Genomic DNA, 68418 nt, shown 5'->3' with positions numbered 1-68418 from the left:
TCAGTATCTCATTAACATCTAATTAGCATCTCATCATTACCTCATTTATATTTCACATCTCAACAATATCCCATTAGCATTTCATCAGCATCTCATTAGCATCCCATCGCTATCTGATTAGCATCTTATCAGTATCTCATTAGCATTTCATTAATATCTCATTAGTATTTCATCAGTATCTCATAAAGATCTCATTAGTATCTCCTTAGTACCTGATTTATGTTTCATCAGTATCTCATCAACATCTCATCAATATCTCCTTAGTACCTGATTTATGTTTTATCAGTATCTCATCCAGATCTCATTAGTATCTCCTTAGTACCTGATTTATGTTTTATCAGTATCTCATTAGCATCTCATTAGTATTCCATCAGTATTTCATTTGCATCTCATTAGTATCTCATCGGTATCTCATTAGCAACTCATAAGTAGATTGGTCTGTGGTACTGGATTCTCATTTGTGATGGCTCCGCTGTGATGTCATTATCACTGATTAAAATCAGATCTTTATTCCCTCCGATAGTATCAAAGTGCGACATACCATTATCGGAGCTGATCAAATATTTGATTTAATCACATTGTTCTTTTCCCATTGTACATTGAATATATGGCATTTCCTGAATTAGTTTTAAATACATTGAATTATCATCTCGCCAGCTGTCCAACTGTAAACATGCAATACCAGTATTCAACTTGACGGCACGTTGGAATCCTGTCACGAGCACAGCCGACGAGATCCAGAATTATATTTTCAACAGTGCAAGTAAAATATATGACAAGACCTTTTACTATTTATTCGTAAAATAAGATATCTCTTTAGATAAGAGAGACGTCTCTTTACAATAGAGATATCGCTTTACAATAGAGAAATATCTCCATTGGTTGTAGAGATATTTCTGTTAGTTAGAGATTAATATGATGTAATCCTATTTTTAAACAGTCAAAATACTTCTAGTGTAAAAATGGTGGAAAAGGTTGAAGAGGTGGTTGGGGTAACATAAATGTAAATCCAGTCTAGCTCACATATTTTATCAAGTTATTGTCTTTGTTTTGTTTTGTTTTTGTTACTTATATGCACTTCACATGCGGTAAACGCAAAATCTTTGCGCGTGATTGCAGCCATCATGGTAAGATTTGCTTTGGCGGGCTTCCGGTTTATTCCTGAGTGTGAAATTCATTTCCAGCTGATTTACAAAAAGTATATATTGTTTACCCACATTTTAATACGACATATTTCAAATTTATGGAATAAGGTGGGCTCCAATTCGCTTTTGTATGAACCAGATGATATAAGTTAAAACTGACCTCTTGAAATTTATCATTTTATTGATTCAAATTCGCTATAGTTACATGTACATTTAGCGCGATTGAATATCAATAATGAATTGATCTAATTAACATTACAAGTTTGATCATGAATGCACACACACACACAAAAAAAGCGTAGGAACATTAGAAATTAACCAAGACTCTGATTTGTAGGAGTATGTAGTGTATAACACTTGCTTGGATAAATCTGCCATGTCTAAGTGAGAAATCGGAAATCACCATTTTTTCCATTTCTCCGGAAATTGAGGGGTTCCGTCTAATAGCGTATCATCTACTCTTCCGATCCACCTTTGTCACAGGTGAATCTCACCTGACAGGTGAAAAATACATCTTTACTGAAACTGAAGAAAATATATAACAATTTGATGCATTTCCACAAGAGAGTAAAGTCCTATACGGAAATTATATTTCTTATGTTTAAAAAAGAAATCCAACCAAACAACAACAAAATAGAATTTTAAAAAATTCAAAATGTGAAAAAACTTGATTTCAACGAAGTCCTACTGGATGTATAATTTGCCCATAGGATTTTTTAATTTTTCAACGGGAATTTTTCCTTCTGTCATGTATTTGTGATTGTAACAAATCTCTAAAATATTTGCCGAACTTATGGGGCTCGTTAATTTAATGAACACTTTGATATTGAATTGATCGCTTTCTAAGCTTCAAGAGTTTAAAACTTTATTTTACAACATTAACAAACAAACTCTATAATTTATACACATAATATGCCTCAAGTTTTGTTGTAGGATTTCATAAACGAATGATATGACTAAAAACCCATATTCATCACATTTCCTATGAAACCGCCATTTGTATTATTTTAAAATATCTATTTGAAAATTCAATGGAAAAAAAACATTACCCAAAATGAATATGTTGGCATTCCCATGGACATGAATTGTGCTTCTTTATCACCTGACCTCTGTTTTTAAATTCTTACGAGGCAGAATTTATTCAAAAACTTCTAAATGAGAAGAAAAAAGCTCTTGCTGTGGCCTTCAACTCGACATTTAAACATATCGACGACGATCATCCAGAGTGTTTCAGAGGTTTAAAGTCGGCATCATTTCACAAATTCTATTGTCGTTATTACATGTATAACGATCCTTTTTACCAACATAGCCTGTCGTTGGATAAAATGCTGTCTGACGTGTTTCATACCAATTGTGAGGCCGAGTTTTAAACACTGGTTTTGAATACAGATGACTCCGTTTACCTGATCGAGATATAGGGCTCACAGCGGGTGTGGTTGGTTGACAGGGTATGTTTACTCCTCCTAAGCACCTGATTCCACCCCTGGCTAGTTCAGTGGGGGGGGGGGGGGGGGGGGGGAGGGGGGGTCGTGTTTGCCCTACTTTCTTTATAGGAGTTGTGAGATTGATCACTGTTCGATATCTTCACCTTTATAGGAGTTGTGAGATTGATCACTGTTCGTTATCTTCACCTTTATAGGAGCTGTGAGATTGATCACTGTTCGTTATCTTCACCTTTATAGGAGTTGTGAGATTGATCACTGTTCGTTATCTTCACCTTTATAGGAGTTGTGAGATTGATCACTGTTCGTTATCTTCACCTTTATAGGAGTTATGAGATTGATCACTTGTTCGTTATCTTCACCTTGATAGTAGTTATGAGATTGATCACTGTTCGATATCTTCACCTTTATAGGAGTTATGAGATTGATCACTGTTCGTTATCTTCACCTTTATAGGAGTTATGAGATTGATCACTTGTTCGTTATCTTCACCTTTATAGGAGTTATGAGATTGATCACTGTTCGTTATCTTCACCTTTATAGGAGTTATGAGATTGATCACTGTTCGTTATCTCTACCTTTATAGGAGTTATGAGATTGATCACTTGTTCGTTATCTTCACCTTTATAGGAGTTATGAGATTGATCACTGTTCGTTATCTTCACCTTTATAGGAGTTATGAGATTGATCACTGTTCGTTATCTTCACCTTTACAGGAGTTATGAGATTGATCACTGTTCGTTATCTTCACCTTTATAGGAGTTATGAGATTGATCACTGTTCGTTATCTTCACCTTTACAGGAGTTATGAGATTGATCACTGTTCGTTATCTTCACCTTTATAGGAGTTATGAGATTGATCACTGTTCGTTATCTTCACCTTTATAGGAGTTATGAGATTGATCACTGTTCGTTATCTCTACCTTTATAGGAGTTATGAGATTGATCACTTGTTCGTTATCTTCACCTTTATAGGAGTTATGAGATTGATCACTGTTCGATATCTTCACCTTGATAGTAGTTATGAGATTGATCACTGTTCGATATCTTCACCCTTATAGGAGTTATGAGATTGATCACTGTTCGATATCTTCACCTTGATAGTAGTTATGAGATTGATCACTGTTCGATATCTTCACCTTTATAGGAGTTATGAGATTGATCACTGTTCGATATCTTCACCTTGATAGTAGTTATGAGATTGATCACTTGTTCGTTATCTTCACCTTTATAGGAGTTATGAGATTGATCACTGTTCGATATCTTCACCTTTATAGGAGTTATGAGATTGATCACTTGTTCGTTATCTTCACCTTTATAGGAGTTATGAGATTGATCACTGTTCGTTATCTTCACCTTGATAGTAGTTATGAGATTGATCACTGTTCGATATCTTCACCTTTATAGGGGTTATGAGATTGATCACTGTTCGATATCTTCACCTTGATAGTAGTTATGAGATTGATCACTGTTCGATATCTTCACCTTTATAGGAGTTATGAGATTGATCACTGTTCGTTATCTCCACCTTTATAGGAGTTGTGAGATTGATAACCGTTCGTTATCTTCACTTTTATAGGAGTTATGAAATTGATCACAGTTCGTTATCTTCACCTTTATAGGAGTTGTGTGATTGATAACCGTTCGTTATCTTCACTTTTATAGGAGTTATGAAATTGATCACTGTTCGTTATCTTCACCTTTATAGGAGTTATGAGATTTATCATTGTTCGTTATCTTCACCTTTATAGGAGTTATGAGATTGATCACTGTTCGTTATCTTCACCTTTATAGGAGTTATGAGATTGATCACTTGTTCGTTATCTTCACCTTTATAGGAGTTATGAGATTGATCACTGTTCGTTATCTTCACCTTTATAGGAGTTATGAGATTGATCACTGTTCGTTATCTCTACCTTTATAGGAGTTATGAGATTGATCACTTGTTCGTTATCTTCACCTTTATAGGAGTTATGAGATTGATCACTGTTCGTTATCTTCACCTTTATAGGAGTTATGAGATTGATCACTGTTCGTTATCTTCACCTTTACAGGAGTTATGAGATTGATCACTGTTCGTTATCTTCACCTTTATAGGAGTTATGAGATTGATCACTGTTCGTTATCTTCACCTTTACAGGAGTTATGAGATTGATCACTGTTCGTTATCTTCACCTTTATAGGAGTTATGAGATTGATCACTGTTCGTTATCTTCACCTTTATAGGAGTTATGAGATTGATCACTGTTCGTTATCTCTACCTTTATAGGAGTTATGAGATTGATCACTTGTTCGTTATCTTCACCTTTATAGGAGTTATGAGATTGATCACTGTTCGATATCTTCACCTTGATAGTAGTTATGAGATTGATCACTGTTCGATATCTTCACCTTTATAGGAGTTATGAGATTGATCACTGTTCGATATCTTCACCTTGATAGTAGTTATGAGATTGATCACTGTTCGATATCTTCACCTTTATAGGAGTTATGAGATTGATCACTGTTCGATATCTTCACCTTGATAGTAGTTATGAGATTGATCACTTGTTCGTTATCTTCACCTTTATAGGAGTTATGAGATTGATCACTGTTCGATATCTTCACCTTTATAGGAGTTATGTGATTGATCACTTGTTCGTTATCTTCACCTTTATAGGAGTTATGAGATTGATCACTGTTCGTTATCTTCACCTTGATAGTAGTTATGAGATTGATCACTGTTCGATATCTTCACCTTTATAGGGGTTATGAGATTGATCACTGTTCGATATCTTCACCTTGATAGTAGTTATGAGATTGATCACTGTTCGATATCTTCACCTTTATAGGAGTTATGAGATTGATCACTGTTCGTTATCTCCACCTTTATAGGAGTTGTGAGATTGATAACCGTTCGTTATCTCCACTTTTATAGGAGTTATGAAATTGATCACAGTTCGTTATCTTCACCTTTATAGGAGTTGTGTGATTGATAACCGTTCGTTATCTTCACTTTTATAGGAGTTATGAAATTGATCACTGTTCGTTATCTTCACCTTTATAGGAGTTATGAGATTTATCATTGTTCGTTATCTTCACCTTTATAGGAGTTATGAGATTTATCACTGTTCGTTATCTTCACCTTTATAGGAGTTATGAGATTTATCATTGTTCGTTATCTTCACCTTTATAGGAGTTATGAGATTTATCACTGTTCGTTATCTTCACCTTTATAGGAGTTATGAGATTGATCACTGTTCGTTATCTCTACCTTTATAGGAGTTATGAGATTGATCACTGTTCGTTATCTTCACCTTTATAGGAGTTATGAGATTGATCACTGTTCGTTATCTTCACCTTTATAGTAGTTATGAGATTGATCACTGTTCGTTATCTTCACCTTTATAGGAGTTATGAGATTGATCACTGTTCGTTATCTTCACCTTTATAGGAGTTATGAGATTGATCACTGTTCGTTATCTTCACCTTTATAGGAGTTATGAGATTTATCATTGTTCGTTATCTTCACCTTTATAGTAGTTATGAGATTGATCCCTTGTTCGTTATCTTCATCTTTTTCTTGAATAAATTTTCGCCGGCTCGAGTATTGGCGGGAAAAGGATTGGACGGAAACAGGAGTGTCCGATGGACACACACGGCGTATGTCCGAGTTGGTGTCCACAATACCACTGCTGTTAATGGAGATCGAACTCGGGATTCAGGTGTGAGAAGCGCATGTGTCAAACAGTTCACTAACCGGACATTCTCAGCTTGCATTATTTTAGATTATATTTTCTTCCAAGGATAACCAAGTTTACATTATCTAACTTCCAAGGATAACCATTATTGCATTTCCGGAATTCAAAGGATAATCAAGCTTATTATTATTCTATTATTATCATTATTCTTTGTTCAGACATTAACAACATATACGTAGCATATAAAATGATACAAGCACCACATGTCTGTCAGAATAATATGTATCTCGGATGGTATCACGTGATTTATCACTTTTACATTATCTAACATCAAAGAAATGGGTTAATCCTACACCTATAGGCCTACATCTGCTATTGAGGTTGGGTGTTAAGATTGTTAAATCCATTGTAGCAGAAAAGTATACATGTACATTTGTTGTAAATATAATTTAGAAAATGTCGAATTCAACACTGTAGGAAAAGTACACCGGGTATCTGAATCTATTATGTCTTACTTTGATGAAGAAAAAATATTTATTCCGTTGTATATAAGCAATTTATGTTCATTATATTTATTTTACCTTCATTCCTTAAATAAATGAACACATAGATATGATAAACCGCCCTGGAAATATTATCTAAGTATGCTCTCTTCTAACTTGTAGCATGGAATGGCCGTATCACCTGGTGCCCTCTTCAACGCGATTGGTCGAATTAATTGTGATGCCATTATGTTGTTTACTGTAATTGTGACGTACATGCATGTGTATATTCAGTGAGATGAATGTGGGTAGGTGTCGCAAAGAGAAAGAACCCAGTGGCACTTTATTTAATTTGCAGACCCATAACGGCTGTGGAGAAAAGAGTAATTAACCAGTTGAACTGTTGCTGTCGCGGGCAGGGAAAGTCGGACCTATTGTCCTCGATGTCTTTATATAACACACATAGGTCATGTGAAGGTTTAACGCTATATGATGTGATTAGAGATCACTAAGAGTGATGTAATGTCGACAGCAGAAGGAGCAAGAGAGTAATATACCGTACAGTTATAATTCTCACAGGAAACCAGGGCGAATGAACTTATCAATTTATAGAACATCGTATGCAGGAAGTGGAAGAGAAAAACATATCTAATCGTAAACAATACTTATAAAAATTTGCAAAAGGTGTCCCCCACTCTCTCTCCCTCTCTCTCTCTCTCTCTCTCTCTCTCTCTCTCTCTTTTCCAAACTTATTTTTAAAAAATGCAAATATATTAAACAAACGGTAGAATTATTTAAGAAATCCTTACTAAGGTAATGGAAATCCACATTTTTATAGGCATTATTTTTCACTTCCTATTGATTGAAATTAAGTAAATCCACGTCTCCAATGGTGTGTTGCCAGGGTTTGTTCACTCATTTCATTCTTACCTTTCAGTGTCACTTAAAATAAACGAAGCAAATTATTCATAATCATACACCATCATTGTAATTTCCTGAGACGGGGTGTTTCCGACACGAAGATGCTCTATCGATCAATAATCACATTTACAGATAGAAAATAAGAGAAAGCAAACTGTTAGAAATCCACGTATAGCGTCATGGGGGATAATGGAAAGCAAACTTATCAAATTTCAAGTGACCAGAAATGCAAACGTGTGTTCGCTACTAGAACAGAATTTACTACTTCAGTATCATATCGATATATTTTCAAAATCCAGTAAATTCCTAAATATACGCGAGGAATTAATTATTGCGTAATTTCGCGAGACTCATCACTACTCGCTTTTATTTTTATATTGCTAAATACATGCAAAGGCTTTTGATCAACAGAGCACTAGCAAATTTATTTTCTCGCGATTTGATGTATACGAGTAATTTGGGGATATTAAATATTCGCGTAAAACATGGAATTTACAGTATATAGTGCTTTGATTTTTTTAAAATAAAAAATATTCGGTACAGAGTTAGGTGCTGCTGCACTTTGACTGCACACCAATTCACACATTGACGTCGAATATTGGCAAAATTCACCTTCGTGGGTCGTGAAAAATTGGCTGGAATAAAATCCGTTAAACATTGTGACGTCATAAATGAATAAATATATTATAACTAAGCATATAATCATATAATTTTTGAATTCCGATTTTATTGTCTTGTAAGTTTTATTCATACATAAAACAAACCATGCAGTAATGGAAGCCCATTGATGCCAGTAAATCATTGCCTTTAATTGCAAAAAATAATGCGACAAGCGCAAACCATTGCATTTACAATACCGTTCGAAAAAGAAAAAAAAACAAATCACCGCAATACGTTGCCTTTAAACGCAATAAAAATATTTTCCATACCATGCAACTGGCATCAACAACCAGGCTCCCGTATGCAGCGAAATACGAATGTCTTATTAAACGGAAGAGGTAAATGGACACAATTCATGTACCCTGGAATATAGGTTATTTCAATCTACATTGGATATACAACACCAAATTCTATCTATCTTAAGTTGAATTATGCAATGAATGAAGTAAATCACTACTTTTTTCCCTATAAAATTCAACGGAAAACAGTTTTGCTAATGTTAAAACAATGGTACATTGAAGATGCAATTACGCTGTACTAAAAACTGAGCTGTTGAAAGAAAAACAATTTTCACACATTAGTATTTACATTGTCAAGATACATCTGTCAAATTTTCAGGTGGGGTTTTCGAGTGAGAAAAAAGGGTCTGTAAACCCGCGACATAGATTACTTTGATCAACATTCCTATCGCACAAAGAAAAATAATTTTAAAAAAAATTAATTTCTTCGTTTTTCCTCATTATCACGTTACCTGCACTAAGCCTTATCTCTCTTCAGACGCCACATAGTCTTCCATATATGCTTCATATTTGGATATTTTGTTGAACATAGACGTCAACGACAAAAGAACAATATACATGTAACTCTATCACAAAAGAAATGACTTCAGCCTCTATATCGTCAGCTTACCATATTTGTGTATCAGTATTCCATTATCACCTGCATATGGTATTTATGTTTCTTAACTGATTCGAATTGCGAAACATGTTCCACGTATGATCAATTTTTAAATTGAGACAAACTACTTACAAATAAGTTGATGTTATAGTCAGCCTTTCGTAAATTCTTTGCCATGGTAGTCATAGAACGCATTGTGATACATATATGATAAAGCGCATTGTGACATATATAATAGAACGCATTGTGACATATATAATAGAACGCATTGTGACATATATAATAGAAAGCATTGTGACATATAGCCTATAATAGAACGCATTGTGACATATATAATAGAAAGCATTGTGACATATATAATAGAAAGCATTGTGACATATATAATAGAACGCATTGTGACATATATAATAGAACGCATTGTGACATATATAATAGAACGCATTGTGACATATATAATAGAACGCATTGTGACATATATAATAGAACGCATTGTGACATATATAATAGAACGCACTGTGACATATATTATAGAACGCATTGTGACATATAGCCTATAATAGAACGCATTGTGATAAGATAAGGCGCATCGTAATATTTTAATGTCTGATCAGTCAAAAGATCAGAGTTTTTTATCGAGGTTCCGGGAACAACTCATTGTGCTCTATTGCCCGAAGCCAACGGCGTGGAACAGAACTCTTCTGGTCTATTGACTGATTAGACATTAGATAACTGTTTTATTACCTACTATAGTTTCCGAAATTTTGTTTTCATCATGCAAAAATACAAATAAGTTTATTAATTTCATCATGAAGATTACGTATTTCAAAAAGAAATGCGTTAACGACAAGCAACCGATTCTCATATTATTTCTGGAGACAGAATGATTGCGTCTATACTTTGCATGGAGATATGCGAAAACTTCATTTTGCATTCCCCCCTTTTTTGGCCTTTCGATATACAATGTATGTGAATAATGAGTGCAGGTTAATGCAATATGAAATGTGATTGGAATCTCTGCAGAAGAAAATCTAAAGAATCTAAATAAAAACTTTCTACATGAATATTTTCTGCTCTGAGAATTTTGCTGCGCGATGCTGCCGAGTGCGTTACCGTCTATACATTAGTGTATGAAACGGATACTGCGTTTTCCGGAATAAATTGCAGGTCCAATAGACAGCACATCTAAATTCACAAAGTATTGGCTAGCGGTGCAGGTAATCGTTTTGTGGTGAACTGAATAGTTAAGACAGATAAATATACAGATAAAAGATGTCTATGGGTCACATTGCTCACCTGAGCCACCGTGGCTCTGCTGTCTTTCAGTTGTGAATTTTAAAAGATTTTTCTTTTAAAAAAAAAAACTTTTCGCCATGAAAAAGTTTGATCCCATATTGTGGCCCCCAACATATCCCCAAAGGGTCACGACATAACTTGTAACCTAAATGCACACAACATGGGGATGCCTCGATTCTAATATAACTAACATAACCATGCTGTTATGGAGAGGAAAGCCACAAATCATAATATGAAATGATATATTGGGTCATGAGGATTTCTTAAAAGTATTTCAAAACTTTGGTGCCATTAAAAGATCTTGTCACAGGGAATGCACATATGATACACGAGAGCCGTTTCACTAACCATTTAAACGTTACGAGCAAGGTTAAAGTTTCGGACGGAGTGACAGACAGGACCAAAATAATATGTTCCCTACAGTAGATTTTCGTTATTGTTTGTTTTTCGTCCCTTCGATAATTTTTCACTTATATTGAGACATGACCACCTATAGATGAAGTACCACAGGTTTATACCTATTTTAGCGCTTAAGGCCCTAGCAGTGAGGGGTTGGTATTTTTTTATCGTGCCAACGCCTGCCCCGACGCAGGACCTCCGTTTTTAAAGTTATATCCGAAAGATCCGTGATTCCCATTACTAAATGCCGAGCGTTGGGCGAAGGAGCAATCACTACATATACTTAGGTACGAAGCAATCGTGGCACGAACGGGGCTCGAACTCATGACCTTCCGATTACGAAGCGAACACTCTATATAAAACCGCTTGTTAAATTTTGACGCCCTATTGTGGCCTCACCCAGCCTTAGGGGGGGTTATGATTTAATAAAACTTGAATTTTTTCTGGCCAAGTGGTACTTGAGAAGATTTATAAATGGTCTCACCCTATCTTCTAATAAATTATCTCCGCTTTTGAGGGAGCATGGTCCTTCATTTAAACAAGAGGTCCATGGGCCACATTGCTCACCTGAATCACCTTGGCCCATATCTGAAGACTTTCCATATATATGTGTATGTAAAACCGTAGTCCCCATTATGGCCCCAACCTACCCTTGGAGGCCATGATTTTTGCAAACTTGAATCTACACTATATCACAAAGCTTCCATCTAAATGTCAACTTCTCTGGCCCAATGGTTCTTGAGAAGAAGATTTTAAAAGATTTTTCCTATATATTTCTATCTAAAACTTTGATTCCTCCCCCCCCCCCCTTGTGGCCCCATCCTACCCCGGGGTCATGATTTGAAAAACTTGAATCTGCACTATGTCAGAAAGCTTTTATGTAAAAATCAGCTTTTCTGGCTCAGTGGTTCTTGAGAAGAAATTTTTTAAAGATTTTTCCTATATACTTGTATGTAAAATTTTGATCCTCTATTGTGGCCCCATCCTACCCCCGGGGGCCATGATTTGATAAACTTAAATCTGCACTATGTTAGGAAGCTTTCATGTAAATCTCAGCTTTTCTGGCTCAGTGGTTCTTCGGAAAAAGATTCTTAAAGATTTTCCCTATATATTTGTATGTAAAATTTTGATCCCTTATTGATCCTCTATTGTGGCCCCATCCAACCCCCGGGGGCCATGATTTGATAAACTTAAATCTGCACTATGTTAGGAAGCTTTCATGTAAATCTCAGCTTTTCTGGCTCAGTGGACGAAGATTTTTAAAGAGTATACCTATATATTAGTATATTGTAATACGATGGAACACATTGTAATATGGTGGAACACATTGTAATATGATGGAACACATTGTAATATGATGAAGCACATTGTAATATGATGGAACACATTGTAATATGATGGAACACATTGTAATATGATGGAACACATAGTAATATGATGGAACACATAGTAATATGATGGAACACATTGTAATATGATGGAACACATTGTAATATGATGGAACACATAGTAATATGATGGAACACATTGTAATATGATGGAACACATAGTAATATGATGGAACACATTGTAATATGATGGAACACATAGTAATATGATGGAACACATTGTAATATGATGGAACACATTGTAATATGATGGAACACATAGTAATATGATGGAACACATAGTAATATGATGGAACACATTGTAATATGATGGAACACATTGTAATATGATGGAACACATTGTAATATGATGGAACACATTGTAATATGATGGAACACATAGTAATATGATGGAACACATTGTAATATGATGGAACACATTGTAATATGATGGAACACATTGTAATATGATGGAATACATTGTAATATGGTGGAACACATTGTAATATGGTGGAACACATTGTAATATGATGGAACACATTGTAATATGATGGAACACATTGTAATATGATGGAACACATTGTGATATGATGAAGCGTGTTGTGATTTGATAGAATGCATTGTGATACATGTATGAACAACAATAATTATTATCATCATTAGAATTATTATATATAATAACGTATTTATGACTGCAAAAGAATGTACGAAACATTGAAAATATGTAATTTATTTATTTATTCATTCATTTGAATTCGTTTTAGGAATAAATATCTAAATTGTTGGTGTGTTCAGAGGCAATGAAAGCATAGTTTAAGTATTTCCCACGATACCAACAGTATATATATTTTTTTCCCTTGTAGTCATATTGTGTTATGGATTTTATGTCAGGTTGAAAGATCAGCGTTTTATTAGGGAATATAATTCATTGGAATAGCATAGGCTTATTACTGACAAAACTGTTAATGTATATCTACAGAAGAAGACAATAGAGAGTAAGTCAATGTTTGTCTCCTAGTCTGTAAAGAGAAAGTCCAGCAGCTTTCTTCATTACTTCACAAGATTTTGAAATATGAATTAAGATATTTTAGAAATAAATCAAGATATAAAATATAGAAGACAACATCTTAGACATAAATCACACGATTTTAGAATATGAAGAACAAATTGTCTAATTAGAAATAACTCTTATTATCAAAAGTATCTTCGATATAATTTGGAATATAAATTACTAGATTTTTTTTTTAAATAGATAAAAACTCCACTAGATTTTGGCGATCGATATATCACAAAATTATTGAATATACTAGTAAATTACAAGATCTCAAACTTCCCAGTTTGGCATATTTACATGTAATTGACAATGTCATTGAATATGGTACCATAATGGTACATGTAAAGCAAGTATCAGATGGCGCTGCAGACGCGTGCATGAAATTGCTCGCCATTCCCAGTCCATACTAAGCATGTCACGCTGTATTTACAGTGTATCTCCCAATCAGGGAAATATTAAGACGCTCTACCTTTTGGGATTTAACCCAGATCAATATTATACGGTGCGTTATCTTAACAAATCGTTAATTAGCACAGTAAGCAATACATAAGGCCACGTTCATGCACATGCGCATCAAATATGTACGAGTACACACACCCGTAGTCCTAAATAGGGGCTGGGAACCACTTTTTTGGAATTTGTTTTTTAGGAATTCACTTAGAAATTCGGTGAAAGTTGCCAGAAAGTAAATATCGCCCGTTTCTTTAGAATTTTTCTTTTGCTATAGACTTGATACAGTATTTTGTAAACTTGGAGAGAGAGGGAAAAAAAACAATTGGCGATTGCCCGTATTTGCATGATGACGTCATCCTACTTCTCGGTTGGAGTCGAACTCCTCTTTCTATGACAGGGTTCAGATTGGTAATCCATATTGAGTGAAGTATACAGATCAGACGACACATACTGGTAGTCTTAGAAACACCACCATAAAAAAATCTCAATTGATTAACTGCTCAAACACGTAGATAGCAAAGGTGTCTGCTGCCCATTAACTCTGTAAACTGCGTTACGCCGATTTTTATTCAGCTGCAGTTGACAAAACAATTGATCGAGAATTACTGTTGCGTAGAATCATTGCAGTCAAAGTACTTCATTAGGACATAAGATTCAGGTGTGTATGCTGATGATGATATTATGCTAGGTGACAAAACGAATAGATTAATTCATGGCTGTGACAAACCATTCTAGAGTTTCTTTTTTTATTATTATTATCTCCACAGTGAATGAGGGATATTTTCGATATTTAGCCTAAGTGAACTCGATATAGACACAAATCGTTTAAGCAGCGTCATAAATTGCGTGGTGTGCCTCTTCAGTTTATGACTTTCACATAAGTACAGAGCCGGACAGTAATTTCCATTAGCGTCGTCGCGATTCTCCGTGGTTGTCCAATTTTCCTTGCGCTTGCCTGCACATTTATCAAACTTCAAAATCGACCTTGTAAATATTTGCCTCCATCCATCTCTATTGCCGAGCGTCGCTTTATCGATAGGCTGCTTCCTGCAATCTTGGGTTATAATATTTATAGAGAGAAACGTAAAACAGTCAATACATCTATGGGAAATACGACGGTGCTTGGTAGCGGAGGAAATCTACCTTAATCCATAGGTAGGTGTACTTGATATGCATGATTGCTATCCGAATTTCTTTTTAATCTTAAAGAACATTGAATTTTAACGTGTATTATCGTTATTCTTTTTGTCAGTTCTTCGCTTTCTTTGAGATTAATTGAAGTATCATTTGATGGTCTCATGATGAGTAAATCGTAGTGACGTGTTCTGTACTTAAACATGTACATGCAAACATTTAGCGATTTCTTAAATCTTAAAAGTTCATCGGTTACATTATTGAAGACAACATACGTCTCAATATTTAAAACATTGAATTTTTGTTTTTTTTAAATATTTCATTAAAGCAATTAAACAGTTATTTTATATGTATGTTGCCACACCCATTCTGACAGCCATACATATATCTCAATATTCATTATTCAACATTGAATGCTTTCAATTATATATACATTGATATTTCGGATTTCGTACAGGGCCCTATCTTGTTTCATTGTATATAAATTTCTAATCAATAGGACTTGTTTTACATCTGTACACGATGGCGACATCGCACCTGCATGTGCTGCTAGGGCGCGACATATGGTCCACCGTAGATAAAATAATATACACAGCATCTGACCTCTGTACCACCCAAACAGAAAAATCCAGTCAAGCCGAACACATGCATGTTACCAAGATTCTGAAAAAAATGCAAGCTGAATTTTTAAAAATCCAAAACAAGATTTAAAACAACGTTGGGCGTAAGAGTGAAGCACCCATGAACGTCTATCGGTGCACATATACAACAAAATCACTGTTCAATGTTATCTCATCAACAGCTGGCTGGGACAAACAAGAATTGCATTGAGTTTACTTCCGTCATGTAATGCTACAAGCATTGAAATCAAATACGTATACTTTTTATGACTTCGACAATTGTACCAGTCTTAAGATTGTCAAGTAATATATAATAAACATTATTTTCGCTGGGTTCTCTCTCTCTCTCTCTCTCTCTCTCTCTCTCTCTCTCTCTCTCTCTGATTAATCATAATAAGTGCATGGTAGAAAAAAATGACGGTGGAGTGGCGTCAGCTGATCTCAATTTCAATTCTTTATTCCTTATGCAATACAACATACTGGTTGATTTACAGTTATATAATATTCAGCAGCTGTAAATATAGGTGACAATTTACAATGTATATTAAGAGATAGGTTCTCTATTAACAACATGAATAAAGTAAGTTCATTAGAGTATATAATATATTGTAATACCTTTACAGACGTATATGTATTTGGTGAAACTGAAATACGATCTACCTATAGACGACTTCTGTTTAAACTCGTGAACAGCAGAGAAAATTTGACACCCTAAGCTTCCTATCGTATATGTTGTGAGACAGATGTAGATAAAAAAAAAAAAACTATACCATTTTGTAATACATGTTCCTTTTCCGATGTTTTCGCCTTCGATATCTTTACAATTCACAATGATAGCCATTTCCACATACATGCGCTGTAGTTGTGAAGAAAATCTAGTACGTCTATATCAACGGCCGGAAACCCCGACAGAAATGACTGTAGAATGGAAATATATAAGAAACAAATTTCATTTTATAAAATAAATGAGGGTATGAATTATGACGCCTCGAACTGGCATACCATTTTTTGAAAATACATGAGAGCATGAACTGCAACGCTTTACGCCGACATACTTCACGAAAACCCCGCTTCATTAAAAGTATGCTGGCGTGAAGCATTAAACTGTTCATACCCTCAGTAACATTTTTTTTTTTTTTTTTTTTTTTTTTTTTTACATCTTATTAGATATCATTTCTGTCGGAGTTCCCAGCCGTTATATAATCGTCTCATACATGTATTTATCACGATTGCTAAGCACATCTTTCACATTCACGGGGAATTGGCTATCATTTCAATTGGTCAAGGTATCGAAGACCAAAAACATTGGAAATATAGATATTTGAACGTATATTGTTTTGATTCCCACGCACCAATCGTGTAGCATAGTGGTTAATGGTTCAAAGGAGAAGGTGAAGATAACAAACAGTGATCCATCTCTTAACTCCTATAAAGGTGAAGATAACAAACAGTGATCAATCTCATCACTCCTATAAAGGTGAAGATAACAAACAGTGATCAATCTCATAACTCCTATAAAGGTGAAGATAACGAACAGTGATCAATCTCTTAACTCATATATAAAGGTGAAGATAACGAACAGTGATCAGTCTCATAACTCCTATAAAGGTGAAGATAACGAACAGTGATCAATCTCATAACTCCTATAAAGGTGAAGATAACGAACAGTGATCAATCTCATAACTCCTATTTTGGTGAAAATAACAAACAGTGATCAATCTCATAACTCCTATAAGCAATGCAAAATAGAGAGTTATGCAAACACGGGCCCCTTGACACACCAGAGGTGGGATCAGGTGCCTAGGAGAAGTAGGCATCCCTATCGACCGATCACTCCTGCCGTGAGCCCTATATCTTGATCAGACAAACGGAGTAATCCGTAGTCAAAATCAGTGTATAAAGAACGACCTAACAATCGGTATGAAACACGTCAGAGGTTAGATCGTTATAACGACACGTTGATTATCATTTGATCCAATGATGGGTTCTGGTTGCATTGGCAAACTCGATTGTTATAACGATTATAGAATTTGCTTTGAATGATACTCTGAATCTGTCGTTTCAAACCTATGACGTTTAGAAAAGCTGGGGTACCTTACACATATAAAAAAAAAACATAGTCAAAAATAATTTCATTGAGAAAATACTGTAACACAGCACCGGATTGGGATACGATACAGCGGTCAAATTTTGACATAATCGTCATTTATCGCTTGCTCCGTGTTTGATAGTGGTTGAATACTGAATTTCATATTTTCGTACAACAATTTGTATAAGTATACACATACAGTGGACCGCACCATCCTCTGTGTCGTCTGTATTTGTATAAGTATACACATACAGTGGACCGCACCATCCTCTGTGTCGTCTGTATTTGTATAAGTATACACAGAGCCTCTGTGTCGTCTGTATTTGTATAAGTATACACAGAGCCTCTGTGTCGTCTGTATTTGTATAAGTATGCACATACAGTGGACCGCATCACCCTCTGTGTCGTCTGTATTTGTATAAGTATACACAGAGCCTCTGTGTCGTCTGTATTTGTATAAGTATACACATACAGTGGACCGTACCGCCCTCTGTGTCGTCTGTATTTGTATAAGTATACACATACAGTGGACCGCACCGCCCTCTGTGTGGTCTGTATTTGTATAAGTATACACAGAGCCTCTGTGTCGTCTGTATTTGTATAAGTATACACAGAGCCTCTGTGTCGTCTGTATTTGTATAAGTATACACAGAGCCTCTGTGTCGTCTGTATTTGTATAAGTATACACATACAGTGGACCGCACCACCCTTTGTGTCGTCTGCTGTAAATGGTTAACAGAGGGAGCACTGTTGTCATTGTGCTTCCCTTTCAGCAGTGCATAACTTTAAAACACGAACGATGTCTGAATTTCTCTGAAGAGAAGCCAAGTTCCGTTCTTCATCTCAAAACGATCTCTCACAGATCTTGAAATCCGAGCATAATGACTGTAAAACATGAATTCTACATATTGAAGAATGTTGTTTGTCTTTATGATTTCAACTTACAGAAGAAAAAAATTCACTTCTAAAACGATGCTTGAACATGAAACATTCTACAGTCGCGTGTTAACTGCCGATATCACGTCAATGCATTCTAATAAAACAATGAATTGTTTAACAATATCTCAAACCTAGCTTTTCGGTTATTGTTTTTTCCTGTAAAATGTCTCCAAGAACGCAATGCTGACTGCATTTTTCTTGGGAGACTTTGATAAATAGGTTTCAAAAACACATGTGCACCAAAGGGAGATTATTCCAATTGTCTCGAACGACTTGTTAGGTCATCTCGTGTGCACTTCAAATTTCTGTAAAGTATAATTTTGGGCTCTCAGCTGTGACCAGTCTCTATGTCATTGTCATTATGCATTTCTATGTCACGACAGTTTCAATTCCTCAATATTGACATTTTTAAAATGTCGTACGGTTTTTCACACGGAAAGTTTTATACGGTTGCGTTATGGCTCTTTATAAGGGGAAAGTTATCTAAACTATATTGATATTGAAAATACTGAGGTGGCCATTTTGCGAACTCATTTTTTGAAGGATCCCATGAGATCGATATATAAGCAGTAGCCCATCTCCTAGTTGAATTACATGAGACTGATACAATCAATGACCCACCTCCTTGAAGGAGTCCATACGATTGATATGAAGTTCTTGAAATCTTCTGTACAAGACATGCTTTCAAGAAGTCATAAGTATCTCATCATGGAAATCCTTCGCTTCTTGTGGCGCTACTGAAGACACATGGGTCTTCTGGCGCTGATTAGTACCCGTAGCTCCTATGGCGCTGAGTACGCATAGCTCTTATGACATTGCGGAACACCGGTAGCTCTTGCGGCGCTGTTGAACACCCATAGCTCTCGTGGCGCTGCTGAACACCCGTAGCTCTTGTGGCCCTGCTGGACATCCGTAGCCTTTGTGGTGCAACACCCGTAGCTCTAGTGGCGCTGCTAAGTAATGAATCACAAGATAATCACTGTGTTTAAGGTATACAACAGCAGCGTAACTAGCCACACACCGACTATGCAACACAATGTAAAATTCCGACATTCGTGTTCCTCATTTCATTGCATATAACAATTCAATGTAAATTTAAACTGTTTAAATATTAGAATGTTTAGAAATCATTGCTGGATTTTGAAACTTATGAGACAATATTTACACTTGCAATGTTTTACCTTTGATATCTTTCTGATATCTGAAGTCTCGTAAGTCAGCATTTCGCAAATCCTATGGTCGTTATAACAATCCAGTTTGCCAATACAACCTATCATTGGGTCAAATGCTGTCTGACGTGTTTCATACCGATTGTTAGGCCGTTTTTGGTACACTGATTTTGACCACGTATAACTCCGTTTACCTGATTAAGATATGGGGCGCACGGCGGGTGTGACCGGTTGACAGGGGATGCTTACTCCTCCTAGGCACCTGAGCCCACCTCTGGTATATCCAGGGGTCCGTGTTTGCCCAACTCTCTATTTTGTATTGCTTATAGGAGTTATGAGATTGATCACTGTTTGTTATCTTCACCTTTATAGGAGTTATGAGATTGATCAGTGATCGTTATCTTCACCTTTCATCTTTACAATTGTAATGATAGCCATTTCCTGATGAATGCGCACGTAAATCTTGATAAATATATAGTACGTCTATCTTAACGGTCGGGAATTCCTATAACAAGAGGCCCATGGGCCTAGAATCGCTCTTCTGATACATTGTAGAACAGGCAAAAATTCTCACTAACCAAGATTCATCAATTACAAGGTTTTAAAGACCTATTCAAATATAGCCGTCAAATTCCAAAAGAAGGCCACAGTGACCTACTTTTTGGTCGACACACTCCAAAGACTCAAGATGCATCAACTGACCAAGTTTGATAATTGAAGTCAAATAGTATCTGAAATATTCAGATATAAACGTCAAATTCCAAAAGTAGGTCACAGTGACCTACTTTTTGGTCGACACACTCTGAAGACTCAAGACCCATCAACTGACAAAGTTTGATGATTGCAAGTCAAATAGTATCTGAAATATTAAAATATAGCCGTCAAATTCCAAAAGTAGGTCACGGTAACCTGCTTTTTGGTCAAGAAACTATGAAGACTCAAGATGCATCAACTGACAAAGTTTGATGATCCTAGCTTTCATAGTGTCCAAAATATGCATGTAAAATTGAAAATGTGAAATTTGAATGTCTGCAAAATTCAAAACGTAGGTCACTGTGACCTACTATTTTTAAAATAAATATGTTTTGAGGCCTCTAGACGCATCATCTTACAAGGTTTGATGATTCTAAACCTTTCGCTATCTGAAATAACAACCTAAAATATATTCATATATGATTAGCCATAAAATTCAGAAAGTAGGTCATGGTGACATACTTTTCACATGACGCACTTTAAGATCCCATGATCCTTCAACTGACAACTTTTGATGATCATAGGCTCAAAACTGTCTAAGATATGGATCAAAATACATTTAATAATAATTACCTGCAAAATTCAAAAAGTAGGTCGCCATGACCTACTTTTCAAACAACATGATATTAGGTCCAAAGATGCATCAACTGACAAAATTTGATGATCCTAGTCCTTATACTAAGCAAAATATCAAAGTTTTAACAAAACAAAATTTAAGGTCAATTTTGAAGTGACCTTGAGACCACACCCTTTGCTCCAGGATGATGCCCTGAACAATTTTTTTTTATCTACAACCTATCCTCATCATTATGCATAAGTTTGGTGATAATTTGTCCAGTGGTTCTTGAGAAGAATATTTTTTAGCAACCACTACTTTTGTTTGCATTTTCCTAATTATCTCCCCTAGTTTTAGTACAAATGAAAGTCCTTGGGCCAAGGATACCCTGTGACAAATTTAACAAAAATTGGCCTAGGGGTTCTTGAGATATAGCCCTTTTTCCAAAAAGTTGAACCACACCGCACGCCAAACATATGGCCATATGATTAGCTCTTTGAGCCTTCGGCTCAGAAGAGCTAAAAATTCCGACAAAAATGAAGGTAGAGTATAAAGAATAAATTCAATTCGAAAATACATGAAGGTCTGAACTAAGACGCTTCACGCCGGCGTACTTCATAAAGCGCGTTAAAAATGAAATTCATTTCTTAATTGCAGTCCAGCATATGCTGCTGTTATGCCTCATGTAATATCAATGATGCTGGGACCTTTTTGATAACTTCATGGGACGTTATTCTGTTTGCGTTCTTTGATTTATTCTACTTTTATTTATTGCATGCATTGAAATGTATCAGACATTAAGGTAGGGTATTTTAACTATTCACAATCGATATATTCCTATTGCTGTTAACTTACGAGACAAAAGAAAGCTCAAAGCTGGAGCATGTTGGAAAATGTTTGAACTTGCGGTTTGCTACATGTATGCTTAGCGATCATTCATTTTCACTAGGTCTTTCTATCTACACATTTTAACTAGATGCCAATAACCTAGGTGCTTTACCTATATAAAGCTATTTAGCCTCAAAGAAAACCGATTATGTTTTAGTGTTGTTCTACTAGACAGAAGCAAAAATTAGTTAATAATTTGTGTTGATTAAAATGTTAACTAAAATTCAAGATAATTTTAGTGCGCAATACTTGGGCTATTAAAATAGGCTTGAAAATACGGATGTATATTTAATTGCTGTTATAAAATTTAGAAATTCATTTCAAAATTAAGGATTATCTCCCTCATGCATAGCTCTTATCCTTGGACGAATTTGGCTCCACTTTTTTGGCACGCTGGTTTTGGCTATATTTAGCTTTAAAACTTCATAGTTATTTCGGATTTCAAACATTTCGGTTGAGCATCACTGAAGAGACATTATTTGTCGAAATGCGCATGGTGCATCAAAATTGGTACCGTATAAGTTTTACATTAAACGCTAGCTTTTGACAAAAAATTGTAACCGCATCGAAACATTCCGGATTCTAGTTAACGTATTTGCACTCTGGCTGTAAACAAACATGGCGGACCAGCTCCTTGTATCTTTTGGTAAGCTCCGGTATCCGGTTTCTATATTCTTTCTATGTTCGACCCTGATTTACAGTTAAGGACTATATATTTCACTAGCATCAACCAATGCGATTTGAGGATCGTTGATCACGTGCGCAACTGCGATATTGCACACATTCAAAGAAGTGCTAACAAGATGTGATGTGAGCAATGCTCACTAAGAATACCCCCCGCTTACCCCAATCTCCCAAAAGGTGTTGTTAATAGGTATAAATTACCTTTTTCCTGAGTGTAAAAATATGGTATGCCTTTGTAGAAGAAAATGGAAGATATAGTCCGAACACAACTCCATGTCATAAACCTATAATTTTGACCTTGAGATCAAAGGTCAAGGTCATAAAGAGGTCATGAATGTACATCACACATAGTCTCGTGGTGATACACCCATGTCTTATGGTATAACTATGTCAAAACCCTATAATCAATTTTGACCTTGAGGTCAAAGTTCAAGGTCATATAGAGGTCATGAAGGTACTCGACACATTGTCTCATGGTGATACACTCATGTGTCAAATATGATATGCCTACGTCAAAAAACAAAGAAGTCATGGCCCTGACACAAATCCATTGTAAAAACCTTTAATTTTGACCATGAGGTCAAGGTCATATGGAGGTCATGAAGGTACATGACACATCGTCTCATGGTAATACACTCATGTGTCAAATATGGTATGCCTATGTCAAAGAACAAAGAAGTTATGGCCCGGACACGAATCCATTGTAAAAAACCTTTAATTTTGACCATGAGGTCAAGGGTCAAGGTCATATAGAGGTCATGAAGGTACTCGACACATCGTCTCATGGTGATCTACCTGTCTGCCAAATATGGTATGCCTAAGTCGAAGAACAAAGAAGTTATGGCCCGGACACGAATCTGCACAGACAGACAGACAGACCGACGGAGGGACAGACGGACGGACGGACAGACAGACAGAGTGATTCCTATATACCCCCCAGAACTTCGTTCGGGGGGTATAATAACGCTTTAGTTTCTAGACTTGACAAGAAAATGATACATGAATGGTGAAGATAACGAAAAGTTATCAATCTCATACTCCTATAAGCAATACAAACTAGAGAGTTGGGCAAACACGGAGCCCTGGATATACCAGAGGTGGGATCAGGTGCCTAGAAGGAGTAAGCATCCCCTGTCGACCGGTCACATCCGCCGTGAACCTTAAATCTTGATCAGGTAAACGGAGTTATCCGTAGTCAAAATTGGTGTGCCAAGGACGGCCTAACAAACGCTAAGAAACATGTCAGATAGCATTTGACTCAATGATAGGTTGTATTGGCAAACTAGATTGTTATAACGACCATAGAATTTGCAAAGTACTGGCTTTAAACGAGACTGTTAAAACCCCTGCATCATCAACTTCTTTGTTAGTAACCTGTCTCGATTTAAAAACTTACCATACGCAGAACAAGTTCTTGCGTATCGAATCAGTTTAGAGATATAAACACCATATGCAGGTGATAATGGAATATTGATACATAAATATGGGAAGTTGAATTATCAACATAAAACAACTAAAATGTGGTTTAGCTATATAAGAAAGAAGTTAATGGATTTATATTGGCGAATAATTGCACTCATTGGACATAAAAATTAACGTATCGCAGGCTCACAAGTTCGCGACTATCCATACCCAACTGGGTTAATATTCACCGATGTAGGGTCAATAACACTGTGTAATTGAAAACACTTTTAATGCTTTGTGAAATGTTCTTTCTGCCTTCTTAGCATTTAATTCTGACAATGATTTCATTTAATGGTTTAATGCTGGAAATACTAGTATGACAAATTTACATTTAATGCTGGTAATATAAACATTCATTACGTCTTAATGTTTACATTCAATGCTGGTAATATAAACATTTGATACGACGTTTACATTTAATGCTGATAATATAGATATTTGATATATACGACAAACGTTTATATTTAATTAATGGTAATGATTCAATGCTGGTAATGATTAATGCTGGGAATATGTACATTTTATGCTGGGAATATTTTTCAGTTATTTACCATCTTCATTTGATTTCTTAATGTCAGAGGATATACCCAATATTGTGAAGTAGGATTTTGTTGCGTCTATGTGAGGATTTTCTTTCCTCATTTGATCAAACAACAGTAAATCGGTCATCAATACATAAAAGGCACCGATGAAAAGACGTTTTCAGGGATTTCAATCTTGGAGCACGGGTAATTTTTTTCCATTGAATTTTCAAGAAAAGATTTGTGAATAATTAAAAAATAAAGGCGGTTTCAGAGGGAAATTTTGTGGTAAATATGGGTTTTTAGCAACATCAAAACATTTACAGTAAGTACTAAGTGCTTCGTTACTAGCTTGAAAATACGGATGTATATTTTAAAATTGCTGGGATAAAATTTAGAAATTCATTTCAAAATCAAGGATTATCTCCCTCATGCATAGCTCTGATCCTTGGACGAATTTGGCTCCAGTTTTTGGCACTCTGGTTTTCCTTTTGGCTCTTACAAGTTTATTGTTATTTCGGATTTCCAATATTTCGGCTTGAACATCACTGAAGAGACATTATTTGTCGAAATGTGCATCTGGTGCATCAAAATTGGTACTGTGTAAGTTTTACATTACAAATAGTTTTACAAAATTCCATAGCAACTGCTTTGCGTATCCTACACGTATGTCCTTAAAACTACATCTTTAACGGTGCATGCGTAAAGTTCACCAATTTCTCTTAAAGAGGCGTAGATCTGTCTCTGAGCTTTATTATAAACCTTTCAAGATTAACCATCTATCATGTCTCACAAAGAGCGCAATTCTAAAAGTTATAAATTATTAAAATCAGTGGATCCTGATTGCTAAAGATTATGTGGTAATATGATCATGATTAACCACGGTGATCGATATTGATGATCGGTGCGTATAATACGATTTCTTCTTGCAGTAAAAAGCATGGTCTAATTAATTTCTTTACTTTGTTCGTCATTGGGGGAGATCCATACTCATTTCTATTAAACGTGTACGTATGTAGTATGACAGTGAACCAAAGTGGCCCTGCAGAAGAAGTTCCATTATTCTTGCATTTGGTTTAAAAATTTCAATTCATTTGCAGTGAGACTTACGGGGTATATGTCGTATTCGTTACTTTACCAATTCCCTCTTTAAAAAGATAATGATAGAGTAGTTTGTATAATTGTATTTTTGACAAAGAGAAATGTTATCATGTGTCCATCAATTTCCACCCACCACCCCCATCAAATTGTCCATCAATTTCCACCCACCAACCCCCATCAAATTGTCCATCAGTTACCACCCCCATCAAATTGTCTATCAATTTCCACCCAACACCCCCATCAAATTGTCCATTAATTTCCATCCACCACCCATCACATTGTCCATAAATTTCCAACAACACCCCCTTTTAATATGGACTTTCACGTTCCTGAAAGAATATTTCAGTCCGAGTGTCCGACTTCCATGTCCATTGAAGGACTCTCGATTTTATAGTTTCATTCGATAGACTATTGTCTGGCAAACGAACGGTCTCAACCAGTCTTTGGTTTGAACTCATGAAAGTTTGAGCCCGCGACCTCCGTTCATGAGTCGAACACATCCATTCATTTCTGCACCAATCCCAACAATTCAAATTATATGCATACAATCATGTTGAACGATCTACCGCGGTCGTGCACCTTAAATGTCTGCGATCATGAATGTCTCTTATGCAAAATATATAATAAATTCTACATAATGTGGTATTTTCCGATATCAAATGGTTATATACACCTACCGGTAGTTGCTGATTTAGAGTTTTCATATCTAATTATCGTAATACATCCAAGTATCACAAATAATTTTGTTAGTAGTACATATTCATAGTCTATTTCTATAGTCTTCGACCATGAAGAAATACTCTCGTCATTTATCATGCAGGCTAGGAATTTATTTAGTGGAACCCAGGAATTTAAAAAAAAATTTAATATCTTCGTGAGAGAGAGAGAGAGAGAGAGAGAGAGAGAGAGAGAGAGAGAGTCAGAGAGAGAGAGAGAATGAGAGAGAGAGAGAGAGAGAAAAAGAGAGAGAGAGAGATAGAATGAGAGAGAGATAGAATGAGAGAGAGAGAGAGAGAGAGAGAGAGAGAGAGAGAGAGAGAGATTAACATATGACTTTGCAAATTCAATATTCTTCTAAACTACTGCTCGGTTATCCTTGCATTGAAGATTGTGGGAGTTGCTTATATTTGGAAGTAATCAAAAAATGTATTTAGTAAATGTAAAAATAGAATTAGATTTTATTAGGCTAAATGAAAAAACAAATTGTTGCTGAAGATGTATGAAATTTTGCTAACTTAAGATCCTGACTACTGTCAAGTAAGGTTGTCACTTAATATATGCCTAGGACACTTATTCCATTTTATTCTAAATATCTGAAGCAATATTTTTTGTATATAAAATACAAGCTATCGTGGTTGTATGCTGGAAATTGGAAGCTAAATGCCCATTTTCATATTCACTAGCGAATCAACCCCCCCCCCCCTTTCACACAGAATAAGGTGGCGTGTTAGACCACTTAATAGTGATATGGGATGTTTGCCAATGGACATTGCAAAGTTGGTGGAAATTACAATGGTACGGAAGCCAGTTGCTGCCATGTGAAAAAACTATTTTATCTGATGGCCTGCCAACGAAGTTTCTGGTTAAGATGACAGCCGCCAGATAATTTTAAGGTAGAGATTGATAGGTTGATGCTAAAAAAATTAACCATTGAATTTTTTTTATTTTGATATATGTTTATGATGAAGCTTCGATATAAAACATAATAAAAAATCAATGTAGGTAATCGACCTTGTTTTTGAGAAATATGGCGATTTTAACAACACCTTCTTTAGTCCTTGTAAAGCGTAAAAAGTGAAGAAAAATAAGTAGAGAGCAATATACAAATAGAGCTATAACATTTTTATTGTAAAAAGGATCATAACTTGTCAAATATGGTTCCAAACAACCTTTCACATAATTGTATATTACACATCAATTTCAAGTTCAGCAATCATTATTAACATGCAACAACATTACTTCAACAGAGCTACATTGGCCAATTACCTTAAAACAGTGCACAATATTTGCACACAGGGTCATACCTTTGCTTAAGCTGCAAAAAAATTACCCATCAAATTTCTTATTTTATTTCATTAAGTGGTCTGTCTATTAGTAAGTAAAATATATGAAAAAAATTATACACCATAATGGGGTTCAATATGGAACTAGCAAAAAATTCCTAACCCCACCCCCTTTTAACAAACTACACATTTTCGTAAGAAAAAGGGTTATTAAAAGATGTTGTAAACAATCCATCAAAAACAGCTTGCTGAAATTCGAAGATTCTTTGTAATACCTTTTTTTAATTAATCAATATAATACAGAAAGTATGTATTTCAAATTTTAGCTTATAATTTGTTGTAGTTCTCGTTGTTGACCTTTGTGCACTTACACTCGGAATATAGATTTTTCATACGTCATCATATTTGATGATTAATATCAAGAGTTTTCCCAAATAAAAATCCCCACAAAAAATTGAAATACAATTTATATTTGTTAAAACAAATGTCTCCATTACATACCAACCCCTTTAATATACTGCATGGTATGGAGGAGAAAGAATGAGCAGGAACATAGACGTCATGAATTGCACTCGGTGCATTGAGAAGAAAGATTCAGCCAGCAGAGATAAACTACTGACCTTTTTATAACTTAGAATGTTTAAGCATTCCCAAATTACCTCTTTGAAAATTGAACATGACAATAAGAAGGTTTCTATAAGCTATTTCAGGGGCGGATCAGGAATTGAAGTTGGGAGGGGGGGTGCAACTGTATGAGGCGGGGGGGGGGGGGGGGGGGCGATTCCCCAGAAACTCCTGGATTTTACAGATTTTTTAGGGCTTAAAATATGTCTCCTATGTAGTCATTTTTATTATTTTCTGTCATTTTTAATAAGGTGAAATTAATAAAATAACGCAAATTTTAAGGGTTTTTGGAAAAAGTAGCAGTTCTCCCACTAAAAGTAATTCAATAAATCAAAAGATTTTTTCAGACATTTATTTCTCTGAGAGTGGAGGAAATTATGGCTTCTTTTATCGTATATATTTCTCTAAACAAAAGACCACGATTTACTTTAAACTTGAAAAATTTAGGGGGGCTCCCCCTCACCCCACCCCTTATATCCGCCAATGCATTTATGTATGTGCTCTTGCGATTGACCTTTTTGCACTCACAATGATTGCATTAATATTTAGTTATTTTTCATACATTTTTTTATAATAAAAACCAGACACGATTACCTATTATAAGAAATTGATATGATTATACAGCATAGTGCACCAAATATGTTTAAATAACAACTTTATATTTAATATCAATGGAAAGATTTCCACCCAATCGACCCATGGATTGATTGATTGTATCTTGTTTAACGTCTCTCTCGAGAATTTTTTACTCATATGGAGACGTTACCAAGACCGGTGAACGGCTTTAAATTTAGGCCTTTGCTCGGCGCTTACGGCCATTGAGCAGTGAGGGTTCTTTAGCGTGCCACATCTACTGTGACACTGGGCATCCGTTTTGAAGGTCATCTCCGAGGACCAGTGACATTCACACCTGATGCTGAGCGTTTGGCAATGGAACTGTCACTACCTATTTCAACAACTCAGGTCTGTCGCGGCCGGGATTCGAACCCTGGCCTTCCGCATAGGGGGCGAACGCTCTAACCTCTAGACCACCACCGCGGCTCGACCCATTGATCTCAAGGCTCATATCAGCTATCTTGCTCTCACAAATATATATGTCTCTTCATAAGTTTATGAGTCCTACTTGTAGTCTCACACTGAAACAAAAACTCGCTTGGATAACTTAGAATGCATGCATATTGCATTCACAGTATCACTGAGTGTGTGTAACGGGGGTGGGGTGGGGTGGGTTAGAAAATGAGAAATTCAAACACATTGATTAAAGTTATAAAATTGGTATTTTATTTTCATTTAGAAATGTTTACTGAATTTGATATATCAAAAACTTAGAATAATCAACAATGACACTTCCTCTATATTTATACAATATTATTGTCTTTAAAAAAGACATGTAGTACATGTACTTGTTTTCCATTAAATTCACACTTTAGTATGTTGCACAATATATCCATTGCTCTGGGCTCACAAATACATTATTGATTCTATCCAAGTCCCACATTTTGCAGAAGTTCTTGAATTTTCTCTGTAACCTGTGAAGTTGTGGGGTCCAGGGGATATGACATCATCAATGTAAATGAAGTACCTGTTATAAAAAATATATTCTGTATATTCAAATATTGAATATCTAATATACTAAGAATTGTCTTTATAAATGTCTGGTGTTAAAATGAAAAATTCTATCTTACTAAGATAGAAAATATTGTACCTTTCTTGCTGATTTTCATGGCAAATTGCTGTTGAAGTTGTTGGCTGGAAGCCCATTTCAACTTGCACTGGTCCTTAGGATGATGCTTAGAATTTTAGTGCAACCCCCCCCCCCCCCCCCTCTCAAACTTGTGAGCGCCCTGGGTTTTTTTTCAAATCTGGCATATACATGACATCCATTTACAATTACATGCACATGTAGGAGTTATATTTTGGGCACATATGGAATACATAAATACACAAAAAATGAAACAGCTCCAAATTGTGCGTTTATAGATGTTATTATAAAATCGCGTTGTGAAATAGCAGAGGAAAAGTGGGTTGAATACAAATTCAATTTGCCATTTTTTTCACTTACCAAACGAAATTATGATTTCGTTGTCCACGTTGAATGCATCCATCGAATTCCTCTTCTCAGAAGAAACTTTGTTTAAACTCTCAATGACTACATAAACAGTATTGAAACTCGCAGCACTCGGACATCACGATCACGCTACATCAACAACTTTGTTTACGTAGCGCATCTCAGCTATGCATGGTGGTGAATTTCGTGAGGTAAAAAGTGCCATTCTGCACGGACGAAACATTTAGTCCACTATTATTACATTGACGTATTCCTAATCTAAACTATGGCCAAATTTCTATATCTTTCGTCGAGACGACCCTCTTAATCATCGATTCAGTCACAGCAACACCTTGTACTTTCGGAACCCCTTTTTGTTTTTCAACTACTCTATGGCGATGTACGGAATTCCGAAAAATAATTTCACGTGAAAATACACGATTTTTACTGATCACGTGGTTGCTATCGGTCTCTACCTTAAGTGACGGCAATCAAAAACGTAAATGGCGGCCGCCAGATAAATTATTTTTTCTCACCGGGCGCCAACATGCTCCTATACAATTGCTTAGAGATCTTAAAAATGCTATTTCTTTCAAATTGTAATTAAACAATTCGTGACACAAGATACTAGATTAAACTTAAGTTACATTGCCCTGCTAATATTTGATGTTTTATAGTCAAAATAGCTATTCATCAGCAAATATATTCCCGATCGACATTTTCTTAAAGCTTTCTGACATTTCAGTTTATGCCATTGATCTCATAAAATGTCTTCCTTGCCAATAGTCACTGAAAAGTTGTATTTAATTCGGAAATTCAAACAAACATTCCAACGCTTTCCTGTGCCCCTGGCGGTTTTTCTTGATTCATCAACACTCACACTTAAAGGAAGTAGAAAGTAAACGGGAGGCGCACTCATCGGTAACTTGCTTAATCTATAATGAAATATTGTGCAAGTGGTGAGATAGAATTACATTTTGTTCATTACTACAACTGTGTAAGATCACAATTGATAAGATCAAGTGATTGATTTCCTACATAATATATTAAGTATCCTTCACAGCTTATACCAATTCCATCCCTGATATCCAAAAGTTTTAACAGTATCTGTCTTCAGATTAAATGTATCTTTCATTTTTTCTTTATAGATTTTTTCTTATATACATGTACATGTATAAGAGAATCAGAGAGAGAGAGAGAGAGAGAGAGAGAGAGAGAGAGAGAGAGAGAGAGAGAGAGAAAATGAGAGAGAGAGAGAGAGAGAGAAAATGAGAGAGAGAGAGAGAGAGAGAGAGAGAGAGAGAGAGAGAGAGAGAGAGAGAGAGACTTACCCAAACAATATAGTACAACTTCCACTCACAGACACACCAGCAGCAAACAGAAACTTTGGCCCTATTTTTGTCATCTGAAAATGAGAGAGAGAGAGAGAGAGAGAGAGAGAGAGAGAGAGAGAGAGAGAGAGAGAGAGAGAGAGAGAGAGAGTTTTAAAACTGTAAACACCACTTCGGTGGAAAATGAATTTTATCGGCATATTTAGTCAGCACATAATCACTATGACGGACGAGAAATACCGTATTGTAGCCTTTATTCCCCTATGACGATCTCTAAACGTGATTGGTCCTCGAAAATCAGATTCGAGGACCCTTCAATATGAACTAAGACATCTCGTTTATCTGTATGCAGTAAGCTACAGACAATTTATCAAATACATGTATAACTGTGATAATACATGTACATATCACTCTTATAGTACTATAGTTAAACACGATATCTTGTACATGTGTCTATAGTACTATAGTTAAACACGATATCTTGTACATGACTCTATAGTACTATAGTTAAACACAGTATCTTGTACATGACTCTATAGTACTATAGTTAAACACGATATCTTGTACAAGACTCTATAGTTAAACACGGTATCTTGTACATGACTCTATAGTACTATAGTTAAACACAGTATCTTGTACATGACTTATAGTACTATAGTTAAACACGGTATCTTGTACATGACTCTATAGTACTATAGTTAAACACGGTATCTTGTACATGACTCTATAGTACTATAGTTAAACACGGTATCTTGTACATGACTTATAGTACTATAGTTAAACACGTTATCTTGTACATGACTTATAGTACTATAGTTAAACACGATATCTTGTACATGACTCTATAGTACTATAGTTAAACACGGTATCTTGTACATGACTCTATAGTACTATAGTTAAACACGGTATCTTGTACATGACTTATAGTACTATAGTTAAACACGATATCTTGTACATGACTCTATAGTACTATAGTTAAACACGATATCTTGTACATGACTCTATAGTACTATAGTTAAACACGATATCTTGTACATGACTCTATAGTACTATAGTTAAACACGATATCTTGTACATGACTCTATAGTACTATAGTTAAACACGATATCTTGTACAAGACTCTATAGTTAAACACGGTATCTTGTACATGACTCTATAGTACTATAGTTAAACACAGTATCTTGTACATGACTTATAGTACTATAGTTAAACACGGTATCTTGTACATGACTCTATAGTACTATAGTTAAACACGGTATCTTGTACATGACTCTATAGTACTATAGTTAAACACGGTATCTTGTACATGACTTATAGTACTATAGTTAAACACGTTATCTTGTACATGACTTATAGTACTATAGTTAAACACGATATCTTGTACATGACTCTATAGTACTATAGTTAAACACGGTATCTTGTACATGACTCTATAGTACTATAGTTAAACACGGTATCTTGTACATGACTTATAGTACTATAGTTAAACACGATATCTTGTACATGACTCTATAGTACTATAGTTAAACACGATATCTTGTACATGACTCTATAGTACTATAGTTAAACACGATATCTTGTACATGACTCTATAGTACTATAGTTAAACACGATATCTTGTACATGACTCTATAGTACTATAGTTAAACAAGATATCTTGTACATGACTCTATAGTTAAACACGGTATCTTGTACATGACTCTATAGTACTATAGTTAAACACGGTATCTTGTACATGACTCTATAGTACTATAGTTAAACACTGTATCTTGTACATGACTCTATAGTTAAACACGGTATCTTGTACATGACTTATAGTACTATAGTTAAACACGATATCTTGTACATGACTCTATAGTTAAACACGATATCTTGTACATGACTCTATAGTACTATAGTTAAACACTGTATCTTGTATATGACTCTATAGTTAAACACGGTATCTTGTACATTACTCTATAGTTAAACACGGTATCTTGTACATGACTCTATAGTACTATAGTTAAACACGGTATCTTGTACATGACTTATAGTACTATAGTCAAACACGGTATCTTGTACATGACTCTATAGTACTATAGTTAAACACTGTATCTTGTACATGACTCTATAGTTAAACACGGTATCTTGTACATGACTCTATAGTACTATAGTTAAACACGGTATCTTGTACATGACTCTATAGTTAAACATGATATCTTGTACATGACTTATAGTACTATAGTTAAACACGATATCTTGTACATGACTTATAGTACTATAGTTAAACACGGTATCTTGTACATGACTCTATAGTACTATAGTTAAACACGATATCTTGTACATGACTTATAGTACTATAGTTAAACACGATATCTTGTACATGACTCTATAGTACTATAGTTAAACACGGTATCTTGTACATGACTTATAGTACTATAGTTAAACACGGTATCTTGTACATGACTTATAGTACTATAGTTAAACACGATATCTTGTACATGACTCTATAGTACTATAGTTAAACACGGTATCTTGTACATGACTCTATAGTACTATAGTTAAACACGGTATCTTGTACATGACTTATAGTACTATAGTTAAACACGATATCTTGTACATGACTCTATAGTACTATAGTTAAACACGATATCTTGTACATGACTCTATAGTACTATAGTTAAACACGATATCTTGTACATGACTCTATAGTACTATAGTTAAACACGATATCTTGTACATGACTCTATAGTACTATAGTTAAACAAGATATCTTGTACATGACTCTATAGTTAAACACGGTATCTTGTACATGACTCTATAGTACTATAGTTAAACACGGTATCTTGTACATGACTCTATAGTACTATAGTTAAACACTGTATCTTGTACATGACTCTATAGTTAAACACGGTATCTTGTACATGACTTATAGTACTATAGTTAAACACGATATCTTGTACATGACTCTATAGTTAAACACGATATCTTGTACATGACTCTATAGTACTATAGTTAAACACTGTATCTTGTATATGACTCTATAGTTAAACACGGTATCTTGTACATTACTCTATAGTTAAACACGGTATCTTGTACATGACTCTATAGTACTATAGTTAAACACGGTATCTTGTACATGACTTATAGTACTATAGTCAAACACGGTATCTTGTACATGACTCTATAGTACTATAGTTAAACACTGTATCTTGTACATGACTCTATAGTTAAACACGGTATCTTGTACATGACTCTATAGTACTATAGTTAAACACGGTATCTTGTACATGACTCTATAGTTAAACATGATATCTTGTACATGACTTATAGTACTATAGTTAAACACGATATCTTGTACATGACTTATAGTACTATAGTTAAACACGGTATCTTGTACATGACTCTATAGTACTATAGTTAAACACGATATCTTGTACATGACTTATAGTACTATAGTTAAACACGATATCTTGTACATGACTCTATAGTACTATAGTTAAACACGGTATCTTGTACATGACTTATAGTACTATAGTTAAACACGGTATCTTGTACATGACTTATAGTACTATAGTTAAACACGATATCTTGTACATGACTCTATAGTACTATAGTTAAACACGGTATCTTGTACATGACTCTATAGTACTATAGTTAAACACGGTATCTTGTACATGACTTATAGTACTATAGTTAAACACGATATCTTGTACATGACTCTATAGTACTATAGTTAAACACGGTATCTTGTACATGACTCTATAGTACTATAGTTAAACACGGTATCTTGTACATGACTCTATAGTACTATAGTTAAACACGGTATCTTGTACATGACTTATAGTACTATAGTTAAACACGTTATCTTGTACATGACTTATAGTACTATAGTTAAACACGATATCTTGTACATGACTCTATAGTACTATAGTTAAACATGATATCTTGTACATGACTCTATAGTACTATAGTTAAACACGATATCTTGTACATGACTCTATAGTACTATAGTTAAACACGATATCTTGTACATGAATCTATAGTACTATAGTTAAACACGATATCTTGTACATGTGTCTATAGTACCATAGTTAAACACGATATCTTGTACATGACTTATAGTACTATAGTTAAACACGATATCTTGTACATGACTTATAGTACTATAGTTAAACACGATATCTTGTACATGACTTATAGTGCTATAGTTAAACACGATATCTTGTACATGTGTCTATAGTACTATAGTTAAACACGGTATCTTGTACATGACTCTATAGTACTATAGTTAAACACGGTATCTTGTACATGACTTATAGTACTATAGTTAAACACGTTATCTTGTACATGACTTATAGTACTATAGTTAAACACGGTATCTTGTACATGACTCTATAGTACTATAGTTAAACACGGTATCTTGTACATGACTCTATAGTACTATAGTTAAACACGGTGTCTTGTACATGTGTCTATAGTACTATAGTTAAACACAGTATCTTGTACATGACTTATAGTACTATAGTTAAACACAGTATCTTGTACATGACTTATAGTACTATAGTTAAACACGATATCTTGTACATGACTATATAGTACTATAGTTATTATACACGGTGTCTTGTACACGACTTGACTTAAACTATACTACAGTTAACCATTATACATGAAAGAACATGTCTGTTTGTTTTAACAAAAATGTAAATTAAAAGTAGCTATTTTAGATGCATTTCGCTTATTTTGTGTACATAAAACTGTGAGAAATGAAGTCTGATATGTGATCCATATATCATTCTTGACAGTGTTTTATATTAGCCATAACACTAATTCCGGAACAGAACTGCCATTGTGCTTAAACAATCAGAATCCGCAAGGTTACCCGTCTCAAATAATTATAAGGATGAAAACATTATACGGATAGTTAAAATCTCGTCCTACATCAACTGATCTGCAGGGATTTACTTCAATTTCGGGAGGATGTTTAAAGAAAGCATTGAAAACAACAAATCCTATTCCAACGGCCACCTCCTCATTGATGAAGCTCTTGGTGTGTGTGTTTCTGGAGACAAGAAATAAGAGTAGATCTGACCGTTCCCATTAGTTGATGACTTACTCATCACCAGGGAATGAATTCACTAAAAAAGTTAATTAAGGGAATTGCGAGCTGGAAAATTAAGACAGCGCTAATAAGCAGACGATTTCTTTTGATACATTGCATTGATTTATAACACAGATGGAATCCAGTTATGCATAGGTTCACGTGGTTTTAGGCGGGGTATATACATACTTACATAAACAACAAGGAGAAATCGATGTTTCTATGCTTATGTTTTTCAGTTCGGATCACTCACGCTTCGTGGATACCGCTACCATAGGTGAAAACAGACTTGAAGTGTGGATCCGCGTTACAGGTATCCCTAGCGATATCGTTATCTCAGAAAGTGATAGCATTCGAACACAATTTTCTAACCAAGTAACCCGCCAGAATGAGCGCATTAGATCATGACCTCGGCTGTGGCAGGATACGTCACAAACAAGGGAGGTAACCTAGTACAACTTACGTCGTTCTCTCTAGTAGAAGATTGCAGGACGGAGAAAATCGACAACAACCTGAAACAAGAGATAACAAAGGTTCGTCTAAATAATAATCTGCAATCGGTTAATCATAGAAAATAACTGAGTTTGTCCATATCTTTTATTCATTGAAATACATGTATGTATATTTTTAAAACTTGCTATCGTCTAAAATTGAAAACAAAACTCACATTCATACTAAATATTGCAAGAAACTTTATATTTTGATAATCAACTGCTGTCATGAATTGTAGCTGGTTAACGATCTGAATCACGAGACTGCGCAATACTGTACCTTGGTTGTTGCCCTAGGCGGAAGTCAGGATACATTGGACCTGCGCGATGAGCTCAAACACATCCGCCAGAGGGCGTTCGAGATAGCGCGCCAAAACAAACATAAATTGATACCTGCTTTAAGGAAGTAAGTAAAACTCTTACAATCATAGCTAAAATGTCTATCCTTAACAGGTATTAAGAGCAACTGCTTCAGGTTTGATAACGGCTGGAGTATTTTATTTAAAACAACAGTCTGCTCCTTTAAATATAAATCTCAATTACATACACGACTAACGTATTGATACCGAACTATAGATTCTGTTGAGTTGGTGTCCGTCCTCTTTCATGTAGCAATAAATTCCGGTACGACTTTCGAATTCACAATGGTATGATTAAGCCCTTTGTTTTAATTCCCAAGTCAACCAGACCTAAATGATGTCCAAATAATGAAATTTTGATTAAAATGTCTATCAGTGAAACGCTAACTAGACAATCAAAACCATTGTCTCATTTGAAAACAAGAAGATTTTCTACAAGATGTTTTAAAATTCCTTATAGGTTTTCGCTATTTTGAAAGTCCTAGATGATTTTCAGTTTTGTTGTAGGAGCGAGCCTAACTTGGCCCCTAACAAATGCGAAAAATTAAGTATACTTTTCGGAATTTGAGTGTTTTTCTTCCATCTCACGTCCGATCCTGTAACTTGATGTCAGGAATGAAGCATGTGTCGTCCATGATTCACAATAATTGTCACTTTTGTTGCTTGGTTCTGATTTAAAGTGAAATGTCCTCCGAGATTACAGTTAATAAAGGCGAATATCCTATCGCTAGGTAACAAAGACCTAAAAACAAAGGTAATTTTTCATACTCAGGTAGATGATCTGTTTTTCAGCATATTTGACAGTAGTATTCGACAATGTCATTTTGAAATTACATATTTATCCGGGAAATCGTGTATCCTGATTATGATATTAATGATCTCAGATATATGATTAAGCGAAGAGAGTTGATTAAAATATAGATTTCCCTGTATTGTTTGTAATTAATCAAGGTTCAGTTTCCCTCTGCTGTAGATAATTAAATATCTACATTCAACATCGTCTTTCCTTTGCTTTTTCGCTGCGTTAATTTCTCGATATAAGTACCGTTACGCACGAGTGACCTTCCAGCATTGTATAAAAATTCTTAGATACAAAAATTAATTTTATAACAATATATAGATATCAACATTATATAAAGGTTATTAGATACGAAAATGAGTTTTATAACAATATATAGATATCAACATTGTATAAACGTTCTTAGATACGAAAATGAATTTTATAACAAAATATAGATATCAACATTGTATAACGTTCTTAGATACGAAAATGAATTTTATAACAATATATAGATATCAACATTGTATAAACGTTCTTAGATACGAAAATGAATTTTATAAAAAAAAAAAATAATAATAAAAAATAAAAATAAAAAATATAGATATATTTTATAACAAAATATAGATATCAACATTGTATAAAGGTTCTTAGATACGAAAAGGAATTTTTATAACAAAATATAGATATCAATATTGTATAAACGTTCTTAGATACGAAAATGAATTTTATAACAAAATATAGATATCAACATCGTATAAAGGTACTTGGATAGGAAACTTAGTTTTATAACAAAGTATAGATATCCAGAATAAATGTCTAATGTGGCTGTGAAAAACCTGGAAAAAACATGTATAATTCCTTCCTATTTACGAAAGCCCATTATTAGTATCATGTAAAAAAACAAAAATAAATTCACATTCCATTATCTCTTAATTACGAGAAAATACCTCGTAATTACGAGATAATTATCTCGAAATTACGAGTAAATATCTCCTAATTTCGAGATAACTATCTAATGTATATAAAGCCGAGCTGCACAACTTATGAATAGTCTTGAAAGCGTTTGATTTGATAAATGAGGAAAAGGTGCGATGTCAATAATTTCATCGAAACGTTATTTTGCCATTTTGAGATGATATTTTAACGATCAATTATTTGAAATAAAAAGATACTCTCAACAAGTTACCATGTCCTCTTTGTGCTTGGTGAGCAAATCAAAATGATCTTATTCAAAGTGTGTCGGTACATATTGTCGTCGGGTGTTGCATAATTTAGTTACGGATAGTTTAGCGTTCCCGCCGGAACGCTAAATACCTATAATTTTTGTTCCGGGCTATATTTTACGTTTCGGTCCGCTTGAGTTTAGTTCCAGTTATAATTTTGGTTCCGGACACACATTTTTAGAAATATAAAATGCATATGTTTACGCACATTTCTTATGGGTTTTGTTTCTTTCATCGGGTTATACAATAACCAAAGACTAATATCATTAAAGCCGGATTATTTGTACGTCTATTTTCGTGTTTTTAAAAACCAAAAATTGTCAGATCGACAGGTGTTTATTCTTGTTTTATTACGGTTTGATCTCCAATTCCAAGGATTGTAAACTGGAGGTGTGAAACCTGTATAGATAGAGTTGTTACATGACTACTTCCACAATATGTACCGACACAAACTCTCACCATTATCAAATGTACGTGTAGCATCCGGCACTGATCCACATATCTGGATCTGAATGACACTTATTGAAATAAGTTTGGATTTTTAATCTTTTCAATCTAGACTATATCGCGGTGACTTTGACATTGTCAATTACACGTAAAAGCACATGGGTTAAGTCCGTTTTGACCCGAACCTCATTGTAACTATAAAGATATATATTTATGGTATCAGAAAGTTCGGGCTCAAAATGGGTTTAGTCCTGTGCGGAAAAGGGAGATGAAAAGTCAACACAGGGGAAAATGAAAACGAGAAAGTAACACCTTTATCAATAACTCATTGTCACATAACTTATATCAACATTTGAAGATTGTTTTCAGGAACAAATGTATACTAAAATGGTAGTTATACGTGCGATAGAAACAAAGAACAATGACAAAGTTTATTTGTTTTCATTCAATAACTTTCCGACGGTTGAAAGCCTGTGTCCGTGTTCACTCGGTGGTAACTTTCTGATTATTCTAATGCTCTACATGGAATGTGATTTAACACCATTCAGAGAACAATGACACAAAGAGAAGAGCTTATATAAAGATATCAGGTGGCCAATACTTATATATTTTCTCGTAATTTTGATACATTTTCTCTTAATCCCGAGATAATTATGTCGTAATTACGAGATAGTGGAAGGTGAATTTCTTTCTTTCATACATGTATGATACTAAGAGGCTTTCGTACAGTGTACCTATTCGGATTCACTGATTATACAAATTTCACTCCAGCTTCCAGTGTTTTATACCCTCTTAGATATTACAGTTTACCTTTATGCCAAGTTGAAAGGTCACCTTCGCGTCAAAGTGCCTACAATTGTATATCGAGAAATTAACGCAGTGATACAACAAAGGTTTATAACAGAAAAATGACGTGGGCATACACCGCTTGCTATCAGTTTTATAAGAATATAGCCATGATATATCATGGATGACCATGGTTTCGAATTGTAAAAAAAAGTCTTTTTTTTTTAAGGAAGAATGTTTGCGAAGAGGACGCAAAACACTTAGAGCGCTTGTACAACATGTACTCGGCCTGTCTAGAAATGCTGGAGGTGGAACTCTTCCAGACCCTCCGACTTCAGAAAATGTTTCCCTTACAGTCCGGTAAGACAAATAATAGATGCTGTGTGTCAATATCTGAGATTTACATTCACGGAATCTTATCTCTTATATTTCTTTTGAAATATGACATTGCTTTCATCATAGACAATGAATGCATGTTTGTTGCAAACTAGTTTGATCCGGTTTATTAGTACCATCAGTCCGCGTAATCATTACCAAATATGGAGTATCGTCAAAAGTAACGAACGGACGGTAAAGAAAAGTGAATTTGTCTGAAAATAGAAATACTTAGATTTTTAACGTCCATACCTACATTATGTAGTTATACAGAGTGAAGACGCCTTTCTCCGTTATATATTAATTACTTAGATTCTTACCGTCCACACCTAGTTATACAGAGTGAAGACACCTTTCTCCGTTATATATTAATTACTTAGATTCTTACCGTCCATACCTCGTTATACAGAGTGAAGACACCTTTCTCCGTTATATATTAATTACTTAGATTCTTACCATCCATACCTCGTTATACAGAGTGAAGACACCTTTCTCCGTTATATATTAATTAATTAGATTCTTACCGTCCATACCTCGTTATACAGAGTGAAGACGCCTTTCTCCGTTATATATTAATTACTTAGATTCTTACCGTCCACACCTAGTTATACAGAGTGAAGACACCTTTCTCCGTTATATATTAATTATACATGGGGTATAAATTCTAATGCAGTGGATGATATTTTTTGTTTTAGGTGTCCACGTTCTTATCAATGTGGGGACATCCGAACCATTTCTTGGATTCAAATCCCAAATCAACATCTCCGAAGTTTCCATACAGAGGGAAGCAGATGATCTTAATCAGTTAGAACGGTGAGGCCATCACAGAAAGACAGTACACATTTACTGTAGACTTAATCAGTTAGAACGGTGACGTCATCACAGAAAGACAGAACTCAGACTAGAGGACATATTTATTGTAGACTTAATCAGTTAGAACGGTTACGTCATCACAGAAAGACAGTACTCAGACTAGAGGACATATTTATTGTAGACTTAATCAGTTAGAACGGTGAGGCCATCACAGAAAGACAGTACTCAGACTAGAGGACATATTTATTGTAGACTTAATCAGTTAGAACGGTGACGTCATCACAGAAAGACAGAACTCAGACTAGAGGACATATTTATTGTAGACTTAATCAGTTAGAACGGTGACGTCATCACAGACAGTACTCAGACTAGAGGACATATTTATTGTAGACTTAATCAGTTAGAACGGTGACGTCATCACAGACAGTACTCAGACTAGAGGACACATTTATTGTAGAGTACCACAACGTATCTGTATTTTCCCTGAAATTATAAACTGTGAAATTACTAGGATTAAAAGATTAAAGGATTAGATCCCTGGCGCATTTTGCTGATGTGGTAAATCCTGGCCTTCTGAGATATGTTCCATTGAATATTACATTGGAATTCAGTGCTCTAAGAGGTTATATACATGTATTATTAGTCTGGTCGTTTACACCCACCACACAATGTTAAATTACGTCTGCTGGTTCTATTCCTCTGGGTACCTGGGGCCAATGACATCTATAAGTATCTTGTTACGCGGGAAGCAGAACAATGACTTTCATATTCTCTGGGAATAAATAGCATTTACTGAGTAGGGCTTTATTAACCTCACAGGCGCATTGCTCTTCTACAAGCTATGGTTTGAAACATTCGACACCCAGATATATATTTTTTCATAACAGATATTTGTTGAATTTCAAAAAAATACAATTCAGAAGATGTAATGCTGCCTTTACGATATGCTTTATTAAATGGGATATTACAGTTAGTATACCGCAAATGAAACTAATCATAGCAGTGCTCTATTGATGTCGATATTATACGTTGTCTGTTTACCAGAATATACATGAGACGAATAATCAGAAAAGCATAATGCAGTGATAATTCGATAGCTATCTTTTGTCAGGGATTTAACGGATGTTCGGGAACTGCTGTTCACCATTAATCAGAAAATTGCCGTCCAGCCATGGGCAGCCGACGCGTGTTACAACGAAAACTCTCCACACGAGGAAGGTAAAAAGTGACATGCGCAAACACGAGTCGGGCCGGCTCGCAAACATGCACATTCTGATGAATAATTACCAGTGTCTCTAAGATTCTGAAATTTGAATCTAGATAGTGATTTCTTAGAGGGGGGGGGGGGGGGTCTTGTTTTCGTGTCACGTTCTACTCATGTATAGATACTTTATTTCTTGAAAAATAAGCTATTTTTCATTGAGAGACAAAACGTCCAGTGAAGGGGGAAGAGGACAGGGAGTGGGAGACGATGAAAGACAGAGAGAGGAGAGTGGGAGAGGATGAAGGGAGATGGGGACAAAGAGTGGGAGAGGATGAAGAGAGAGGGGGACAAAGAGTGGGAGAGGATGAAGAGAGAGGAGGAGGAGGATGAAGAGAGAGGCGAGTGAGAGAAGATGAAAAGAGAGAGCGGGCAGAGAGTGGGAGAGGATGAAGAGAGAGGGGGGACAGAGCGGGAGAGGATGAAGGGGAAAGGGGACGGAGAGTGGAAGAAGATGAAGAGAGAGGGAGAGGATGAAAAGAGAGAGGAGAGTGGGAGAAAATGAAGAGAGAGAGTGGGAGAAAATGAAATGAGAGAGAGTGGGAGAGGATGAAAAGAGAGAAAGGGAGAGTGGGAGAGGATGGAGAGAGAGAGGGCAGCAGAGAGTGGGAGAGGATCAAGAGAGAGGGGGACGGAGAGTGGGAGAGGATCAAGAGAGAGAGAGGAGAGTGGGAGAAGATGAACAGTGGGAGAGGATGAATAGAGAGAGGAGAGTGGGAGAGGATGAAGGGAGAGAGAGGGTGGAGTGGGAGAGGATGAAGAGAGAGATGGGAGAACGGAGATTGGGAGAAGATGAAGAGAGAGAGAAGGCAGACAGAGATTGGGAGAGGATGAAGAGAGAGATAAGAGAACGGAGATTGGGAGATAATGAAGATAGAGGGGGGACAGAGAGTGGGAGAGGATGAAAGACAGAGAGAGGAGAGTGGGGGAAGATGAAGAGAGAGAGAAAGGGGACAGAGAGTGGGAGAGGATGAAGAGAGAGAGAGGAGAATGGGAGAGGATGAAGAGAGAGAGGTACGGAGAGTGGGAGAGGATGAAGAGAGAGAGAGGAGAACGGAGAGTGGGAGAGGATGAAAGACAGAGAGAGGAGAATGGGAGAGGATGAAGAGAGAGGGGGACAGAGAGTGGGAGAGGATGAAAAATAGAGAGAGGAGAGTGGGAGAGGATGAAGAGAGAGGTACGTAGAGAGGGAGAGGATGAAGGGAAAGGGGGACGGAGAGTTGGAGAGGATGAGAGAGAGACAGACAGACAGACAGAGAGGATGAAAGAGATAGGAGAGTGGGAGAGGATGAAGAGAGAAGGAGGACGGAGAGTGGGAGAGGATGACGAGAGTGGGAGAGGATGAAGAGAGAGGGGGAGGATGGAGAGAGAGAGAGAGAGAGAGAAAGGGGACGGAGAGTGGGAGAGGATGAAGAGAGAAAGAAAGGGGACGGAGAGTGGGAGAGGATGAAGAGAGAGAGAGAGGAAAAGAGGAGAGGATGTGAGAAAGTAATTATGATAGAGAGAAAGGGAAACGGGAGGGAGAGTGAAAAGGGGATAGAGAGAAAAGGATAGGGTTAGGATTAGGGGATGATAGAGAGATGATTATAAGGGAGGGGAGGATGACGAATGAGGATAAAGAGATGGATAGGGGAAGAGAGGATATAGAGATGATTATAAGGCAAGGGAGGATGAAGAATGAGGATAGAGATATGATAGGGAGCGGGGACAGAGAGAAAACAGAGGATAGAGAGATGATTCTTTAAAGAATGTCATTTTGTTATCTTCATTCTCAACAGATTGCAAGTCCGAGTCTTCGTCAAATGGATCCACGGCGTCATCTATCGACATCACTATGGTAAGAAAAGTTCAAATTGTTTTAACTGAAATGCTTGCAATGATACGTTGATTTTTTTTTTTATTATTGTTATGGCTTGAATCTCCGTTTAAATTCCTGTGAAGTCAGTCCACTGCTTGTCATTTCTAGGTAGAACCGAACACCAAGAAGAAGCGGTGGCTGTGCGTGGTCATTATGACATTTGTTGCGGTGCTTCTTTCGGCGGCCATTATCGGAGTTTGCCTGGGTCTACTTAAATGACCATGCTAGTTACAACATTACAAACGTATGCCACGATAACACGTAAATCAAGAATATATATTATTTCAATGTCTGATAAACTTACTGTTATACATGTGAATTGATACCTGTTAACAATATATAGGCGGCAGTAACATTGGTGTGTAGTTTCAATTACGTCAGGAAATGTGCTATTTCCCGCGATCCCAAATACCATGTACATTTTACGTTAGGAATAATTCAGCATAGGCGTAACCGGACACCATTTTCACACTTTCATTGACGATTTCGGAATTTTCGTAGCTTCATTATGCTAAATAGCGACGTCATAAAATATAATTATTTCTCATTGTTTTGAATCAAGGTATAATTGGTAACTCTTTAATAGCAATTACATAGTAGTATCTCCCGATACTAGGGGATACCGTCTCGTATATGCCTTTGTGATTGGGGCCTTTATGTCCAACGTTAACCATTATCTACCAACTGCATAAAACGGATCTTTGGTTTTCCACCAAAAGTTCATTAGTAATATCTGCACTTCTTATGAAACATTTTCCAGATACTAGTAATCATTTTAGAATTTTGAAATCACAGACTATGACAGATTAGTAAATGGTGGAAACTCGCGCTGTTGACTATCCACATTACCGCCAATACCTAATGGTCTGTGTAGTGTGCTATATCGAGACTTGTTGTACTTACCCGAGAAATGTACTTACCATTGAAATCCTAGATTGTTTGCTTTCTTACAATTTGAATTTGATACGCGGTAATTAAAATGACATGTACATGTAGCTTCTGTGATTGACAGATGTATTATATAGTATTGTATTGTTTATTGGCTTTAAGCCTTACGGCTCATCAGCATAATACATATTCAATTACAAAGTATAAACAAAAAAGATGTATACAGTATGAAAAGTGGAGTGAATATTAGAGGATGGACATACATGAAGAGAGTTATAAGACAAGTTTGCATAAAAAAGAAACCAACAAAAACCAGCATATACATTAGACGATAGTTTGGCTAGATCGTAAGAGTAAAGCACCTTTCAAAAATTTACCCAGATTACAGATTTGTTTTCTATTATGAATTGACATCAATTGTACCAGTTTAAACATAGAAGCTTTAGAGCTGTTCCAGGTTGAATCCAGCATTCTGATAAAAATATTACATCGTAGTCAGATATGACTGTGCAAAAGTCACTGTCACATATCTTTTGCTCTAAATTTCTGTTTACATTCCATAGTAATAAACAAATCATATGCACAAACACACGGTAGACAGATGGCAATATAGACACAATTTGAATGTATTGTTAGACGCAAAAATCCCTATCTCATTTTTTAGTCAATGCAAATATGTACGCACATGTGTAGCTCTCCAAGGTTATTTACAATTCTAGGGGAATGTCCAGCTCTCGGAAATTGTAACTGTTGGCACACGGACAGTTATGCAAGTCCAAAGCATGTGGTTAGGTTAAAGTGAACTCATTGGGCCCTTTTTGCTAGTCCTGAACGGCTCGTATTATTCATGCATTCAGGGGCGGATCCAGGAATTGCGGTTACGGGGGGCGCCACTTTATGAGGCAGGGGGTCTGGGGGCGAAGCCCTGGTGGGGGGCCCAGGGTGCGAAGCCCCCGGAAGCTCCTGGATTTTACAGATTTTATAGGGCTTGAAATATGTCTCCTATTTAGTCTTTTGTACTATTTTCTATCATTTTTTATGAGGTGAAATTAATAAAATGACGCAAATTTTAAGGGTTTTTGGAAAAAATTAAGTTCTCCCAATAAAGTAATTCAAGAAATCAATAGATTTTGTCATTTATTTCTCCAGGAGTGGAAGAAATTATTGCTTCTTGCATTGTTTAGTACATTTTTCTAAACAAGATACCACGATTTACCTTAAGTTTGAAAATTTAAATCCGCCACTGGCATTTCCTAGTTCAACTTGAGAGATCTCCAAAAAGAAACATTGTATGATTCATAGTTGAAAACTCATGCTAAGTATTTGTCATATTGATATAAAATTTGTTTTTAATTTATGAATTTGGAATTTGCTATTACATTAATTGAAATGCTCGTTACGAGAAAAAGAAAAACTTTCCTGGATTCGTCTCTTATATTTCAACGCATAATGATGTAATGACATGGCAAATAACTGTAACACGCATTATGTAGTGAAATGACAAATAACTGTAACACGCATTATGTAATGAGATGACAAATAACTGTTGAAATAACTAACACGCATTATGAAATGACATGACAAATAACTGTAATACGCATTATGTAGTGAGATGACAAATAACTGTAACACGTATTATGTAGTGACAAATAACTGTAACACGCATTATGTAGTGAGATGACAAATAACTGTCACACACATTATGTAGGAGATGACAAATAACTGTCACACGCATTATGTAGGAGATGACAAATAACTGTCACACGCATTATGTAGTGAGATGACAAATAACTGTAACACGCATTATGTAGTGAGATGACAACTAACTGTCACTCCACGACATCCAACTTTATTTTATCATGATAAGAAAGATAACTCTTACTTATAGAAATACTATTGAAGTATCCCAGGGTTTCGTACTTCGTGAAAGGGTTTATTATATGTCCACTATCATTGTGTGTAATAAGATATAATTTTTCTACCATTTGTAATTAGTGGTTATGTAGAATGGCGTGGTATCTGGTATTCGTATGTACATGTATATATGTGTGTATGATTGTCATGGTAGCAACAATTAAAGTAAATGATTGAAAACCTTTGCTCGTTTCTTTGTATCTACGTGCGTGCGTTTGTGCGTGCGTAAAGTAAACCCCTGAAAGGAGAGAATGGAAACTGTATTATATTATTTCAATTCATTATTACTATTTGTCTCGTCCTCTGATTAATAAACAATCTCATAGTGCTACTTCGATGAAATATGTCGGCATTAAGTCTTTGAAAAGGCTTCGGAACGTGGGACCTTTTGACTAGATCTGGTGAAAAAGATCAGACAAATGGACCGTTTGTTCTACAGACTCCGAAGTTTGTAAAACATTTCATAATTCAGATCAATTCCTAGTCTTTAGATCTCAAATTTCTGGTCATCTTCTAGACAATATTAAACACTGAAAAACTATTTGGAGTTCACACGGACAACTCAGAACAGCGGTGGATTCAGAAATTTTCAAAGGGAGGGGGTAGTTGCGACCCAAATTTGTATCTTTTCCTCTGCAAAGGGATTGAAGATTTCAAAAATGACCAAAAAACACAACATTTTCTGCTATAAATATTCATCTAAAAAGGGGAGGGAATTGCAATTCCCACATTGCCTCCCTAAGATCCGCCACTACGCACCAATATACTTCTGTTATCAACTCAGTTTGCAGATCCATGGTTAGTGAAACATCTAAAAATTAAATAAGTAACTTTATACATTCAGGAAAACTCTTTAAACAATGTTTACATTTTACCGTCTATATATACAAACCATCGCTTCGCAATACGGGCCAATGCTTCCTCGTGCACGGCTAACCCTAATAAACGTCAAAAGCCAGCAGCAAGGATATTCCATGTTGTTCACAGTTCACCATATTCACCCCTATTTGAACAACTTGGATGGTTCACCGTGTTTGAACACGTCCAATGTCACAAATACATATTGTTACATAATAGTTTCTATCGATCCATAGCAGGGGCGGATCCAGGAATTGTGGTTACGGAGGGCGCCACTTTATGAGGCGGGGGGGGGGGGGGGGGGGGGGTCCTCCCCCCTGAAGTGAAGCTCCTGGATTTTACAGATTTTATGGGGCTTGAAATATTTCTCCTATTAAGTCATTTGTACTATTTTTTATCATTTTAATAAGATGGAATTAATAAAATGACCCAAATTTAAGGGGATTTGGAAAAAATTAAGTTCTCCCAATAAACTTCTCCCAAGAAATCATAGGATTTTGTCATTTATTTCTCCGAGAGTGGAAGAGTACCGCGATTTACCTTAAATTTGAAAATTTAAGGGGGGGGGGGGGTGCGCCGGCTGTGCCCCCTCTAAATCCGCCACTGCATGATAGGTTAATTGTTGTTTCGGGACCTAAGTTTTGAATGAATAGCAAATTACAGAAATGAGTCAAGTCCAAGTTGATTTATTTCGCTCACACCACCAGTCAGTGGTACATGAGGCACAAAAAAAAGATAATGATAAGTCGTCTTAATGAATCGTGAATAGAAATAAATATGAATAATAATAAAAAAAAAAAAAAAAATACAAGAGATGTACATACTATATTACTGTATTACTGTTATACCCTCTGGGCCCAAAATTGGAATAAACTTATCTTATCTTATCTTATCATACTATAGCTACAAACAAAGGAAAAGAAAAAGTAAGAGTTATAAGGTTATGGAGGACAGACTGCATCGTAAATCTTAGTAATGAAGAAACAGACAGAATTATTCAGATCCCTATCCCATTGATTGATAATAAAATTGGAAAGACCTCTAATAGAATTTTATGAAAATGTAAAATTTCTTTGCAGCGGAGGATTTATATATCCAAACACAATGTTTCAGCCATTGTTTCTATATATATGTGTATTCAAAAGAATTACAACAGAAGATCGCATGTATCATGAATTCTAATTCAGTATGACAGTGGTGATTTTTATGTACTGTAAAAGTGTTTTAGGCATTTTGGTAACAGTCGACAAATAAGATTTTGGCTAATGGGCCGGGGTTTAACAAACAATACTTTGTAATTACTCATCAATGACACGATCCCACGATCAAGGGGCTCTTCCTCACCGGAAAGTATTGCTATATATATTGTATTTGTGATGGTGAATTTTGTCAATATTCCGGAGAGAAATGCGTTGTATATACTACATGGATATAATGTTATTGCATAAAATTTGAAAGTGATTGATGAAAAAGTATCATGAAAGGGTGATTTTACCTCCCGAAACCCGCGACTTTTTCTAGGACGACCCTCGTGCATGTGTTTATTTGTAACATAAAACACGTACCCCCTTGTACCGTTAGTTTAAGTCACGGTTTTCACTTTATGCTTAGTTTTGAGCAAGAATGGTGATGAAAAATGTTTCAGTGCATTTTACCAAATGATTGCCTTTGACGGGGGTAAATGGAAATGTGGCGTTACCTAGGGCCTTATAATTTGCCTATATAGGCATGAAGAAGTTAGGTGAGACAGTTTACCAAATCACACGAAATAGAAATGATGCGTTTTACACTATCAGGTGCATGGACGTTTTTCATTATTTTCAAAAGTAGTGTACATCTTTTTTTTAAAAGTCAATATATATATATATATATATATATATATATATATATATATATATATATATATATCAGCATTCAAACATTAAATCATTATGGTTTAGGTTCCAAATTTCTATTTGAATATTTCTTAACATTATATTCTTTTTCTCTCTATGACAAGCTTGTATTAAAGTGTATCGTAGAGGAGCGGATCTACAAGTCCATGCGTCTATCGACAAATGCAGTATCTAAATTTAGCCCAACCGACGGTGGTTTTAAATATACGTGTACTGATTGGCTAATAAAAATAGAGGTCTGCTCTATTCATGATATAAACAAACACAGATCCTGTAAGCAACCAAATATTACGCAAAGGACCGGTTATAAAGCTCTCACAATACAATCAAGAAAATGGCCACTATTTCTGTGGATGTGTACGTAAAACTCCCCACGGGAAGAACGACCACCCTAAATCTCCTCCCCAACAGCAGCGTCAGTGCAATCAACAAGCACGTGGGGAAGGAGGAGGGCGTCCCTGACGACAGAGTGATACTAAAGTATCAAGGGAAAGTCTTAGACAGGAGGAAAACAGTCGGACAGTACGGAATAAGACCCGAAACTATTCTGAAATCTGAGGTAGGAGAAAAAAATTTAAATTGTATTTTCTAATTATATCGGTAGATCTATCCTAATTTTATTTTATTTATTCTAAAGCTAATAATATTTGTACAGTTTCTTTATATAAAACAGGCAATTTGATTTTTACAATTCAAGAGTGATAATAAAATATGATCCTATATTAAGTAGTGAAATAATAGCTATTGGAATATTGCATGTATAGTCACAGAAACTCGACATTTTAAATACCTATAATAATAAAAATTGTCTTCCCATATACGTAATATTTACAGAAGACAATTATTTTCTGCTATAGATATTTAAAACGTCGAGTTTCTGTGCATGTAGTTAATGTTCTGCATGATGATTATATTATGACAACTCTTGAGTTCAAAGTTATGTATGAAAAAGCTGTAGGATTAAGCAGCAGGCAGAGGCCAGGTTTACATAAGACTTGTATCCTGAGCTACAATATGTACAGTACATGTATATTGATACAATTAGTTACAATGGTGATATATGTATGTCACGCTACTAAATTCATTTATTTATTTTACTTTTATTTATAAATTCATTTTTTTTTTAAATTGATGTTGGTGTATCTTATATTTATCACGCATTGTAAGGGGAAAGCAGAAAATGACACACTTGTGTTTTTAGGACTAATTTAATCCGGGTATATTTCTAAGGTGGTCGTTCCGCGGACGATCCAGATATACGTCAAACTGCCGGATGGGCGCAATGTTCCAGTTAGCGTGCAGACGACAAATTCAGTCGCTTCGATATCGTCTGTTCTGGCGGAAACTGAAGATGTAGAAACATCCTCTTATAAGTACCAGGTACAATTTATATATTGTTAATTAACAGGATGCTTGAATGTATCAATAAATGACTATGTATCAAGATGGATGTCAGCTGTGTTAGTTCCTATGTGTTTAGAAAGACAATAAAACAATCGGCGAAAATCGACTTTCATATAGGGGCCTATATAAAAATAAAAACAAAAACAAAAAAATCAAAGGAAAAAACAACTTCTCAGCATCTCGTCTTTTTATGATATTTTTCAAGAACTAAAGTATGTTGCATTAAAAATTCAGATAAATACCTAGTTCTCATTATGAGTCTCTCTTTCAAAAGTTACCGGTTACAAAACACTAAATAAACATTTTTGTAGCTGAGTGGAGGCCGCGCCTTGACGGAGGACCAACCCTTGTTCGCCCAGGGTGTGGCCGAGGAGAGCACGATAGAGGCCAAGGTGAAGGCCAAAATGACGAATCTAGGTAAGCCCAGCTTCATTCTGAACTATTTCTATTTATAAACAGTGACGTAGCATTAGTCCCCCGCACCTAGAGGTTTTTCTCCCACTATGTGCTATACCTATGTTCTTAAACAGCTACATGTATTTGAAAGAAAAGAAATCACTCCAAAAAGTTTTAGAGTAAATGGAAATAGTTATATCAGAATGATCAAGAAAGGACTTTTCACGAACCATTTTGTTTAAAGTATTTAGAAAATGGCATACGTGAAATTTGCCTAGATATACAGGCCCGTACCGAGGGGGGGGGGGGGGGGGGGGGTGAGGGGGGTGCAAACGATTTTCTAAAATCCCTAGCATTTACTTTCACAGTAAGGAATATCACGAAATAAATTCAAAACATATTGCCTATGCGATGACCAATTTTAGTATGTTTCCCCTTTCATATTTATGAGTATTAAATAAGTAAATAAAAAGCAAAAATTGCATCCAGGATAGAGCATTTTTACCCTTATTTTTCTCTATTTCGCTTCTGCTTCCGGGGGCTTCGCCCCCCAGGACCCCCCACCGGGCTTCGGCCTGGACCCGCTTGGGGGCCTTAAGCGGCCCTCAAACCGCTCGCCGTAAATTTATGCACCCCCCATTGAAAAAGTCTGGGTACGGGCCTGATATACGCCATAACATGTTAGATATGTCTTTCACATTCTAAGCTGTACTGATGTTTACATTGATAGGACTGATCGACATTCTTAGTTTTAACAATATTTATTTCATAATATTCAACATTTTACAATATACATCTATAATTATGTATAATGAAGATTGGGAAACATTAGCCAAAAACACATGTATATATAGTACAAAACGGTTATATAAATTGCTAAATGGCGAGTCATTGGTGTACATGGAGGACGTTTGAACAAAAAATAAATAAATCCCAAGATTTCTGGCAGTTGTTACTTAAGTGTCCACATCCAGTGAATGTGATTAGAGTTATTTATGCTTTGTTAACAAAATATTTTTCCAGATAAATCTGAAAGGACAGAAGAAGCGTCAGAGGAAGTAAAAGACGTGAGTTGAAGTATTCAACTACTGTGACCCACTACTTCTAAACAAATGTTAAAAACTTTTCAAACGGCATTACTGTCAAAGTATATTAAGTTAATGCATCCAAAAGAACATATCTAACCATATCGTACTCACTTAAGTCCGTCTGTGCACTTGTAGGCAGTGCTATCGAGTTTCGCCACCGGAGGAAGAAACGTGGAAGTGGTATTTTCATTCGATACCACCGGCAGTATGGCCAGCTACATAGGCAGGGTAAAGTCATACACGTGTTTTGTATATTCATATCATATTTTACATTAATTTGAATTATATTCCAGAACAGAAAAACAAGGCCAGAAAGTATAATTACATGTAGGATAAATTCTATTCTATAAAAGTTGATGGTGCCTTGTTTTTAAGATCTTAAAAGTTTTTGATTTCATATTAATATATTTTGTATCAAGACAGTGAGTGACAAGTCTAAAATCATTCTAGGTTCGGGAAAACCTTGAGGGAACATGTCGCAGGCTGCTACAGGACATACCCAATATTCGTATCGGTCTGATTGCTCACGGAGACTATTGTGATCAAACAGGAAGTTACGTCATCAGACAAATAGATTTGACGTCAGATGTCAATCAGCTTGTCGATTTCGCTAACAATACACCAGGCACCGGGGGAGGGGACACGCCCGAGGTAAGCAATATTTTTAACACCAGGAACATTTTACCACCAGTGCCGATGTTTGCCAACTTTTTTCGTCACTTCCTCCTAAGGACAAGAAAGCTAATTTGAATATGTTTAATTGCGCACAGGTACCTTAAATCATGTTTAGGACATGTATTTAAGAAAGGTTTAGCGCTAGCCATGCAGAAACAGTCCTGTTTTGTTGTTGTTTCGTATTGGTGAAAAGGTGGAGATAACGAACAGTGATCAATCTCATAACTCCTATAAAGGTGGAGATAACGAACAGTGATCAATCTCATAACTCCTATAAAGGTGAAGATAACGAACAGTGATCAATCTCATAACTCCTATAAAGGTGAAGATAACAAACAGTGATCCATCTCTTAACTCCTATAAAGGTGAAGATAACAAACAGTGATCAATCTCATCACTCCTATAAAGGTGAAGATAACAAACAGTGATCAATCTCATAACTCCTATAAAGGTGGAGATAACGAACAGTGATCAATCTCATAACTCCTATAAAGGTGAAGATAACGAACAGTGATCAATCTCATAACTCCTATAAAGGTGAAGATAACGAACAGGGATCAATCTCATAACTCCTATAAAGGTGAAGATATCGAACAGTGATCAATTTCATAACTCCTATAAAGGTGAAGATAACGAACAGTGATCAATCTCATAACTCCTATCAAGGTGAAGATAACGAACAGTGATCAATCTCATTACTCCTATCAAGGTGAAGATAACGAACAGTGATCAATGTCATAACTCCTATAAAGGTGAAGATAACGAACAGTGATCAATGTCATAACTCCTATAAAAGTGAAGATAACGAACAGTGATCAATGTCATAACTCATATAAAGGTGAAGATAACGAACAGTGATCAATCTCACAACTCCTATTTAAGCAATACAAAATTAAGAGTTGGACAAACACGGACCCCTGGACACACCAGATATGTACTCGGTTGGCATGGTGATGAAATGGTTCATATAGAACATTTTGACTCAAAATATTACATATTGTTGACAAAAAAATTCAATAAAGCCCCTCCTCCCTTTGGTTAAAGTGCTTTAAAACAAGGTCATTTTTTTTCTTCACCCGGAAAAGGCGTACAAACTTAGGTCACATCCCCCTTTGAAAATTTTGTGGATCCGCCACTAGGATAGGATAAAACTAAGTCGCACACTGTGAGAAAAAACGCCAGTAATATTCACTGAAAAAAGATAAGAGCCCTTAGGCTAGTATTCATACATCAAACGGCTTGCAAATGAACCTTGCATTAAAATAGCCACTTAACAACTTTTTTTCTATATAGTGTTATGAGTGGGTGTTACACAAAGCGAAATTCTTGGACTGGTCCGAAGATTCTGCGAAAGCGTTGGTTGTCATTGGAGACGCCCCTCCTCACCCTCCCTCCTATACTGACCAACAGATAAACTGGTGGAACGAGACGGAACTACTGAAAGGAATGGGGGTCAAGGTACTATTTCATACATGTACTCTCTTAGCTCAAAGTGAGTCAAAACTTTGGAAAGTAATGCGCAAGATCGTAAATTTTTGTCCGACTTGATTTTGATGTAGGAATCTCTTTGTATGCTGTAGATTCCTTATTTTACGCGAGTATTTGATATCGCCAAATGAATCGTATTACGTCAAATCAAGAGTTCTTAAATGCATTTTAGCAGCAACAATTTCCATTTCGCGAGTTATGCCTCTCGCGAAATTACGCGATGATAAATTCCTCGTGAAAATTTAGGAATCTAAAGTTTAATCATGTGCTATGATGAGATTCTAAATCGTGTATACAGGTGGTCTTAGCGATGGTCCACTATCACCGATCGCAATTGTATACACGTAACAAAGAAGGAACATATATACACCCCGAAATGAAATTTCAATAAAAGATTTTTTCCATACATCTTTTACAATGAAACATTATAAACAACTAACACTAGCATGAATTAACAATTGATTCAACAAGTATCTATTGTAAACGCCCACATGATGTTTTGAATTTGCCTGTTTTGTTTTGTATCTTGTTTAATTGCATGCTAACTTTACACCCTGTCCCTCATAGCATGGTGTGCTGTTAATTGGTTTAATTCCTCAAATATTTATTCATATTTCAGATATATGGTGTATTGTGTAATAGATCTGAGGGAACTTCTAAATATTTTTATGAAGAGATCGCAAACCAGACCGGAGGCTGCTTTCTCCATCTAAACCATTTCAATCTCATCACAGAAATGTTCTTAGCAGGTAAGTGTGGGGTTATTCAATAGACACGATGCAGAATAACCAGTGAGTAATTCAACTATCCACTTGCCATCAATGAATGTTTGCACCCATTATTCTTCACTATAAGTAGTCTATTTACATATAAATCTAGTAATGTAAAACTTATACGGTAGATGTACCAATGTTGATGCACCAGTTGCGCATTTCGACAAATAATGTCTCTTCAGTGATGCTCAAGCCAAAATAGCAATAAACCTTTAAGAACTAAAAAGAAAAACAGAGTGCCAAAGACTGGAATAAGAAATTGATTATAGGTTGTTCTTAAGATATTTTCCATTTTAATTATCATTGGTGTTGTCACGTTAAAGAACCCTCACTGCTAAGGCCCAGAACATTACCTACAGTTGGTGATGCCTCAAAATGAATGGAAAAACTCTCGCAATGACGCAAAACAAACAAATCTATTGCCTCCGGTGTAAATGAACGTGTCGTTTCCCAGTAAATATGAGCGTTATATTTTCTATATTCCCCAGTGTGTTATAGCGAGTCCAGCGAGGGTCAGCTGGAGGCGTTCACGGAGGAATTAGAAAAAGAGGGAAAACTCACCGAGGACACAAAAGTCCTGATGAAGGAAATCGGCGAGAAAAAACCGACCGAGGACAGTGCCACGCCCAAAATAGATGTCGAAGTAAATATTTAGTGTTCACACTGCAATCGGGCTCACTTAACCTTTGAAATGGGCAAACTTAACCCACTCCAAAATAGCAAACATAAATTGTTATGCATATCAGTTCCACTTATTTCAATGTTGTCCACTACTGTGCATGTGGGGTTTAGAGATAGATTGCAGTGATGAACACAGAGATATATTGCACTAAAATAGATAGTTTGAATATACGTTCGCTTTCAAATATATGTTGCAGTAATGTATATAGAGTTTTAAGATAAGGATATATGTAAAATCATTAATTTTTTTACCTTGTGACATCGGAATAATTTCAAAATTCCTCTCTGTAAGCTTTATAGTAGCACTGCTACTTTGAAAGTGGGTTAATCTATACCAATGTGAGCACATTTCATTTAACCCACTATAGATCATAGTTTTACATCATAGTGTAAACCAGCCCAATTTATATTGTCTATCGAAACTCCTGTGTTTAAATGATAGCATGAATATTGGGATGGTTGCAATACTGCCATTGGAATTCTCCGTTTTCAATACTGCCATTGGAATTCTTTGTTTTCAATACTGCCATTGGAATTCTTTGTTTTCAATACTGCCAGTGGACATCCTTTGTTTTCAATACTGCCAGTGGATATCCATTGTAGATTTATTGCTGGCAGAAATCCGTGATTTTTTAAAGAATATTTAGTGTCACTGTGGTTTCATTATAGCTATATAATTACTGACATTCTGCCCTACAGAAAAAGCACGACTTTGATTGGTGGGATGTGGAAAAGAGTAGCAACAACAGACCGCTATATAAGTATGACGCGGAGACAGACGAGTGGTCGGATAATCATTCCGGTAAGAAAACAGAGTACACTATTATACATCATATATATCACCGGTAATAGAACCGTAAACTCTTACATATCATAGAATATCACCGGTAATAAAACCGTAAACTCTTACATATCATAGAATATCACCGGTAATAAAACCGTAAACTCCTACATAATTATAGAATAGCACCGGTAATAAAACCGTAAACTCCTACATAATTATAATATATCACCGGTAATAGAACCGTAAACTCTTACATATCATAGAATATCACCGGTAATAAAACCGTAAACTCTTACATATCATAGAATATCACCGGTAATAAAACCGTAAACTCTTACATATCATAGAATATCACCGGTAATAAAACCGTAAACTCCTACATAATTATAATATATCACCGGTAATAGAACCGTAAACTCTTACATATCATAGAATATCACCGGTAATAAAACCGTAAACTCTTACATATCATAGAATATCACTGGTAATAAAACCGTAAACTATTACATATCATAGAATATCACCGGTAATAGAACCGTAAACTCTTACATATCATAGAATATCACCGGTAATAGAACCGTAAACTCTTACATATCATAGAATATCACCGGTAATAGAACCGTAAACTCTTACATATCATAGAATATCACCGGTAATAGAACCGTAAACTCTTACATATCATAGAATATCACTGGTAATAGAACCGTAAACTCTTACATATCATAGAATATCACCGGTAATAGAACCGTAAACTCTTACATAATTATAATATATCACCGGTAATAGAACCGTAAACTCTTACATATCATAGAATATCACCGGTAATAGAACCGTAAACTCTTATATATTATAGAATATCACCGGTAATAAAACCGTGAACTCTTATATATTATAGAATATCACCGGTAATAAAACCGTAAACTCTTATATATTATAGAATATCACCGGTAATAAAACCGTAAACCTCTACATATTATAATATATCACCAGTAATAAAACCGTAAACTCTTACATATCATAGAATATCACCGGTAATAGAACCGTAAACTCTTATATATTATAGAATATCACCGGTAATAAAACCGTAAACCTCTACATATTATAATATATCACCAGTAATAAAACCGTAAACTCTTACATATCATAGAATATCACCGGTAATAGAACCGTAAACTCTTACATATCATAGAATATCACCGGTAATAAAACCGTAAACTCCTACATAATTATAATATATCACCGGTAATAGAACCGTAAACTCCTACATATTATAGAATATCACCGGTAATAAAACCGTAAACTCCTACATATTATAGAATATCACCGGTAATAAAACTGTAAACCTCTACATATTATAGAATATCACCGGTAATAGAACTGTAAACTCCTACATATCATAGAATATCACCGGTAATAAAACCGTAAACTCTTACATATCATAGAATATCACCGGTAATAGAACCGTAAACTCTTACATATCATAGAATATCACCGGTAATAGAACTGTAAACTCTTACATATCATAGAATATCACCGGTAATAAAACCGTAAACTCTTACATATCATAGAATATCACCGGTAATAGAACCGTAAACTCTTACATATCATAGAATATCACCGGTAATAAAACCGTAAACTCTTACATATCATAGAATATCACCGGTAATAAAACCGTAAACTCCTACATAATTATAATATATCACCGGTAATAGAACCGTAAACTCTTACATAATTATAATATATCACCGGTAATAAAACCGTAAACTCTTACATATTATAGAATATCACCGGTAATAAAACCGTAAACTCCTACATAATTATAGAATAGCACCGGTAATAAAACCGTAAACTCCTACATAATTATAATATATCACCGGTAATAAAACCGTAAACTCCTACATAATTATAATATATCACCGGTAATAAAACCGTAAACTCTTACATATTATAGAATATCACCGGTAATAGAACCGTAAACTCTTACATATCATAGAATATCACCGGTAATAAAACCGTAAACTCCTACATATCATAGAATATCACCGGTAATAGAACCGTAAACTCTTACATATCATAGAATATCACCGGTAATAAAACCGTAAACTCTTACATATCATAGAATATCACCGGTAATAGAACCGTAAACTATTACATAATTATAATATATCACCGGTAATAAAACCGTAAACTCCTACATAATTATAATATATCACCGGTAATAAAACTGTAAACTCCTACATATTATAGAATATCACCGGTAATAAAACCGTAAACTCCTACATATTATAGAATATCACCGGTAATAAAACTGTAAACCTCTACATATTATAGAATATTACCGGTAATAAAACCGTAAACTCCTACATATTTATAGAATATCACCGGTAATAAAACCGTAAACTCCTACATAATTATAGAATATCACCGGTAATAAAACTGTAAACCTCTACATATTATAGAATATCACCGGTAATAAAACTGCAAACTCCTAAATACTATAGAATATCACCGGTAATAAAACCGTAAACCTCTACATATTATAATATATCACCGGTAATAAAACTGTAAACTCCTACATATTATAATATATCACCGGTAATAAAACCGTAAACTCCTACATATTATAATATATCACCGGAAATAAAACTGCAAACTCCTAAATACTATAGAATATCACCGGCAATAAAACCGTAAACTCCTACATCTTATAGAATATCACCGGTAAGAAAAAAGGAAACTCCTACATATTATAGAATATCACCGGTAAGAAAAAAGGAAACTACGACATAATGATATACATAATGTAACTTGATATATATAATATTAGTTTGATTAGGTCACCTTAGGACTTTTCAAACTACATGTAGTTATATTTAGTTAAAAGAGATATAAAATTATGTTACGAATCGTGAATTCATTTCTTTTTATAGTTTAAAAAATAAACCAAACACATTAATGTATTGAAATATGGTAACTGGTAATAAATGCCTGTACATGAAACGTTTTCTTTATGTACTAAGTAAATACGCATTTATATATGGCCATCATTTTATTTCAGACAGTGGGAATTCAACCTCATATAAGTACACACCACCGACAACAACGGACAAAAGAAAACAGAAGAAAAAAACTGGGTGTGAAATCATGTAATCCGGATTTAGATATATATTGAGACTCTAATGGCAATTTTAATACGCCCATGCTGGCAACCGCCGCCTTTTCAAAGAAATCTGATTTCTTGTTTCAAGATGATTCCCAATCGAATAAGGAGGATGACGTCACTACAGGCGATATTTCTGGAAAGACCACGTGATACACTAGACCTATAACTCATTCGCTTTACGTATACAGTCTTCGTTGTACTGATAAAGTCCTACTAACTAAACTACATACAAGATGGACTGCAAAAGTTACTATAAATAGTTCTCATTACTGTATATACGTACAAGATGGACTGTTACTGTAAATAGTTCTACTGTATAAACACGATGACAAGGATGTGAGCTGTACTGGAAAGTAATAACTGAAATACGAGATGAATAGAAAGAATTTAATTTCGCTTCAAGACGGATAGAAAAATTAACTTTATTTCAATATTTAAATACATTCGTATGTATGTTAACTTTGAAAGCTGTTCAGTTGAATATTTGTGTTTTGTGCAAATTGTAAGATACAATTCATTCTTCTCTATGTTATAGTGAGATTAAAATGAAACACGTGTTGTTCTGTAAGATACAATTCATTCTTCTCTATGTTATAGTGAGATTAAAATGAAACACGTGTTGTTCTGTAAGATACAATTCATTCTTCTCTATGTTATAGTGAGATTAAAATGAAACACGTGTTGTTCTGTAAGATACAATTCATTCTTCTCTATGTTATAGTGAGATTAAAATGAAACACGTGTTGTTCTGTAAGATACAATTCATTCTTCTCTATGTTATAGTGAGATTAAAATGAAACACGTGTTGTTCTGTAAGATACAATTCATTCTTCTCTATGTTATAGTGAGATTAAAATGAAACACGTGTTGTTCTGTAAGATACAATTCATTCTTCTCTATGTTATAGTGAGATTAAAATGAAACACGTGTTGTTCTGACCCGTCTTTGCATCGTTTTGCTTATATATAATGGTATACGTCCTCTCGAGAATTGTTCAATTGTATTGAGAGGTCGACAGCAGTAATTGAGAATTGCCAAAATTTAGCGTGTTGGAGAGGGGGGTCACTATTCTGGTACACATCGAGCTTTTATAATTCATCTCGCAAATCCGTTATTGAGATGTAGATATTACGACAATAAGATAACGTAAATACAAACGAAACGTTTGTGAATGAACTGCTTGTAGCCATCTGTTTACAAAATAAATGATTTTTTAAAAATTTGTAATTGCTGAGTTCCATGTACAGTGTACGTGCGTTCTTCAACAAATTACACTTTTATCTCTAAAATTAAACAGAGATAGAAATGGGAAGATAGAGAGCGAGAAAAAAAAACCGCAGATAAATTCAACATATATAACGATACCCATTTCCACTCCAGACTGGGTGTTGAACTAACCAACCCTTCTAATATCGTATGTAACAAGCGGGCTAGAGACCTTTTGACCATAGAAACCTAGAGAAATCCTACTTTTGATGACAATATATGGAACTCTTGTCACGATGCAACACAGTCATTGAGAAAGGAAATGAGTACAGAGGACCATACGATACATACTGTGTTTGAAATAGTTTAAAAAGCGCGGAGATTGCAGTTTTGAAAATGCAGTCAGGTAACAAAAGTACACACTACTACTGTTCGACGGGATTTCTTGAATACACGAATGTACAGGAAATTTCATATTATACAGGAAAATTCAGCGAAAATAACAGTTTTATCGTTCCATGCCTTAAAAAACTGTCTTTCTACAGTCTCCAATATCTCAATCTGTAAGACATTGGAGCTACTTTTGTCGCTGTTTTCTCTCAGGTCGTATATGTGCAGTTTGTCTGTTCTTCGTTTTTGTCGCTCCTTAAGATATACAAACGTCCCCTATTATATGTATCTATGTACTTCCTGGAAAGAACAGTTAGTATATAGATATACGTAACAACAAATATTGAACTATTTACATTAACTCAATCGTCTCACTCCCCCTTAATTGTGTGAAGGTCCCTTTAGCTCAGTTGTATAGGATTGACTTAGGTCAAGCCTGAGGGTTACATTATAGTCGCAATAACATATACTCAATCCATAAGTATTTAATGAATCTTCTTTGGAGCACCAAATTAACATAAACTCAAATGATTGATACCTTCATGCGCTAGTAATGCGTTATATAGTTGAATATTGGCACTCGTTGGCTGTCAAAATGCACTCGCAAGCTCGTGCATTTTCACAGCCAACTCGTGCCAATATTCACCGATATAAGTTCAATAACCCTATAATATTGTAGTATTACTATGCTAGAAGTTTTAATGAGTGTAGTATTCTTTTCTACAGAGACAAAAAACTTGGATGTAAACTAACAATTCATGCTATTTTTCTAAGTCCAAGGGCCATAACTTAATGAAAAATCAACGAACCGAGACGAAATTCAAACTTGATCTGTAACTTATTGTGGCAAAGCAATGTACGAAGTATCAAATGAATATCTGCAAGCACACCCCCCCCCCAAAAAAAAAAGTCCGGAAAACTGATAATTCATGATATTTTTCTAAGTCAAATTGGGCCATAACTTAATGAAAAATCAACGGACCGAGACGAAATTCGTACTTGATCTGTACCTTGTTATGGCAAGGCAATGAACCAAACATAAAATAAATATCTGCAAGAATAGAGGGAAAAAAAGTGCGGAAAACTGGACTGACGTACAGACGGACGGAACGCAAAACCTAGTCCCCTTCGACTTCGTCGGTAGGAGACTAATAAAAACGTGTAAATTACAATGAAACCAAGTACATTTACATGCATCTACGATTAGTACGTGCGTATGTATCAACTATGTAATAACTGTGGATCGATTGAAAAAGACTGGGCTATGATTTTCTTTTTTATGATTACTTCCCTTAATTAATAGAGGGCGAAGCCCTCTCACGGCCCGGAGGGCCGTGAGAGCGGAGCTCTCCCTATAGGTAACACGTATATACATGTTTAAAAGGAAAATATAGAAAAATAATGAAAAATTAAACCATACCTATGGAACTTGAAAAGTTTGGTACCAATGGCGTCGATTCGAATATTAGCGCGTGGACATGTATTCCTCCATTTTGAATCTCGTCTACCCTAGTTCACGTCGTTCTGAGATGTTACACATAAAATCCGTAAAAGCATGTAAATCTTATTTTCTTAATCATATATAATCACTCCACGATTAACGCCATGTTTTTTGTTGTGGTTCAAACGCTTTGTTTGTAAATTTGTTAAATAACGACGCTGAATATGACGTCACAATGTACTGTTTACATCAATTGCGTTATATTTCCCGCGTTCAATATAGAGGTGGATCAAATGTCCAAAAATTAGGATGCTTTGATACAGCCTCGTCCGCGTGCTAACTTCGGGTTGTTTTTGTCCTGTTTTGGATATAGATACTAATGTCAAAACTTTTTTGCTTCGCCCTCAAACACGGTCACGCCGTAAAACATATTAACACCAAAACTTCATCAAGGAGTCCAGGGTTGGCAAAAAAGTGGTCAATGTGAGTATTGACCGGGCTGGTGGTCAATACTGGTTAAAACTGGTCAATACTGGTTGATTGAAAATTGTTTGGTCATTATAGTCTGTGTTGTTGGTTAATTTAATTGTTTCAGTGGCCATTATGGTAAATACTGTAATTCATAACATGCAATATCAGTTTATACCGAGCGAAGCTCGTACCGAGCGAAGCTCGGACGGGCCGAAGGCCCGTCCGCGAAGCAAGGCTCTAAAGGTAACACGTATGTAAAAGAAAAAAGTCAAAATCAGCAAAAGAAAGAGATAATCTCTATATACGTTCACTGAAAATTTCGTGATCCATATGGGCGCCGCCATTTATTTTTTCATTACCTGCTTCAACAGTTATTCGTGTTTTATTTTGAATGCCAATAATAGAAGACTCTGACGTGCAATTCGTAATTTAAACAGTCAGTTTGTTCAATGTGAATAGTACAATTATCATTGTAACAGGTTTTAGCAAATAAATACATATAAAACCGTACTACGACTAAATAGATGAACGAGTTCATGAGTTTCTTTAAATAAGAATATACGATAAAATTACGGTTACTTTTTTACCATTTTGAATTTATTGGTTTGTTTAGTTTTAACGGCCTTTTTCATTGCATACGGAATGTATTATTGTTGTTTATAATTGTTTGCTTTGAAAAAAAGAAAAAAGTCGAGGCTAAATGTGATGTCACAATGCACAGTTTATGTCGCCTTGCGTTTTATTTCCCGCGTTCAATGAATAGGCGGATCATGTAAAACTGCTGTCCCCATATAAACTCCTTTAATGAGATGTTACTGGGTGTTTAGCGCAAGGAAATTTCATTCAAATATGTATTTTTAAATGAATCATAATCACGGAATTATGATTACCACTCGGGAAACGGAGTTACGTACATGCTTCGCTCGGTCCAACGGTCACACCGTATACATATTAATATACTTGCAAGGCATAATATTAAATAAATAATGTAAATAACTCTCTTAAATTGGGGAAGATGTAAAAGTTTATTGTAAAAATTAAAAATGGGTCAAAGACTCAATTGGCCGGGTTGCAATATTTAGAGTAAATAATTTGGGTAGGGATTTATTTGGTGGTAGTTATCTGGAGGACTGTTATGATTTGTTATGGCCTTAGTGTTGAAAGAGGCAGAATTGTAAAGTAAACAAGAGGTACTGTGAGCAATGCTCACTAATACCCCCCGCTTACCCCAATCTCCCAAAGGGTGTTGGTAATAGGTATAAACTACCTCTTTTCTGAGTGTAAAAAACAAATGGCATGACAAACCTACTTCGATGTCCAGTGCGCGTGACCTTTGACCTCAAAATCGATAGGGAACATCTTCACCCCATGAGTAGTCCATATGTATGATATGGTGACTGTAGGTGGAAAGGATAACGCTTTAGAGCCCAGAAACCATATTGCTACTTCAATGTCCAGTGCACTTTACCTTTGACCTTTTGACCCCAAAATCGATAGGGAACATCTTCATCCCATGGGTAGTCCATATGTATGATATGGTGACTGTAGGTGGAAAGGATAACGCTTTAGAGCCCGGAAACCATATTGCTACTTCAATGTCCAGTGCGCTTGACCTTTGACCTTTTGACCCCAAAATCGATAGGGAACATCTTCATTCCATGGGTAGTCCATATGTATGATATGGTGACTGTAGGTGGAAAGGATAACGCTTTAGAGCCCGGAAACCAAATTGCTACTTCGATGTCCAGTGCACTTGACCTTTGGACCCCAAAATCGATAGGGAACATCTTCATCCCTTGGGTAGTCCATATGTATGATATGGTGACTGTAGGTGGAAAGGATAACGCTTTAGAGCCCGGAAACCAAATTGCTACTTCGATGTCCAGTGCGCTTGACCTTTGGACCCCAAAATCGATAGGGAACATCTTCATCCCATGGGTAGTCCATATATATGATATGGTGATGGTAGGTGGAAAGGATAATGCTTTAGAGCCTGGAAACCATTGTGTCTACAGACGGACGGAAGGACAGACGGACAACCTGATTCCAGTTTACCCCCCCCCCCCCCCCCCACAACTTGTTGCGGGGGGTATAATTATCAAAATGATTAAAACATAGAATAAATTTAACCACAAAAGATAATCTCACTTACCTTTTTCAAGTTGAACTCTATTTTTAGTAACAACTTTTTGCTGTAGCGCCCATATTCGACAAAGGTCGGACTTCAAAAAACCTAGTGCATAACTTCAATATATATACTTACTTTCTGCAAAGTTTCAAGGTTGTACATAAAAAACTGTAGGAGGAGTTGAATTCACAAAATTTCCCCGCCCGCCACCATACTATAGACTTCGTGCAACCCGGACAAAAACTGTTTCGTAGCCGTATTACTTTGGCACTGACAACAGTATTGCAGTCTTTACATCTTGCTGTGGTCTTGTTGTTGTCCTCAACAATATCATAGAAATTCCAAATAGGATCTCTAGGCTTCATGATTGTGTCTCTTAGCAGGTCAAGAAGTGAATGTGAGAGGAAAATTGTGGTATTTCCTAAACTATGTTTTGTTGAAGCCATGTATAGTATGGGGAGTATTTTCTATTTCTGTTCAAATTCTTTAGTTTATCAAGAACTACCTATTGTTTCAAATCTTCATTTAACTGTTGAATAAACATTTGAGGGGGTGTGTTGGTGATGTTTTCATAACAATAACATGTACACTGGTCCCAGAGTATGCTAATTAACATCTGTAACTCTGTTTCCTGTGCTCAGGTACATCTTCTGCTCTGTACATTGCAACACATTGTTTATCTACAGTACCCAATTCATATTAAATCACTGTGTTTATTTAATGTCCAGCTACCTGTTATTCTTAATCTGTCCAGGTACATGTATAAGCAGATCCTACTGTCTAGTTATGCTATATGTGACCCTCTTTTATAGTTCTGAAGATATGATCACAGTTTCAGCAAACCAAATATATTAAACATATGAAATTACATCTAATTATCTAATGAAAATTATTGATAACCAATTGATCCATATATTATAATGAAAAGATTTAATTTATCTTTGCGAAAAATGTACAAAAATAGGAAAATGGACAGTTTAAATCTCAATTGACCAGTATTGACCACTTAGGGAGTATTGACCGGGACGGTTAAAACCGGGGGCGGTTTTAACCGCCCAACCCTGTCAAGGACGCCCATTTCATGTGCACTGTGTACGAGTACAATGTATATAGGTAGCCAACATGTTTCATAATGTATGTCCCAAAATTTCCTTAATACCATACCATCAAAACAACTACACATTCAAATTCGCCGAATTTAGAAGACAAAACTTCTTTTTGTTTTGAAATTGTTTTCCTCAAAGAATTTTTCACTCATATCGAGACGTCTCCAGCTGTAGGTGAAGTGCCACAAATTTAGACCTATGTATAGCACTCAGGGCCGTTAATGTAGCGTTGAGGGTTCTTGATCGTGCCGATGCCTTCAGCAACAAGGGACCTCGGTATTTAAGGTCATATCCGAAAGACCCGTGACTCTTACAACTGAATGCCGAGTGTTTGGCGAAGGCGCAATCACTACATATTTTGATGTAGCCAAAGCACGAGCAGGATTCGAACCCTCGACCTATCAGTACCGAAGCGAACGCTTTAACCGCTGAGCCATGGCGACCAGACAAAATATTACGTGTCATTAAAAATGTGTTTT

At 35.6% G+C, this 68418-nt stretch overlaps 2 protein-coding genes and 2 long non-coding RNA genes across 4 annotated transcripts; 2 read left to right on the top strand and 2 right to left on the bottom strand.

Moving 5' to 3' along the window:
* Positions 1-14470: 14470 nt before the first annotated feature.
* Positions 14471-48174, top strand: LOC125651679 (regulator of G-protein signaling 9-binding protein-like). The gene is made up of 8 exons (XM_048880381.2): positions 14471-14948; positions 37036-37329; positions 37527-37693; positions 41113-41243; positions 41954-42071; positions 43183-43289; positions 45111-45169; positions 45299-48174. Exons 2-8 carry the CDS (start codon positions 37201-37203, stop codon positions 45407-45409), a joined length of 822 nt encoding a protein of 273 aa, XP_048736338.1. The 5' UTR covers positions 14471-14948; positions 37036-37200; the 3' UTR covers positions 45410-48174.
* Positions 29597-30861, bottom strand: LOC125651680 (uncharacterized). The gene is made up of 3 exons (XR_007361320.2): positions 30401-30861; positions 30044-30128; positions 29597-29920 (listed from the first exon to the last, which is right to left on the bottom strand). It is a non-coding gene; the product is annotated as an uncharacterized LOC125651680 (long non-coding RNA).
* On the bottom strand, positions 47758-49012 carry LOC125651681 (uncharacterized). The gene is made up of 2 exons (XR_007361321.2): positions 48885-49012; positions 47758-48803 (listed from the first exon to the last, which is right to left on the bottom strand). It is a non-coding gene; the product is annotated as an uncharacterized LOC125651681 (long non-coding RNA).
* Positions 49013-50243: 1231 nt separating this feature from the next.
* On the top strand, positions 50244-62141 carry LOC125651889 (uncharacterized). Its single transcript, XM_048880730.2, has 12 exons — positions 50244-50591; positions 50850-51304; positions 51976-52125; positions 52461-52566; positions 53569-53612; positions 53769-53861; positions 54084-54284; positions 55602-55766; positions 56416-56545; positions 57058-57212; positions 57950-58052; positions 61093-62141. Exons 2-12 carry the CDS (start codon positions 51080-51082, stop codon positions 61182-61184), a joined length of 1464 nt encoding a protein of 487 aa, XP_048736687.2. The 5' UTR covers positions 50244-50591; positions 50850-51079; the 3' UTR covers positions 61185-62141.
* The last annotated feature ends 6277 nt before the right edge of the window (positions 62142-68418 follow it).

Source organism: Ostrea edulis, chromosome 5 (genome assembly GCF_947568905.1).
Source record: "Ostrea edulis chromosome 5, xbOstEdul1.1, whole genome shotgun sequence".
NCBI lineage: Eukaryota > Metazoa > Mollusca > Bivalvia > Ostreida > Ostreidae > Ostrea > Ostrea edulis.
This window is presented reverse-complemented; position numbering and strand designations above follow the sequence as displayed.

What these genes read in the sequence shown, in the direction of transcription:
- LOC125651679 (XM_048880381.2), top strand. Translation starts at nt 37,201, where the DNA reads ATGACCTCGGCTGTGGCAGGATACGTCACAAACAAGGGAGGTAACCTA. An exon ending in TTGATACCTGCTTTAAGGAA is followed by an intron (nt 37,694 to 41,112) that starts GTAAGTAAAACT and finishes TTTTTTTTTAAG; the next exon opens with GAAGAATGTTTGCGAAGAGG. An exon ending in AATGTTTCCCTTACAGTCCG is followed by an intron (nt 41,244 to 41,953) that starts GTAAGACAAATA and finishes TTTTTGTTTTAG; the next exon opens with GTGTCCACGTTCTTATCAAT.
- LOC125651889 (XM_048880730.2), top strand. Translation starts at nt 51,080, where the DNA reads ATGGCCACTATTTCTGTGGATGTGTACGTAAAACTCCCCACGGGAAGA. An exon ending in AAACTATTCTGAAATCTGAG is followed by an intron (nt 51,305 to 51,975) that starts GTAGGAGAAAAA and finishes TATATTTCTAAG; the next exon opens with GTGGTCGTTCCGCGGACGAT. An exon ending in TGAAAGGAATGGGGGTCAAG is followed by an intron (nt 55,767 to 56,415) that starts GTACTATTTCAT and finishes TTCATATTTCAG; the next exon opens with ATATATGGTGTATTGTGTAA.